The sequence below is a fragment of the Anguilla rostrata genome, chromosome 11 (assembly GCF_018555375.3).
Source record: "Anguilla rostrata isolate EN2019 chromosome 11, ASM1855537v3, whole genome shotgun sequence".
Lineage (NCBI taxonomy): Eukaryota > Metazoa > Chordata > Actinopteri > Anguilliformes > Anguillidae > Anguilla > Anguilla rostrata.
In genome coordinates this window covers 36,832,535-36,903,335 of record NC_057943.1, presented here as the reverse complement: position 1 = coordinate 36,903,335, position 70,801 = coordinate 36,832,535, and the positions used below count along the sequence as shown (strand labels likewise).

The 70,801-nt window shown below is 46.7% G+C and overlaps 5 protein-coding genes across 6 annotated transcripts in view; 2 read left to right on the top strand and 3 right to left on the bottom strand.

Moving 5' to 3' along the window:
- sema3gb (sema domain, immunoglobulin domain (Ig), short basic domain, secreted, (semaphorin) 3Gb) overlaps nt 1-11,188 on the top strand; it is a 26,264-nt gene extending 15,076 nt beyond the window's left edge. The window contains exons 3-15 of the mRNA XM_064300225.1: nt 2,760-2,929; nt 5,188-5,323; nt 5,426-5,571; nt 5,981-6,098; nt 6,393-6,462; nt 6,982-7,126; nt 8,151-8,373; nt 8,474-8,562; nt 8,678-8,719; nt 9,033-9,190; nt 9,434-9,501; nt 10,125-10,252; nt 10,540-11,188. Coding sequence (XP_064156295.1) covers nt 2,760-2,929; nt 5,188-5,323; nt 5,426-5,571; nt 5,981-6,098; nt 6,393-6,462; nt 6,982-7,126; nt 8,151-8,373; nt 8,474-8,562; nt 8,678-8,719; nt 9,033-9,190; nt 9,434-9,501; nt 10,125-10,252; nt 10,540-10,902 — 1,856 coding nt within the window. The 3' untranslated portion in view covers nt 10,903-11,188. The remainder of the gene's footprint in view (nt 1-2,759; nt 2,930-5,187; nt 5,324-5,425; nt 5,572-5,980; nt 6,099-6,392; nt 6,463-6,981; nt 7,127-8,150; nt 8,374-8,473; nt 8,563-8,677; nt 8,720-9,032; nt 9,191-9,433; nt 9,502-10,124; nt 10,253-10,539) is intronic.
- Nucleotides 11,189-16,192: 5,004 nt separating this feature from the next.
- wasb (WASP actin nucleation promoting factor b) lies at nt 16,193-28,861 on the bottom strand. 2 transcript variants are annotated; one of them, XM_064299766.1, is made up of 11 exons: nt 28,544-28,861; nt 24,934-25,074; nt 24,360-24,446; nt 23,173-23,269; nt 21,792-21,833; nt 21,093-21,294; nt 20,761-20,803; nt 20,033-20,186; nt 19,427-19,728; nt 18,184-18,292; nt 16,193-17,387 (listed from the first exon to the last, which is right to left on the bottom strand). In XM_064299766.1, exons 2-11 carry the CDS (start codon nt 25,042-25,044, stop codon nt 17,335-17,337), a joined length of 1,200 nt encoding a protein of 399 aa, XP_064155836.1. In that variant the 5' UTR covers nt 25,045-25,074; nt 28,544-28,861; the 3' UTR covers nt 16,193-17,334. The 2 variants fall into 2 exon arrangements, with proteins under 2 accessions (XP_064155836.1, XP_064155834.1); XM_064299764.1 differs by having other exon boundaries at nt 28,537-28,860.
- A 1,553-nt stretch (nt 28,862-30,414) lies between these two features.
- slc38a5b (solute carrier family 38 member 5b) lies at nt 30,415-42,367 on the bottom strand. The gene is made up of 11 exons (XM_064299767.1): nt 42,274-42,367; nt 41,993-42,074; nt 40,927-41,009; nt 40,452-40,510; nt 39,125-39,238; nt 36,845-36,924; nt 36,214-36,314; nt 34,206-34,330; nt 33,180-33,324; nt 32,486-32,589; nt 30,415-31,961 (listed from the first exon to the last, which is right to left on the bottom strand). The coding sequence occupies exons 1-11, from the start codon at nt 42,287-42,289 to the stop codon at nt 31,857-31,859; spliced, it is 1,014 nt and encodes a 337-aa protein (XP_064155837.1). The 5' UTR covers nt 42,290-42,367; the 3' UTR covers nt 30,415-31,856.
- Nucleotides 42,368-47,769: 5,402 nt separating this feature from the next.
- On the bottom strand, nt 47,770-58,451 carry LOC135234813 (sodium-coupled neutral amino acid transporter 5-like). The gene is made up of 4 exons (XM_064299768.1): nt 58,223-58,451; nt 48,607-48,751; nt 48,005-48,074; nt 47,770-47,912 (listed from the first exon to the last, which is right to left on the bottom strand). The coding sequence occupies exons 2-4, from the start codon at nt 48,696-48,698 to the stop codon at nt 47,793-47,795; spliced, it is 282 nt and encodes a 93-aa protein (XP_064155838.1). The 5' UTR covers nt 48,699-48,751; nt 58,223-58,451; the 3' UTR covers nt 47,770-47,792.
- Nucleotides 58,452-67,333: 8,882 nt separating this feature from the next.
- Nucleotides 67,334-70,801, top strand: part of ccdc22 (coiled-coil domain containing 22) — a 14,328-nt gene continuing 10,860 nt past the window's right edge. Inside the window, exons 1-3 of the mRNA XM_064300224.1 lie at nt 67,334-67,381; nt 69,558-69,722; nt 70,760-70,801. The exon at nt 70,760-70,801 is cut by the window's right edge and continues 40 nt beyond it. Coding sequence (XP_064156294.1) covers nt 67,334-67,381; nt 69,558-69,722; nt 70,760-70,801 — 255 coding nt within the window. The remainder of the gene's footprint in view (nt 67,382-69,557; nt 69,723-70,759) is intronic.

The following is a 70,801-nucleotide window of genomic DNA, read 5'->3' as shown; positions in this document are numbered from 1 at the left end:
AGTGTAAAGGCTTTTGCCAGTGAATCATAGATACGCCTTAGCGTAGTTATTTTATGCATAGTATGCCTGCATAGTATGCCTTTAAAGGTCCGGTCTGCAACTTTCCAAATCAAATATTGCTGCATGACCATGATGAACCTGTAGCTGAGGATGAATATGATTTGGTGGGAGAAATTCAGCGTCACCGATTGTGTTTAGGTCCTCTAAATTACTCTGTCGGGGCTGAATCCGTTTATAAATAAAATTACATCACAAATTTAGGGGTGTGTCCGAAGTCTCACAGGCCACCCTATGTTTGTATAAAACAATATGGCCGCCTTGAACCCATCAGTTTGCTGGACTATATCTCTTCCTTCAGCTGCCTTTGAAAAATGGCAGTAAAATCTGGATGGATTCGCAAACATTTACAAGCCTTAGCTTGGTTTATAGGTGGCTTTGACCACATGATGGCGCTGTGGTGGCGCACCGCGGCACGGTTGTTTCATCTTTAACATTTTGGACATTACAGAATACCTGAGAACCACGCCCGCACGCACATAGTCTCTGTCTATCTCTTCCTCTCTCTGCCTCTCTCTCTTTCTCTCTCTCTCTCTCACACATACACTCTCTCTCTCTCTCTTTCTCTCTATCTCTCTGCCTCTCACTCTCTCTCTCACTCTCTCTCTCCCTCTCTCTCTCCCTCTCTCCCTCTCCCTCTCCCTCTCCCTCTCTCTCTCTCTCTCTCTCTCTCTCTCTCTCTCTCTCTCTCTCTCTCTCTCTCTCTCTCTCCCTCTCTCGCGCAGGATAATGAAAAGGCCCATGGTAACCGTGCCAGTCATAATGAGGATAACGAGGCTAGGCTCTGATTGCTGCCCTGGCTGGCGTTGCGAGCGGCGCGTGCGTCCCCGTGACCTCTCCCTTCTCCTCTGCGCCGGGGTAATTTATGCCCCGCATTTCCCCCCCCGGCTGGCAGCGATGCCTCGGAGATCAGGGCCCCGGCGGTATGGGGTTAGCGGGAGCCATTTTTAGCCGCGCCGCGCGCCCCGCCGCCTCCCCGGCTCCCTGTTAGTGTCTGTCAGGAGACCCGCCAGCCGCGTCCGCACGTCCTCGCTCCCCGCGCGATTTACGACTGGAGTCGGCCGCCGGCTCCCCCCCCCCCCCGTCCTCTCCGTCTCGTTAGCTCTCCGTTTGTCTCGCCTGACGTCGGCTTTCGGTTCGGCTTTGCTCGGCGTCTGCGTGACAAAACAGCATTTGGGTTTCCGAAACAACGCCCATAGCACTTGTAGACGGTGCTAAAATTTGATTGTAATGTAAAAGAGTAAAACGTACGTATATACAGTACTGTGCATACATTCATAGGCTGGTGTACATACAATACATACAGTTAAAATGACATGAATAACTGATTATTAGTATGTATAGATTGTATGTATAACGCGGGTACAAGATAAATGTATCCTGTGGGGTTACGCATAATTTCAGGGAACCTGCGTTTCTTGTCCAGACGGTAGTCCGGCTGGTGGTTTGGTTCTCGTCCAAGTCTGGTGTGTGATACTGTTGATTGTATCCAGATGTAATGAGATGTGAAATGTGGGTTCCTGACCTTGCGCGGGTATTCAGTTGGCCAGACTCTCGGATTAAGAGCGTGCGGAGAGGCAGGCGAATAGGGTGCTGTCAGTTACCCTCTGTGCACTCCCTGTCACCCAAAAAACATCTGCACCTGCTGCACAGTGGGTGGTGGGGGGGGGGGGTGGCAGTGCCCCCGAATGTCTCTGACAGCTGGATCACATTGGGATGGATTCAGTGTCCCATACGTTACCCGTTATACAGCTAGAACCAGTCTGGCTCATTATATCCCTTTCCCACTGTAGAGCTGAACCAGGCTGGCTCATTATAGCCCTTTCCCACTGTAGAGCTGGAACCAGGCTGGCTCATCATAGCCCTTTCCCACTGTAGAGCTGAACCAGGCTGGCTCATTATAGCCCTTTCCCACTGTAGAGCTGAACCAGGCTGGCTCATTATAGCCCTTTCCCACTGTAGAGCTGAACCAGGCTGGCTCATTATAGCCCTTTCCCACTGTAGAGCTGAACCAGGCTGGCTCATTATAGCCCTTTCCCACTGTAGAGCTGGAACCAGGCTGGCTCATCATAGCCCTTTCCCACTGTAGAGCTGAACCAGGCTGGCTCATTATAGCCCTTTCCCACTGTAGAGCTGAACCAGGCTGGCTCATTATAGCCCTTTCCCACTGTAGAGCTGGAACCAGGCGGCTCATCATAGCCCTTTCCCACTGTAGAGCTGAACCAGGCTGGCTCATTATAGCCCTTTCCCACTGTAGAGCTGAACCAGGCTGGCTCATTATATCCCTTTCCCACTGTAGAGCTGAACCAGGCTGGCTCATTATATCCCTTTCCCACTGTAGAGCTGAACCAGGCTGGCTCATTATATCCCTTCCACTGTAAGTTGAACCGTTGGCTATTATAGCCTTCCACTGTAGTTGTGAACCAGGCTGGCTCATTATAGCCTTTCCACTGGTAGAGCTGAACCAGGCTGCTCATTATAGCCCTTCACTGTAGAGCTGACCAGGCTGGCTCATTATGCCCTTTCCCACTGTAGAGCTGAACCAGGCTGGCTCATTATAGCCCTTTCCCCACTGTAGATGCTGAACCAGCTGGCTCTTATGGCCCTTCTCCCTGTAGAGCTGAACCAGTGCTGGCTCATTCATAGCCCTTCCCACTGTAAGCTGAACCAGGTTGGCTCATTATATCCCTTTCCGCCTGCAGAGCTGTTGGACACCAGGACAATCCGACCCTTCAGTTTTTCCTTCAACACCAGTGATTATCGGATCCTGCTGATGGACCAGGACCAGGGCCGGCTGTACCTGGGCAGCCGGGAATACTTGGTTGCCCTTGACATGCAGAACATCAACAAGGAGCCCCTGATCGTAAGAGCCGTGTGCCACGCCCCGCTACTACATACAAACACCCCACTGCTACATGCCCCGCCCCACTGCTACATGCCCCGCCCCACTGCTACATGCTCCACCCCACTGCTACATGCCCCGCCCCACTGCTACATGCCCCGCCCCACTGCTACATGCTCCACCCCACTGCTACATGCCCCGCCCCACTGCTACATGCCCCGCCCCACTGCTACATGCCCCACCCCACTACTACATGCCCCACCCCACTGCTACATGCCCCGCCCCACTGCTACATGCCCCGCCCCACTGCTACATGCCCCGCCCCACTACACTGCCCCGCCCCACTGCTACATGCCCCACCCCACTCTACATGCCCCCCCCACTGCTACATGCCCCCCCCACTGCTACATGCCCCGCCCCACTGCTACATGCCCCCTAGCCCCCTACTGCTACATGCCAAGTCTCACCGTTTCTTTCTCTACCTCCTTCCTCTCTTTTCCTCTCTCCCCTCCCTCTTTTCTCCCTCTCTCTCACTCCCAGATCCATGCCATCACTCCCAGAGGAAGCCAATGAACTGCGGTAAAGAGGCATGGGCTCTCTCCTCCCATGTGACACCTCCTGTTTAGAGTCACGGCACATTGTTTGACTCATGCAAGTTGCGATCCCGTGATCCGGCACAGTATAACTGGATTAAGACCACCTGATCCTGTAATCTGCTGGCTGGTACAGCGGACCCTGAGACGGTCTATGCCTTAGTGTGCGGTGACCATGTAGGTCAGTTCAGACAGTGAATTGGAATTTAACAGGCAGTTAAACAGATCTAGACAACGTGCTGGGGGTTAAAATAAAGCAAAAAGAGAAATCAGGCAAATAGATAAAGAAATAGACAAAGTTGACAGCAGTCATTTGGTGCATTTACACGCACGCTAATACTCTGATCCTACCCCAGTTATGACAGTGATCCAGTTATTGAAATGATCATGTAAATGCCTTGATCCTGGTTGTCTTTAACGATGTTATTTTGGCCAAATCATTTGAATTTCGGTGTATGTCGATGTCACGCTGATTCTTCTTTTGGCTTTTTGAAACTGCATTTCAAGCGGAAGTCAGAGGTCCTGGATGAAAACAAGCTTGGGTGCCACTGAGTTGAGCTTAGGCCGATTATGTGAAGAACCATGCAAACATGGCTGTGGGTGTAATGGCATTATGCGTTAATCTAAATACTGGCAGAAACAGATCGCTCCCAATCATCAGGGTATCGGGGCAGCAGTGTAGCACAGTGGGTCAGGAACTGGGCTTGTAACCGAAAGGTCATGGGTTCGGTTCCTGGGTAGGACACTGCCGTTATACCCTTGAGCACGGTACTTAACCTGCATTGCTTTAGTATATATCCAGCTGTATAAATGGATGCAATGTAAATGCTATGTAAAAAAAAAAATAAAAAAAAAAAAAGGTTGTGTAAGTCGCACTGGATAAAAGCACCTGCTAAATGCCTGTAATGTATTGTAATGTGCGTGAGTGACTGATGAGATGTTGTGTGTGGCTGAGAGAGCGATCCGCATGCCGCCTCCGTGGGCCGGCGAGTGCGCCAACTTGTGCGTCTGTCGAGCTGAACGACTCACTGTACCCTACGGGGCCTACAAGCCTCTGCACTTTTCAACCGCGCTGGAGAGCTGGAGTCGGCTCCCCCACCGTGTCAGACCTCTGCCTTACAGCGGTGACCCCATCTCACCCTCTCTGCCCTTTAGGTACTGTCCGCTGGTCCCGGGAGGGACTCAGGAAGGGAAGTGTTCTGCCCTCACCAAACAGCGCCCTCTCAGTATGCAACCCTGCCTCATACCCCCACTTCCTCACCACTCTCCTGACCACACCCCTTTCATTACACTTCACTCCTGTTACAGCCACTTCCCTGCCACATCCATTCTCAGGACCACGGCACTCCTGTTAACGCACTTACTCTGACCCATCACCACGATACCTCCCACTCCTTAACAGCCTACCTGACCACATCCACTTCCTCATTACCACACTCACTTCCTGTTAAACAGCCCCTTACTCCTGACCACATCCACTTCCTCATTACCACATTCACTTCCTGTTAAACAGCCACTTCCTCCTGACCACATCCACTTCCTCATTATCACATCTACTTCCTACTGATCACAACTACTTCCTCACTTCACAATCCACTTCCTCAAAAAAATACAGTTTCTCATAAAAATGTCAAAATGCTCATGGCATACATTATTATTTAATTCCCATACTTCTATCTACAATTCCCACTTCCTGCTCCCTCTCCCCAAGATGGAAATCTGTACGCAGGGGTCCATGTAGACTTCATGGGCACAGACTCGGCCATCTTTCGAACCCTTGGTGACAAACCAGCCGTCAGAACTGAGCAGTATGATTCCAGGTGGCTCAATGGTGAGTTTAACTCTGCCGCTGTATCTCAAAAGCACTACATTTAAAATGTATGGCTCAACTCAACCTTCAGCTCAACCTTTTCCCGCTGTCTCCCTCTGGCAGAGCCGGTGTTCGTTAAAATCCAGCGTATTCCCGACAGCACGGAGAGGAACGATGACAAGCTGTACTTCTTCTTCCGGGAGAAGAGCCTAGACGCTGGGGGAGGGGCCAGCCCCACGGTGCTGGCCAGGGTGGGGCGAGTCTGCCTGGTGAGGCACACCCGTCCCTTCAGTCAGCTCCACCCGCCGATTCGTATCACACTATTTGTTGACCCATGGGACAATAAGGATCTATCCGTTTGCCTAGCCCCACCCCTTATACTTAGACCCACCCCTTACAAAGCTCCACCCCCCACACACAGGTCCAGGGTCCCTCCTGCTTGGGGCGCCACCCTTTCGGGTTTCTCTCCAGCTCGTTCATTAATTCACTCATTACATTAATCTGTTCATCACTTTCCAGATTCTGAACATAGTCTGGAGTGAAGCAACAGTAATACGCACCAGGAACTACGCTGTAATACGACTCTATTCAGGCCAACAATATGACTCTCCAGCAGTGCCTATGTACCTTCAGCTCTGGAATGATGAAAGAACAATTAACCCTTTCCTGTCTCCTCAGAATGACGACGGAGGTCAGCGGTCGCTGGTGAATAAATGGACGACCTTCCTGAAGGCCCATTTGGTGTGCTCTGTGATTGGTGGGGATGACGGTGTGGAGACCTACTTCCATGAGCTGAGTGAGTCTGCTGATTAATCCCTTGGCTTTCTGAATGGCCAGTAACATTTCTGGAGGGAATGAAAAATGTGAAAGAAAGCATCTTTGTCAACATGGAGAATCCCTGAAATCGTCTAGTCATATAATCATTCTGGTGATCGGCTTATCCAGCCAGTCACTGATTGGCTTTCTCAACTGGTGTCTAAATAGCTCATTCAGCTAGCCACTGTTTGGCCCACTAAACAGGTCACTGATTGGCTCGCTCAGCCGACTGGTTAGTGCTCTATTGTTACGCTTTCTTCCTTTCTGTTTCCAGGAGACGTTTTTATTCAGTCAACTCAGGATGAGCGTAATCCAGTCGTCTATGCAGTCTTCTCCTCCGCTGGGTAATTTCTCTCTCCCTCTCCAGACTGTATGATCCTCTTCGTTCATAGACCTCTGTCTGTCTGGAATGTACCATCTCCCTTGTTTATGGGTGTGTTGTTCGTAGACCTCTGCCTGTCTGGACTGTACCATCTTGCTTGTTTATGGGTGTGTTGTTCATAGACCTCTGCCTGTCTGGACTGTACCATCTCCTTGTTAGGCGTGTTGTTCATACCGTTGGATGTCCATCTCCGTTTATGGTGTGTTGTCAAGGGTTGATGACACTTCTTTATTTTTCCTGACTCCTGGATGTACCATCTCCCTTGTTTACGGGCGTGTTGTTCATAGACCTCTGCCTGTCTGGACTGTACCATCTCCCTTGTTTACAGGTGTGTTGTTCGTAGACCTCTGCCTGTCTGGAATGTACCATCTCCCTTGTTTACGGGTGTGTTGTTCATAGACTTCTGCCTGCCTGGACTGTACCATCTCCCTTGTTTATGAGTGTGTCCCTCTGCACTTCCTCTCTCTCTCCCCCCCCCCAGGTCAGTGTTTAAAGGCTCGGCTGTGTGTGTGTACTCCATGGCCGACATCCGCAATGTCTTCAACGGCCCCTTCTCTCACAAGCAAGGCCATAGCTACCAGTGGACCCCGTACACTGGCAAGATCCCCTACCCTCGTCCAGGCACAGTGCGTCTCTCCCTGTCTGTGAATGGGTTTGCGTGACTGTAGATGGGTCTAGGGGATTGTCAGCAGGTGTAATATGTAATGGGCGGCAGTGTAAGTTTAGGGAACTGGCCCTGTTCCTCAAAGGTTTTGAGTTCCTAGCTCGCGGCGCTGGCTTGAGCAAGGTATTTAACCTGAATTGTATGTAAAAATGTCATTTCTGGTAGTCGCTTCAAATAATTAGATGAAATGGAATATGTATGCATTGTGTGGTGTGTTTAAATGATGTGTTGTGGATGGTCTGGCATAAGAGGGTAAAGATGTTGCAGTAGTGGTTTATGTGGGTCAGTGGGATAGATAGCTATGAGTATATGATTGGGTAGTGGTGTGTTGAGTGGTGTAGTTGTAGATAGTGTGGGTTATGGTTTAGATGGGTTAGTGGTATAGAAGGCTTTAGTGTATGATGGTATGAGTGTAGTGGGTGCTAGTGTGGTAGTGTGTGGGTGTAGTGGGTTGTGGTGTGTGTGTGTGGGTATGGGTGTAGTTGGTGGGGTGTAGTTGTAGTATGGGTGGTGTGGATGGGTGTTGGGTTGGGTTAGTGTATGTGTGGTGTATGGGTGTAGGTTGTGTATTGTATGTATGGGTGTGGGTGGTAGCGGGTGTGGTTGGTGTAGTGTATGGTGGGTGTTGGGTGTAGTGTAGGGTGGTGTATTGTATGTATGGGTGTGGTGTGTGGATGGGTGTGTGGGTTGGTGTAGTGTGTGTGTGTGGGTGTATGGGTGTAGGTGGGGGTGGTGTATTGTATGTATGGGTGTGGTGTGTGGATGGGTGTGTGGGTTGGTGTAGTGTATGTGTGGGTGTATGGGTGTAGGTGGGGGTGGTGTATGGTGGTGGTGTAGTGTGTGTGGGTGTATGGGTGTAGGTGGGGGTGGTGTATGGTGGTGGTGTGTGGATGGGTGTGTGGGTTGGTGTAGTGTGTGTGTGGGTGTATGGGTGTAGGTGGGGGTGGTGTATGGTGGTGGTGTTATAATCCCTTTTCTGTCTTTAGTGTCCAGGTGGCACCTTCACCCCAGGCTTTCGTTCTACCAAGGAGTTCTCAGACCAGGCGGTGAACTTTGTGCGAGCCCATCCCCTCATGTACCACCCGGTGTACCCCATACACAGGCGCCCCCTTGTGGTGCGCACGGGTGTGGACTACCGCTTCACCACTATTGCGGTGGACCAAGTGGAAGCGGTGGATGGGCGTTATGAGGTCCTCTTCCTGGGGACAGGTTAGTCCCCCCCCCTTGTTACCCCCACAGTCGCTGCCTCCATCACCATATGTAAATATCTTTATCTCTGATCTTAACAAGGTGATCAACCCTATTTTAGATCGCGGAACAGTCCAAAAGGTCATAGTCCTTCCAAAGGACCCCAGCACCACAGAAGAACTCATTCTGGAGGAGGTGGAGGTTTTTAGGGTAATGGAAGTTTACATTATATCTCTCTTTATATTCAATCCTATCTAAACAAAATAAATGCATCTACAGTATTCCTGGAGTAAAGAAAACAATGAATATGTATGTCTTTTTCCAGATTCCAGCTCCTGTTAAAACCATGAAGATATCCTCCAAAAGGGTAAAACTGTTGGTGCTTTTCATGTATTCAGACAATGTGATTTAAGTCTGTATTTGCCACTGTGATGCCACAGTAGCTTTATGATTCATGAATTAAATTGTAATATGTGTGAGATGCATTTAGACTGCGTAGCATTGCTGGTTGCCCTGTGGCATTGCTGGTTGCCCTGTGGCATTGTGTATCTGTGGCATTTGTTCCCTGTAGCATTCTGGTGCTTTGGTTGTTGCGCCTGTGGCATTTGGTTGCCTGGCATTCTGGTTCCTGGGCTTGCTGTCTCTCACCCCTGACACTCTTCTTTCTCTTTGTCCCGCAGCAACAGCTGTACGTGTCATCAGAGAGAGGCCTGACCCAGGTGTCGCTGCACAGGTGTGCCGTGTACGGGAAGGCCTGCTCTGATTGCTGCCTGGCCCGCGACCCCTACTGCGCCTGGGACGGCGAGAACTGCGCCCCTTTCACCACCGCCACCAAAAGGTGACCCCTGCAGTTCAGAGCCAATCCCCTCTCTTTATACTGAGCAAAGAGCCAATCTTCTCTCTTTATACTGAGCAAAGAGCCAATCCTCTCTGTTTATACTGAGTAAAGAGCCAATCCTCTGTCTTCACACTGAGCAAAGAGCCAATCCCCTCTCTTCATACTGAGCAAACGGCCAACCCCCTCTCTTCATGCTGAGCAAAGACTCACCACTCACTCTCTCTCCATACTGTCTATCGCTAGGCGGAGTCGAAGGCAGGATATTAAACATGGGGACCCCCTGCGCCAGTGTAGAGGATTCAATGCCAAAGGTATGTTCAAATGAATTATGGTTTATTGACAGAATTGAGTGTCAGTGATACTGTGTGTCTGTAACTCTGCAGTGTCAGTGATACTGTGTGTCTGTAACTCCACAGTGTCAGTAATACTATGTGTCTGTAACTCTGCAGTGTCAGTGATACTGTATTTGTAACTCTACAGTGTCAGTGATACTGTGTGTCTGTAACTCTACAATGTCAGTGATACTGTATCTGTAACTCTGCAGTGTCAGTGATACTGTGTGTCGGTAACACTGCAGTGTCAGTGATACTGTGTGTCTGTAACTCCGTCATGTCAGTGATACTGTGTCTGTAACTGCAGTGTCAGTGATACTGTGTGTCTGTATCTTGGCAGTGTCAGTGATACTGTGTGTCTGTAACTCTGCAGTGCCAGTGATACTGGGTGTCTGTAACTCAGCAGTGTCAGTGATACTGTGTCTGTAACTCTGCAATATCAGTGATACTATATCTGTAACTCTGCAGTGTCAGTGATACTGTGTGTCTGTAACTGTGCAGTGTCAGTGATACTGTGTGTCTGTAACTCTGCAGTGTCAGTGATACTGTGTGTCTGTATCTCGGCGGTGTCAGTGATACTGTGTATCTCTGTCTCCCTCTAGTGGAGACACGGTTGCGGGAGACGGTGCAGTTTGGAGTGGAGGGGAGCAGCACGTTTCTGGAATGTCAGCCCCGTTCCCCCCAGGCCTCAGTCAAGTGGCTGCTGCAGAAGGAGGGACGCAGGAAAGGGGTGTGGCTTGGACATCCTGTCTCTTCAGATCCTATCACTTCATTTTAATAATTTCAATTGCAAATATTTTTTTAATATATTTTCTTAACATTTATCAACTTCAGGCAGAATGTGCAGTGGAATAACATGTACATGGGTATGTCACTGCTGTTCACTGCATTGTTCATTAATTTCCCCCCTTTCTTTCTTTCTTTCTTTCTTTCTTTCTTTCTTCTTTCTTCTTTCTCTCTCCCTCTCTCTCTCCCTCTCTCTCCCTCCCCTGCCCCCACCCCTCTCTCTCTCTGCAGTTGAATCGGGACAGGGAGATAGTGAAGACAGCTCAGGGCATCTTGCTGAAGTCGCTGTCTCAGTCAGACTCTGGTCTGTACCACTGCCTGGCCACGGAGAACAAGTTTAAGCACACGATCGCGCGTATATCCCTCCGCGTCCTGGACCGCGAGATCGTGGAGGCGCTGACTGCCCCCGACGCCCCGCCTGAACACCACCACCACGCCCATCCCCCGCCGCCCCCACCTCCGCCTCAAACTCTGCCCCCCCAGCCTGAGGTCAGGCTGATACAGCAGTACTGCCAGTCCTACTGGGACCAAACCGACAGCCAGCAGCCCAAACGCACAAACAGGAGACACACTGACTCACACACACCTGAGTGACTCACTCACTCGGACTCACACACAACTGAGTGACTCACTCACTCTGACTCGCACACACCTGAGTGACTCAATCACTCTGACTCACACACACCTGAGTGACTCACTCACTCGGACTCACACACACGATTGACTCACTCACTCTGACTCACACACACCTGAGTGACTCACACACGCCACACTGACTCACACACACCTGAGTGACTCACTCACTCTGACTCACACACACCTGAGTGACTCACACATGCCACAATGTCTCACACACACCTGAGTGACTCACTCACTCTGACTCACACACACCTGAATGACTCACTCACTCTGACTCACACACGAGTGACTCACTCACTCTGACTCACACACACCTGAATGACTCACTCACTCTGACTCACACACACGAGTGACTCACTCACTCTGACTCACACACCCCTGAGTGACTCACTCACACTGACTCACACACACCTGAGTGACTCACTCACTCTGACTCACACACACCTGAGTGACTCACTCACTCTGACTCACACACACCTGAATACATCACTCTGACTACCACAGTGACTCACTCACTCTGACTCACACACACCTGAGTGACTCACACTGATCACACACAGTGTCTACTCGACTCACACACACCTGAGTGACTCACTCGCTCTGACTCAAACACACCTGAGTGACTCACTCTGGCCACGCTGACTCACACACACCTGAGTGACTCACTCACTCTGACTCATATACACCTGTGTGACTCACACAGGGTATGCTGACTCACACACGCCACACTGACTCACACTGACTCGCACATGCCTCAGTGACATTCACATATTGACTGGCACACCACACTGACTCACAATCCCAGACTGACACACGCCACACAGACTCATGCACACTGACTCACATTCACTGACTCACATGCGCCTTACTGAATCACACATACTGAATCACGCATATACCTCACTGACTCACAAAAGCCACAGTGACACACATGCACAGAGTTAACCACTACAGTGACACATTCACTCCTGACACCAGCTTCTGTGCAGAGGTCAGACAGAGTCACTGTCCCTATGTCCCTCATCCAAGTCCTAGTCCTAGTCCAAGTCCTTCCTAGCCTGTCGAGTGGATCCGGGGACCGGATCATGGAATGAGCAGCCCCAGGGAACAGATCATGGAATGAGCAGCCCCAGGGAACAGATCACGGAATGAGCAGCCCCAGGGAACAGATCATGGAATGAGCAGCCCCAGGGAACAGATCACGGAATGACCAGCCCCAGGGAACAGATCACGGAATGAGCAGCCCCAGGGAACAGATCACGGAATGAGCAGCCCCAGGGCCCGGATGAATCACAGACAGACCGTCCGCCCTGGTCACGGTTCACACCTTCAGGACCACAGATTTACCCCTCCAGTCTGAACCTGGATTCAGCCCCTACACCAGACCACCTTTCGATGAGCAATAAAAGGTCTACAAAAAGGCTCTTCCTAAAAAAAAATTGACCCCCGCCAGGACCTCGAAAAGAGCGTATGAGGGTGGATTGGGTCATTCTGGGCCTAGCAGAGATCGTAGGTGTGTTTAAATGTGTCTCTGCCACATAGCACACAGCCAGCAGGGGCGCCACTAGGGATTTTGGGCCCCATGGAAGGATCTCAAATTGGGCCCCACCAGCCCAGGAAATCCTGTGTTCTAATATTTTCTGAGGGCCTCCTGTCAGTCAAGGCCCTTGGAATCGTCCTAACCCCCACACCCCCTCCTCTTTCACGGCATCCCTGCTGTCGGCACAGTAAATCAGGCCTGCGGGATCAGTGCTAGTTTAAAAGGTGTCCACGTGACCGTCAGTCTGATAATGAACAGAGGGGCGGGGCAGTGACCCTGCCAGCAGCAGAGAGATGTGCAGTGTGACCTGTTTGGGCCGTGGAATTTACAGGTGGCTGCTGAGCAACACTCAACAAAAGAACAAAAACAGGCCAAAGAAGTCTATCCCTGATAAATTGATCTTATAAACTCATGGGTAAAGTGACTTACCCATGAGTCACAGCGTAAACTTTGTCAGTGAAATGCACATGGGCTAAGCCCTGAGGTCAAGCCTCCTCGAAGACAGCATCCATCAATCAGAGGCCACACCTCTGCTAAGGCCACACCCCCTATAATTTGGGTATGAAGCCGGTCAGAGGGCTGTCTGCGTCACGCTCACTATACCAGTGTGTTGATCTGCACAGCTACATTGCGTTCTAAATGGCCGCAGTGTATTCTACACGACTACAGTGCGTTTTACATGGCCATAGTGTGTTCTACACGGCCACAGAGCGTTCTAAACGGCTACAGTGCGTTCTACACGGCCACAGTGCATTCTACACCACTACAGTGCGCTCTGCATTCTACACGGGCACAGTGCGTTCTACACCGCTACAGTGCGCTCTGCATTCTACACGGCAACAGTGCGTTCTACACAGCCACACTGTGTTCTACACCGCTACAGTGCGTTCTACCCGGCTACAGTGCGTCTACACGGCAACAGTGCGTTCTAAATGGCCCAGTGCATTCTACACGGCTACAGTGTGTGCTACACTGCTACATTGCGTTCTACACGGCTACAGTGCATTTTACACGGCCCCAGTGCGTTCTACAAGGCCACTGAGTGTTCTACACCGCTACAGTGCATACTACATTGCTACAGTGCATTCTACAAGGCCACAGTGCGTTCTACACGGCTACAGTGCGTTCTACACCGCTACAGTGTCAGTCGTTCTGACACGATTACCGTACAGTGCGTTCTACCGCACAGTGCACTTGCACTGCCAGTGTCTACATGCACGTGGTTTACAGCCTGCATTCTACGTTACATGCTTCTATACGCTACAGTGCACACTACATGGCTACATTGCGTTCTACACCACTACAGTGCGTACTACATTGCTACAGTGCGTTCTACATGACCACAGTGAGTTCTACACAACCACAGTGCGTTCTACACGGCTACAGTGCGTTCTGCACCGCTACATTGCATTCTACACGGTGCGTTCTCTATTCGCAGTGCATTCCCAGTACACTGCCACAGCGTTCACTATGTGTTCACAGTACATGCCTGGTGCGTTCATGGCATGGTCACAGAGCATTTTCAGTGTTCTCTGGTGATACAGAACAGATTTTGGACCAAAAATGATCTCCATCATCTCAATTGCCAAAATCAAATAATAATAAAAAATAAAAAAAATTGTAAATAAGTTGTGATAAGAATTTGTATTGTTTTTAAATGTTTTAAACTAAAAACCTTGACAATAGCGTTCTTGTATAAAACAACGGAATTTGTTTTTTGTTTTTTTTGTTATTTGCAATGAATGGCTACATTTTAAAGTGCATGTATATTTATCAGGTGTATTGTCACCATTTAGGTAGACTTTTTTTTGTTTTTGTTGGCTCTAGTTTTGCTACATTACGGGAAATACATGGTGAATGTTCTGGTAGTCCTGTAAAGCACAGAATCACCACAATCCCATCCCACAATGCACCACTCAATATTACATTTTTATTGCTGAAAAGTTTTTTTTTTTTTTTTTCTCCTTCTCCTACTCGAAACTGGACATTACGGGGTAATTTGCTCCCCCTGTCTGCCAGGGTGGGGTGTTGCAGGAGTTTCATAAATGACCTGCAGTTTGCGGTGCACGTGCATTAGAACATTTTAAATGGTACTAAAACCATGTTATTATTATTATCGCACCATGATGAATGTGTTTCGACAGTGTATGTATTCCTGTAGGTTATGAGCTATTGAGATGGGGGTGTGCAGGCATTAATGTGTGTATTAATTAACAGGACCAGTATTCATAGAAATGGGCTTTGAGGGAAGAGGTCGGCTATTTTGGAACACAGTTATGCATGAAAATGTTGCCACGCTGTACTGACTTGGCTGTTCATGCTTGTATACTGTAGAAGTGTTATTGGGTTATAAATCATTTAAATACCCCTTGGTGCAGCCACATAATGCTTGTATCCATTCTGCTTGTCCAGATGCTCAAATATTTTCAGTTCTGTTCCTACCTGTGATTTTTATCTATTTCAGACCATTCCAGCATACAATGTAAATTCTTATTTTTGTTTAATGTTGTTTTGATAATGATTATCCAGTATAGAGACCAGACCAGAGTTCTCCAGAGGAATCTGCCTCTCTGCCCTTTCTGTAGAATATAATTTTTACCAAAATATTAATCAGATGTGTGGGTTGCCATATTTCCTCCTGCTGGTAGAAAGTCCCCTTACAGGGGGAGCGAGATGGTCCTGAGATTTTACAGTGTGTTGAGGACTTTCTGTGCACAAAGCTGTATAGGCAATAATGTAGCTATGATTGGAAGATGTTTGCCAGAACCCCCACCCCTCCAATCAGCTTAAATGATGTTTTCCTGAAAAAAACCCAAGCAAAACCTTCACCCTCCCACAGCAGTGGTGAGTACATGGCCTGTATCGTCTCCTAGACCCTCTGACTGCACCCCCCCCCGAGCACACATACACACACACACGCATGCACCCGCACACACTCTCACACATACACAAACACGCATGCACCCGCACACACACACACACACACACACAGCGCTGCCTTTCTGGGAAATACATTTCTGTCCTGGACCAGCACCAACCTATCAACCTGGAGTGGCAGCACTCCACCCATGAGAAACACGCACTCTCTCTCTCTCTCTCTCTCTCTCCCTCCCTCCCTCTGTCTTTTTCTGTAGCTCTCCCTCCCCCTTTCTCTCTCTCTTTCTCTCTCCTCCCCATTCTTTCTCTCTGGACTAAATTAACTGTGTCCGCTTCACTTTCCTTTCGTGTTCGTAGTTGTATTTTTGCTAGCTTCTATTTCATAAGATTTGATTGTAATTAATATTATTTTATTATAAAAATGTTTCGTTTTGGGAGTTTGTATAGAGATAATAAATATGTTTTATAAACTTGGGGAATGGGCATCCTTTGTGGTTTTTAAATTCTTTGCACTCCACGGGTCCAGAAGTTGTGCTTGCTGAGCCAAGTCAGAGAAAACTCTAAGCTCGGCTTCAGGTAGGCTGGTGGGGCTCGACTGGCCAGCAGGGGTCGCTGGGGAGCGGTGTGACACGAGTCGTCCCCACGGACTGTATCCCTCCCTCCTGTGCAAAGCTGCGTTCAGTTGCGATGCCCAGCCACAGCCAGCACTGGCACGGTCCAGATTTGATACCAGACAACGGAGTGCTGGCTCAACATGCTGAGCCATCGAGCAGCCATTTATGTAGTTTCATATCTGTGTAGTTTAATAAATTTGTAGTCACCCTCAGATTTTGTCAGTATGATTATTATTTATTGTTTATTACAGGGCTGCTCATATACATTGCTGATCTGTGATTGAAGTCTTGTACAGATCAGTGCCCTGAAAAAGTATTTGCCCCCTTCTTGATTTCCTTTATTATTGCATATTTGTCAAACTGATCTATAGACAAAATGTAATATTAGACAAAGGGAAACTGAATAAAAACAAAACACATTTTTTTAAATTAATGATAAAGATTTATCATTTAACTTAACTGGTTGGACTGCCTTTATCAGCAACAACTGCAATCAGACACTTTCTATAATTTGATATTGGTCTTCCACATTTCTGTGGAGTAATTATAGCCCACTCTTCTTTGCAGAACTGCTTTAATTCACACAAATTAGCAGTTTTCAGGCATGATGGGCTCATTTCAGCTACAGCATCTCTATTGGGTTCAAGTCAGGACTTTGACTAGGCCTCTGCAAAAAATTTAGTTTCAGCCATTCAGATATGGACTTGCTTTTGTGCTTTGGATCATTGTTTTGCTATGTAACCCAGTTACACTATAGCTTTAGCTCACAGACAGATGACCGGACATTCTCCTTAAGAAGTTTCTGGTACAGAATCAAATTCATTCTTCCTTCAGTAATGACAGATCGTCCAGGTCCCTAGGCAGCAAAGTATCCCCAAACCATCATACTACCACCACCCTGTTTGACTGTTGGTATGATGTTCTTACTGTAAAATGCTGTATTTGCTTTATGTCAGATACAATGAGACCCATGTCATCCAAAAAAAAGGTTCCACTTTTGACTGCTCTGTCCATAGAACATTATCCCAAGAGCATCCAGGTGCTTTTTTTTTTTTTTTTTTTTTTTACAAATGTAAAATGAGCATAGTTGTTTCTCCTGGTTAGCAGTGGTAAAATACGTGTTCTAATTCAACAGGTCTGGCTGCGTTCTAATTATCCATAAAATGTAGTTAATTGGTTTAGAAGACATTACCTTTTCACATGGATAATATGGGTGTTTGATAATTTTTTTCATAAAATAAATGAAATCATTTTTAAAATGCAGTTTGTCTCACACACACACACACACACGCTAGTGAGGCACAGCAGATTTCAGGAGGACTTGGCATTACAGGAGGAAGAATAAAAACAGATTTATCAGTCATCCCAATCATCGTCTTCATCATCATCACCGTCGTCATCCTCCCCCTCTGAAAAGAAAAGAAAGAGGGGTGAAGAGAGGAACGGAGAGGTTGTGATTCGCTGCAGTGTGAGGTATTCCCGCCTCCTCCCTTGCTCTTGTTTTTCCAGTACAGTAGCCATTTGCATGTGAAGCATGCTTTTGCATGGTTTTCACTGGTCTGATTGGCTTATCATTGCCCAGGATGGAGATTACTACAGTAGTGACTGAGGAAGGGGTGGTAGTATAATGGGTAAGGAGCTGGTCTTGTAACCTAAAGGTCACAGGTCCCGGGTAGGACACTGCCATTTAACACTTGAGCAAGATACTTAAACTGCACTGCTTCAGTATCTATCCAGCTGTATAAATGGATGCAATGTAAATGCTGTGTAAAAAGTTGTGTATGTCGCTCTGGATGAAGCCTGATTTATACTTTGTCGCACGACCCTTGCGTCAAAAATGAAAGTGTCGCACGACGTTTTGCATTTATACTTCTGCAAAGCTCTCTCATGAGGGTTCTGTTGTCTCTATGGTAACAAAACGCCGAACTCGTGTGAGTTTGTTTGACAGTTTAACGTTACATTTCTGAAAATATGGCAGCGCTCAGTGAAATCTGGCTGTCCAATCAGCACTGCACGACAAAGTATGAAGTTCTGCGACATAACAAAATTCTAGAGGTGCGCGACACCATTTTCTGTTGAAAATACATCATTTTTGTCATGTGACACTTGTCGCAAGGGTCGTGCGACGAGGTATAAATCAGGCTTAAGAGCATCGGCTAAGTGCCTGTGATGTAATGTAATGTGATGTAATGGGTGATTTTTTACCGGAGGAGTGGATGACTTTGCTCCTCTTCTGCATGACCATCATCAGAGCTCCCACGATGCCCTCGCTGCTCTCGTCCTCGGGGGGGTGGGACTCAGGGCTGTCTGGGACCTGGGGGGGCGCAGGCGCACAGTTACTGAGGGCATGGGGCAGGGGCGTCCAGTCTCATCCGAAAAAGGGCCGGTGTCGGTACACCTGAGACACCTGTGTCTACTTATCAAGGTCGTGAAACCCTGGGGCTCAGACCATTTTCAAATTCCACATGTACATCTTCCGTTGCATCTTCCGTTTTTATTTTGGCATGGTCTGCAGGAGGTAAGACCCAGTGGGGTGGTTCCTCCCTTCTTTTGGCACAGGCTCAAAAGGGGGGTGGGGTCAGGGATGGGAGAGGTAGTAGGGTTGCCAGATTTGCATTTTTTCCCACCCAGTTTGGCTTACTTTAAGAGGAAATCACGGGTGCAAAAATAAAAGACCCGTTTTTTTTGGGGGGGATAGTTTTTCTTTGGCACCGTGAGTGCATGGCACAAATGTACCCGTAAAACCGAACCTCCAGTTCGGAGTCCGCAAATTCCTCCCCCCCTCGGTCAGCATTATCCCCATATCATACATATCATACGTCTGGCGTATGTATTTGTTTTGCTTCTGCCCCAAATGCCAGCTTCTCCCTCAGACTATCGTCTTCACCCATCTGCTTTACCCAAGTTCATTCCTTTTTGTTTTTTTTCTACCTTTTTTCATCCACCACATTTTACTTGAGTAAAAATCAGTCAAATCCTGACACTGTAGGACTCTGAGGCCTGAGGACTGGGCTGGAAAGGGGGGGGGTTGCCCTACTTAAAACTGTGCCTACCCCCTTTTATTTCTCCTTTTGGATTGCACCCTCAGCATCCCCACCACACAATACACCATTAGATTAGCATCCTGTCCCGAGAGCTTTAGCGGCTGGCTGTAGTGCGTGGGCTGACTGGGGTTCAGCTGGGCTAGTGAGAGCATTAGGGAGCTATAGGAAGGCTGAGCTGGGGGAGGGGACACGCTTGGGGAACGGGTTCAAAACAAGGCACGCAGGTGCACAGCTACGGAGGAACAGACACACAATTACTGAAGAACGCAGACGCACAATTCCCCTAGAAGCATAGGTAAGCAGTAATTATTCAGGTACACAGTTACTGAGAAACAGGCACAGAGTTACTACACAGGTACGCAGTTACTGAGGTGCACAGGTGCACAGTTGAATGCTCTGCTCACATTTTTCAGCTTGGTCCCCATGCGGATCTGGTCTAGCAGGGTCCCTCGCCCGCCCCCGCCCCCGCCTCCGCATTGGGTTGGGAGGGGTGGGGGAGCACAGCCACCCCCAGGTGGAGGGGGGAGGCCCGCAGCACAGGGGGGTGGAGGAGGGGGTGGGGGCGGTGGAGGGGGAGGGGGGGCACTCCCAGAGCGAGGCTGACCGGGAGGAGGGGGGGGAGGGAGTCCACGATTCGAAGAGGAGCTCGGACCGCGGGGCGACTGTCCCCGAGCAGGGGGGGCAGCGGGACGACCTGGAGGGGGTCCTGGAGGGAAAGAGAGAGAGAGAGGGCAAGGGAGGGAGAATGAGAGAGAGAGAGAGAGAGAGGGAGAGTGAGAGGGAGGGGGAGAGAGAAGAGAAGAGAGAGTGAGAGAGGCTCATTTGTGGCATGTGGTTGTCATTTGTTATCTTTACTTACTAGCAATGCCATGCTAATAAGTCACTTTGAACTGAAATTGTTAGGATTTGTTGGTGATATTTGATAGGTTCGCTGACTGACGCAATTGAAGGTACGAAACAGCACAGACAGACAGACAGACAGACAGATGGACGGACGCGGGCGGAAGAACCTTGTTTCCTCATCTCCTCTTTGACGGCCTCCAGCCCCCCGGAGCTCTCGATGAACTCGTAGATGAGCTTGGAGGTCTCCGCGTCGGTGAGCTGATCTTCGCTGATCCCGGCACAGGAGAACAGCTTCTTCAGGTCCGGGTCCAGGTTGTTGGTCTGGTGACCGACAGCGGGACGGGACAAGGTTAGAGCACCGCGGTCACCATGACAACGCGCGCACATCCAGCACGGCGGGTTTAAAACCGGCTGTAAGGGGCGAGGAGCGCGGTCCTGCGGCTCCACGCTGAAGATCTCCCGCTCTACGGCCGTGTCCAGAACGGCCTACTTGCCTACTATTGAGTATACAAGCTGTATAATATGGGGTTAGTCCGCTATTTGCTGCTATAACGACCTCCACTCTTCTGGGAAGGCTTTATACTGGATGCATAGTATACTAGGAGCATTGCTGCAGGGATTTGCTCCCATACAGCCAGAACAGATTGGGCGATTAAGCCTGGCCTCGCTGCAGGCTTACTTGCGAACTATTGAGTATACAAACTGTAGACAATTCGTATACTCAATAGGAGGCAAGTAGGCTGTTCCGGACACAGCCTAGGTCGGTGAGGACACCATGGTTGTCACAGAGCTGTGAAACCACATCCCCCACACTTCTTATATTAAGACAAAGACGTATGTCTGTGTGAATCTTTGCACAATGCAGTCCAGCACAGACTTATAATAATAATCTTACATCAAATCCTGAGTTCGGGTCCCACCCAACATGAGTGATGTGCCTGGAGACAGGAAAAGAACAGAGACTGTGAACCTCGACCAATCACAGCATCACCTGAAACACACTGCAAGTATCAACCAATCATAGTACACTGTAAATGACACCAAAGCGCAGCAATACCAGGAAGTGCCTTTGCAACCGTCAAAAATCTTGCATGTCGCAGCTGTCAGGACTATATCACGATCATGTCATGACTGTAGCATAACTATATTAGGACTACATTCACAGCTACATCACATCTATCAGCAGTACATGTAACTCTAACCCTCTCTCCACTCTGCAGTACCCACTTAAAGCCACTGGGGGCGCCGATGTCAGCCTTGGTCAGTTTGGGCCGGCCCTTATCCTTCTTCTTCTTCTTGTCATTTTTAGCCATGCTGATGCAGGCGGGTGCGGGTGTTGGGATGGACGTCGACCGGTAGCGCGACGCCTGGATGTCCGGGTTCGGGATGTCAACTGTTCGCGGGCTCCCAGAATTCCCTGGGGATGGTCCTGATGGAACAGAGTGAATGTGTAAGCACTGGAGTCATACAGGGAAGACATGAGATCATGTGGTTATACAGCAGAAATGCAGCATTTTGTTGTAAAATCAGATTCAGATTCAAATTCAAAATGCTTTATTGGTAGGATAATTACACGTTGCACACTGCAACACATCCGAACACATAGATGGGCAATCAGTGAATTCTAACAAAATAATAATAATAATAATAATAATGGCAAATTATTGTGAAATTATGGGACACAAAAAAGGTAAATAATAATAATCATCAGTTCATCTACATTTGAGGTAGTGATTTTTATTTATTTATTTATTTATTTATTTATTTTTGTTAGAGGCCCCACTGTGAGGTCAGTGTACGAGAGGAGTCTGTCTGTCTGTGAGATGAATGGAGGTCTGACGTTGCTCCCGGTCTGCGACCGTTGTCTGTGACAGGACTCTGTGAGTTGTCTCTGTGCGACGGGTCTGTCTGCAGGGCTGAACTCACCGTTAGGGTGGGGTGGCGGGGGCGGTGGCGGCCCTCTGTTATCTGAAGAGAGAACACAGGATTGGGAGGGTTGGGACGAGCTTCTGACAAGCAGAGCAACGAGACTGTGAGAGATACTGTCCCCTACACACTCGACCCATTGCACAGTCTGTGAGAGACACAGTCCCCTACACACTCGACCCATTGTCATCCACGTCCGCCATTTTCTACACAGTCTAATTAATCCACTATCAACCATTTCCACAGTACTAGTGGCCTAGTACTGCACGTGAGGAGGTGAGTAAGGAGGTGAGTAAAATTAAAGTTGTACACACTGCAGTTTAGCGCCCAGCCAACGTACATGAAACACCGTTCAGAAACAACAGTTTACTAATAGGCTGTCGGCCGCCGTCATTCTGCTTTCCTGCTGTGGATAGTTTCACGTGCAGTGTTCTGCCAGAACGAAATGACGTTGGCGCATGTGCGGTCTCTGTTCACTTCCTGTTATGAGGTCAGATGAGGAAATGTAGGACAGGAAAGCACCAAAGAGATGGAGGTGCATAAGGTTCACTGCAAGGAGGAAGCTGTCTTTTCTGTGAGGGAGGAGGGACAGAAACAGAGGACCCAGAGAGAGGAAGAGAGAGAGAGAGAGAGACGTCTCTGCGTCAGGAGCCAGTTTCTGTTCCACGAAACAGACAGACAGACAGCAGCTTCCTGTGAGTCACAAAATCATTCCTGTCACAACACTCGCAGCACATTGGCACCAGTGACCTGTATCTGTTCATGTGTCCTACCTGTGGGTGTGCCGATGATCTACCTGTATGTGTGGTTATGACCCACCTGTGTGTGTGAGATTATGATGGGTCATAACCACACATACAGGTAGATAATCGCCACACCCACAGGTAGGTTATGATGTACCTGTAGATGTGGATGTGAGCTACTGTGGGTGTGGTCATGATGTACCTGTAGGTGTGGATGTGAGCTACTGTGGGTGCGGTTATGATGTGCCTGTGGGAGTGGGTGTGGATGTGACTTACTGTGGGTGTGGTTATGATGTACCTGTAGGTGTGGATGTGAGCTACTTTGGGTGTGCTTATGATGTACCTGTTGGTGTGGATGTGACTTACTGTGGGTGTGGTTATGATGTACCTGTAGGTATGGATGTGAGCAACTGTGGGTGTGGTTATGATGTACCTGTGGGTGTGGATGTGACTTACTGTGGGTGTGGTTATGATGTACCTGTGGGTGTGGATGTGACTTACTGTGGGTGTGGTTATGATGTACCTGTAGGTGTGGATATGACCCAACAGTGGGCGTGGTTATGATGTACCTGTGGGTATGGATGTAACCGACCTGTGGGTGTGGTTATGATGTACCTGTAGATGTGGATGTGGCCTACCTTGACGATTGGCCCTCTGCTGGATCTTCTCCTCCACTGTTTCTCTGAAAGCTTCTGCTTCCTGTTCACATGTGAAGTTCAGGCCCACCTGGCAGTCCTGCGGCAGGAAATAGAGCAGCGATTAGTCCCGCCCCTTCCGTATAGAGACGGAACTGAACCATAGTCAAAATACGTAGATAAATAAATCAGATCCACACATCGATTCAGTTTCTGAAGTTTTTAGCAATACTGCAGTTTCATGTACAAACGTGTGGCAAATTAAAGGAAAAACCAACATAAAGTGTCTTTGTAAGGTGTTGGGCCACCATGAGCTGCCAGAACAGCTTCAATGCACCACGGCATAGATTCTGCAAGTCTCTGGATCTCCACTGGAGGGACGGAACACCGTTCTTCCAAGATATTCCCTCATTTGGTGTATTGATGATGGTGGTGGAGAGCGCTGTCTAAACAATCTCCAAAATCTCCCATAGGCGTTCAACTGAGTTGAGATCTGGTGACTGTGAAGGCTACAGCATATGATTCACATCATATTGCACAACTACACAAGCATCACGGTCATCACATGTGCGCTTTCCACCACAATTTCTGATCCTATTTACTGATGTCTTTTCCATAAATATAAATGCAGATGTCACTTTAGTCTGTTCAGTAGCTAGCTGAGCAGTCTTTGTGACTGAGTGACTGCCATAATTGCCCCAATAATGGACCTTCTTTCAAAGTCACTTAGATGTTTTCCTCTTGCCATCTTGATCCAAAAACGAGATCAACTGGGCCTGCTCAGTGTTTCCTTACATGCCATAGAGCCAGATCGGGTGTTGATTGCTTAATTATATCATGCAGTACACCTTTATGAAAGCATCTGCATTCATCATGTTTCTCCACAGATTTATTCAGGTTATTTGTTTAATTTGTCACCCATCTGTATGTCTCCAGTTGATTTCTTGGGTTTGTGGTCAAAATCACTGTCCTCAACCAAAGAAGCACAAACTGTTTGGAGCCACTTTTAGTTCATGTTCTTGCTCAAGACCACATTGTAAAAGTAAGCATTTCATAAGCATACTAGACTTACATCATCAGCAGCATGTGAGCACAGGATGCATGAGCCGCATGAGAGTGGATGACCTGTAACCCTTGACCCTTTACCCTTGAACCTGCATTAACAGCGTGTACTGTAGTTCTGTACTCACGTCTGCGCTGAAAGTGTGGAAGAATGGCCGAGGACTATAGTACTCCATCTGGTTATACAACTCCTGCTCCCACACCTGCTTTCCTTCCTGAAAACACATGCACACACACATATGCACACACACATGCACACACACACACGCACACACGTACACACACATGCACACGCACACACACATGCACACATACACGCACACACATGCACACACACACACACACGCACACACACACACGTACACACACACATTATGACGATACATTCCTGTTTTCCTTTTTACTGCTTTCTTTTTCTGAAGCCCAGCCTTGCATATTGACAGACGAGCAGAAGATCAGATGACTGTGAATTCAGTATGTGCATTCTGGGCCAATCAATCAATCAATAATTGGGGACACCTTGGGAAAATTGTCTTTGCTGTTGAGAGGAGTAGTGGATTGCATGTGCTTGTATTGTGTACAGTGTGGTCCGTTTGCCGGTTTGCCGGTTTGCCGGTTTTCAGGGCGAGAGAGACCGTGGGGAGTGGCCGTGTACGAGCAGGTGGGCGGAGATTGGGGGGTGTCGGCCGGGTGTCGGGGTACCTTGACGTCGAAGAGGCGGATGAAGTAGCCGCGGCGGGGGTTGTCCCTGATGAAGCACACCACCCCGATGTGCTGCAGGCTCCAGAGGGCGGGGCTGTGGGGCAGGGCCATGTACAGCTGCACCACCGCAGTAGCGACCGCCTGCAGGCAGAGGGCAACACTCCTGTCAGCCGTGTGACTTGACCACGCCTGCATTTTTCTGCACCGTTCTGCTGCAAGCCCGTATTGCATCAGCACAGCGCTTTGCATAACTGCAGATTTGGTATGTACCTCAAACAATTTCTGTTTTTTAAACACTTAACATTTTGTCTACTTAGTTTCAGTTCTTCTGGTGGCAGTTTTTTAGCTGTACAAACTGAAGGAACACTGAGACACAGAGACACCTTCCTGTTTCTGTGTCCCTGATCCCAACAGACACACCATTGTTTCAGATTAACACACATACATAAACACAAGCACACACTCACACAGGGAGTGAGTGTGTTTTGGGGTGGGTAGTGTCAGCAGCAGTTTTTGAGTCTCACAGTGATGTCTGCATGTGGAAACACTGCCTTCAGAGAAAAGACTGCTTCACACAAACACACACACACACACACACAAACACACATGCACACACACTGCCTTCAGAGAAAAGAGTGCTTTGCTGTGTTTGTCCATGGCTGAACCAATCACATGCTCTGCTTTTAGTGGTCAGGAAGTGTCCTCAGTTTCGTTTGCTGTAGCTATGTTTGGATGCTGGAAACGTCTTGTTGACCCAGCAGTTAAATTACTGGTATGTAAATTAATACTAAATTTAATTAACCAGAACTCATGCCTCGCACAGAGACTTAATGACCATGCAGTTCACCCCATTCTCCTGAAGATAAACTGCATCTTGCAGTCACATATGCTCGCATACATGGGTTTCAGCTACACTACAATAGGCTCCTCTTCATAAACCCAGGACTATGTTAATCATATAAATCACTTTCTTATGTTCCTACATTTCCCAGCATTCAAATCGTGCAGTGACATCACCATGCCAGTTCCACCCCAGGGTTCTCAATCGTGTGAGCAGAAACTGTGCTGCTTTCTGTGCAGCCAAACAAGCTGCCTTGGAGTGGCCTATGGAACTACAGTGCCACACAGTATTAGCCCCCCTTCCTGATTTTGCATACTTGGTTTTTTTTTCCATATCTTCAGACAAAATGGCATATTAGAAAAAGGAAACCTAAGTAAACACAAAATATCTATTTTAAATTATTATTTCATTTATTTAATGAAAAAAGTTATCAAACACCCATATTACCCATGTGAAAAAAGTAATTGCCCCCTTAGTTACTCTACCAACCAATTAACCAAATTTAGTTGATAATTAGATTCTGTTCTGTACATGCCATTTGTAGGGAGTACAGGGATCGCCTGCATTACAGGGCATTCAGACGGCTGTATGAACCTGCTGTCTGAGACTGCTGCAGCTGATTGCATCTTAATCTGTGGTGCAGCCGCTGACAATGCACGTAAATGGGAAGTACTGGTTGCTAAGGAAATAGGAAATCTTTTTTTGAACGTTGTGATTGACGCAGCAGCCCGTTTTTAGAAATGCATAGGCAGGGGTTAAATTGGGGGTGGACGCAGGTGGACGGCGTCGACCCACCTTTGGTAAATAAATAAATAATTTTGACCAGCAGTTTTACAAATAACTATGACAATCCAGTCCATTTGTCGTATGCTCCAGTCCATGTGTTCCCTCTAGCCAGTTATTCGCTCAATCAAAAATCCGAAGAAAAAAAACTTAGGAGGAACAGTCGTTTATACAGACAGGAACAGAAAGAAAAATATTGTTTATTGTCTTGATTGTTTGGAAGCGGACGCGGTAGGTAATTTCATTAACATGTAATTTCATCTATGCAACATTTTAAAGAGAGATGAATAAACAGCCCCCACGAACGCCGGCTATTATTAACTGCAACTTTGATTGCTTGAGCAAAATCAGGTTGCTGGTCAGCAGCTAAGCTAGGATTTCATATTTCCCACATACATAACGTTTTAGAAGCGGTGACTGGTGAGCTGAAAATTGGTGGGCGCAAAACTTTCCTTTAAACTAATCATTGATCTCAACCTGTTTTCATTAGTAATAAATTTGTAAAGTAGTAATAAAAAATAAATTCAATTTATCTGTAAAAAATCTGTTTTAATCACCAAGTAGTCTACACTTAACAAACAAGATACACCAGTCTGTTATCTACCATGTTAGCTTTCAGAATAACCAGCAAAAACAAAACCTGCACTTCAATTTTGTTTACAATTTACGCATTGCAGATATTTGCCATGAATACGAGTGCGGAGAAAGAAAGTGCATGTATCTGCAAATAATGTTGATTAAAAATGTGCATAATTTCGTACTGCAGATGAAAATAAATGTAGGCTATAATGCCTAGGCTACTCGCTAAAACTGCCTATTTGGGGAGAGCTGGCTATATACAGTATGACAGTATTGAGTAGCCTATTTTGTGGATTAATTGTATTGATACTCAAGGAAAATCAGGGGAAGATTCCGCACTTCTTAGCGATTAAAACAGATTTTTCTAAATCGCATTTATCATTTAATCTCCCTAACACAATGCGAAGAAGCTGTGTGTCCCTTTCCAATTGCTTAGTCAGATCGTTTGCATGCTTGTTAATCACTGAAAATTAATTAAAACAGTTTGAGATCGATGATTAGTTTAAAGGAAAGTTTTGCGCCCCACTGATTTTCAGCTCACCAATCGCCACTGAGGAGGAAGGAAGGGAGGACAAAAGAGGAGGATGACCGATTATTTCCGTGGGTAAAAAAAATTCTCAGCATTAGTGACACTCAATAAACTTGAAATATTTTATGTGACAGCTTGCGTCAATAGCATACATTCTTTTTAGAACATTGTTTTCCTTAATTACAATTATGTGCACAATACATTAAAGACACAACTATTTTGAGCTGAGACATTCATTGGTTTGTACCTTTTTTCACCCACCTCCCAGCGGATCTCAGGGTCCACCCACCTCCCAAATCCCAATTTAACCCCTATGTATAGGTTACCCACAGCACTCACGTGATGCAAACCAAGCTGACTCATCAGTTCACATCACTGCAAGAATAAAACCATCTCAGTACAGTAATGCAGAAGCATTGTGGTTAAACAACTCTAAGCCTCTTTAGCATAATCACTGATGGGGACTGTGGCTTTGTCTCGCACAGTAATCTAATGAATTCCATAAGAGTCTAATTGCACTAATTCCCCTTCCACTGGCTAACATGCACACACACACATACGCACACACGCACACACACGCACACACACACACCACATGCACACACACTGCACATGATCACAAACACTAAGAGAAGAGTCGGTGTATTTTCACCTGTACATTCTCCCGGTTCTCATGTGATAAAAACTTAAAACAGAGCTACTGCTAAAGAGTGTTGCATGAATAGGAATATGTCTCCAGACATTTATAATGACTAGAAAATGCACCGGCCTGGATTCAGCCTTTACTGTTGAATAGGAAGAACTTTCCCAAGTTGATACGTGCAGTATGTCGCACATTGTACCTGAGCCCTCCACCTCCACCTGCACTTACCACACACCTGTGGCCCAGCTGCACCTCCAGCTGCTCCCTCTCCTGGGTGTTGAGGAGGGCACTCAGGCTGTTCTTCTGGGCCTTGGCCTTCGAACCCGGGCTCATGGTGCCACTGATACAAGCTCTCTCTCTCTGACAGGTGTAATCCCGAAGGTTTGCCCTTCTCTCACTCTCTCTGACGGGTGTAATCCCAAAGGTTCGGCCCTCTCTCTCACTCTGGCTGGCTGGGGTGGGGAGCGGCAGGCAGACTGCAGAAGCTCTTCCGCTCTCCCTGAGCTTGTGCGATCAGTCAGCTCTGACACAAAACAGGAAGTGGAACACCGCAGAGCGAAGTTTAGAATCTTCTGCTTATGGGAGGGCGGGGTGGGGGTGGGGGTGGGACACTCATGTGAAGTCATACCGGCGAGGGGGGGAGGAGAGCAGAGTTTCGGGTAACTGCACTGGGGAGGATATGCGGGGGCCTCAACAGGAGTGTCTCTGGGTGCCACAAGTCTCTGCGTTTCCAGGGAAACCAATATTCACTCTTTCCTCGATATGTGTTCACAGTTTGCTTAATTTCCTTCTTCATGGCCATTCTCCTCTTTTCTTCTGTGTGCTGCACTCACTCCATCCCAGAGTGTGTACTGAGCCATCGTTCACATAGTTTGTCACAACGCATGAAAGACACTTCGACACAGACGGCCTCACCTCAAACGCCACCAAAGTTCTCCGCCCACTCGGAGGAGAGACGGCAGCCATTTTGTGCTGGAGCGCTCGCTGCACAGCTGCGGGGTTGGAGAGAGGGAACCGTAAAGCTCATGTATCGTGGGGGGCGATTATACGGCCGAACAGACGGGGTGGGGTGGGAAATTAGGCCGGGACTGCAGGGGTAAGGGCCCGAGATGGAAAGCGGCGTTCCCTGCAGCACATCGTCCATGCCACTGCGCAGCGGAACTGCTTTTTAGCCTTGGTCCAAAAAGAACAGTGCCCCCTGCTGGCCCACCAGCAACACTTCCAGCAGCAGGGTTACCCTTGCTTTACCTGGAGGTCTCCAAACCCAAGAGCTAGCCTAGCCCAGCCCTGATGCAGACTCAACCCTCCAAGCAGCAGATGTTCATGGGTCGGTCCGGGTGGCCCCCTCCTGGAAGGGAGGGAGGGCTTCAGGGAGGGGGGAAGGGCCACCGGACCGAGTGCGGTTCCCTTCGAGGTTCCTTCCCATGTTCTCCTCTGTGAGCTTTTCCCTGCCACCGCTGCCCCTGCCTGGCTCTGTGGGGGCTTAGGCCAGGGCTAACCGTGAAGCGTGTCGGGACAGATCCTACGTGAAATGGGCAACGTAAATTAAATCTGATTCATAGATTGAGGGTTTCCTCCAACCCCGTTATTCTGCAGGGGCTCCTCTGGTGTGCTGGGCGCCTCCTGTCTCCATGGGGCAGCTATGGCATGGTGGCACAGTGGTTGGTACTGCCTCGCAACGAGGAGGAGGTTTTGGGTTCGAGTCCCGGCTGGCCTGGATACTCTCTGCCGTGGGGTTTGCATGTTCTCCCCGTGTTCATGTGGGTTTCCTCCTGGTGCTTCGATTTCCTCCCACAGAAAAAACGAGCAGCCCAGGGACTACAGGTGGAAAATTAGCCTCCCTGGCTAACTCTGGCACGTTTACAGCAATGTTATTAAAGTGCATCGCCTCTGTCAGATATAACAAACATATAATAATATAATAAATAAATATAATAAATTACAGCACCTCAGGAACTGCAGAGCAAAAAGCAAATATACCTCAGGGGGACACCACACCACACCCTTCCAATATTACAGAGGATATTACAGCAGTGAGACATGTCTACCAATTTGGGGCAAAATCAGAAAGTTTTAAAAATAACATAATAAAGAAAGAACAAAGTCGAAATTGACACCTTTTGCCTTTATTAGAAACAGCATTGAACCATCACATAAAAATATAGTTGTTAAATGGAAAATGAAAAAAAAAAAAAAAACATATGTGAAGAACAACAGTATTGTCGTGTTCCTCAGTCCTGGGGTGATTAAATTCAGAACTCACGCAGCGGCCACCACAGCCGTGCTCTCTCATTCCACTTACACGTCAGTACCACCTCTCGACTTCCTGTCTCTGAATAGCAGTGGATTAATTTAGACCTGAAGCCATCATTGCTCTTATGACCTTCTATCACCAATGGCACAGACACTTAGCAACCTCAGCCCAGCCTAACACCATAGACAGAGACAAAACTGACAGACCGACAAGGAAATGGCAGAACCGCTGACCCCCCCCTGCTGGTGGTATGGGTAATTACGGTGGAGAAGTGAGAACTGCTATTCAGTCCTCCGCCCACTGGGGGCACTGCCTCAGTGATATGAGGCCAGAGAAAGGTGGAGTGGATCACACAGGCACCTTAAACCATGCAGGTTTCATGGGACATTGCAGCAACCTGTTTTAAATGTCTATATTCATAACCATATTCATATTCCTATTGACTGCAATAAGAGCACAATAACCCATCCAACTGAGGCTGTAAAAAGCTAAATAAACACAACCCTGGATATCATGTTCAGCATTCTATTGTTTATACATCTTTATTCAAGTGGTGTGACTGACTCTAAACCCCATGAACCATTTCCTTCTGGCTGCATGGTGACAGCTAACAGCAAAAAACAATAAATACATCTGAAAGGCACTTTTTCAAGATCATTGCGAAGCTGCAAGATAAAATATAAATAACATTTAACAAATAAATTCATACTTTCTTCTTTTTCTGCACTGGATTCCTCTGTTCCTCTTTGACATGTGCTTCTCTAAAATGGATGCCGAAATTGGCTCAGGTTGTACCTTGGCTTCAGGTCTGGGGTTAAACTTTAACGTCTGATTGGGGAACAAACAACTGGTCAGCGTAGCCACACACTACACTGGAACATTCTGGAAGGAGAGGGGCGAGGGGGCAGGCGGGTCTGGGGGATTCTCTCCCTTTGTGAAATTCAAAAGTATACTTTCTCTCATTTTACATCATAATGAGCTGATGGAGCTGGGGGCCAGGGTAGTGGAGCCTCTGCAGCCAATGGGATTGCGGCCTTGTGGGGAAGCCACACCCATCTGAGGCGCGTCCACACAAGCAAAGAGACCCGGGTTTGAGTCTCTTGCTGGAGGTGGGGGGGGGGGGGGGGCTTCACTGTACTCATCGAACAGTCCACCAGGTCTCCTCAGGAGACTGTGACATCATCTTAAGATTGGGAAGGGTGCGGACCAGCCTTTCAAGGGGGCACCTTACGGCAGGCCACAAGGGGGCGGGATGTGGAGGGGGAGCGAGGGTTTGCCATCCCTGTTCGGCATCCTAGTGCCCACCCCCACTCCTGTTCTCCCCGTACACCCAGTCCATCACAATGAAGGACATGCTCATGACCATGAACACGAACCCCAGAGCCATGAAACAAGAAGCCTACAGAGAGAGAGTGAGAGAGAGAGAGAGAGAGAGAGTTAGTCAAACCTGCCTGTGGCTCTCTTCTCCAGTCTTTATTACTCTTCATTCCTTTATTTATTTATTCATTCATTCATTTATATGATCATATAATTTTATTTGCATGATATTTAAATTAACATGCTTATCTCTGTGTGTCTTATGTCACGTTTCACTGTCATGCTTTGGCTTAGCTGTTATGTTAGTTAAAGCATTGCGATGCCAGTAAAGCATGATTGAACTGAACTGTAAGTGAACTGAACTGAGTGAGTGGTGATATGAGGTGGGGGGTGGGGGGGGTAGGGAAACATAATCAGACAAACAGCGGAGTGTCGGGGAGGGGGGTGGGGTAGTGGAGAGAAGGAGATGAGGGGGCACATTATCAGACAAAGAGCTGAGTGTGGGGGGGGGGGCACATTTTCTGATAAACAGCTGAGTGTAGGGTGTGGGGGGGATATAATCAGATAAACAGCAGGGCGTAGGGTGCGGGGGGGGGCGTGCTGCACCTGGATCTTGGGCCTGGAGTTGAGAGGCTCCTGGTCCACAGGGACGATGCGCAGGTAAAAGAGCGATGGCAGAATGAAGATCAGGCTCGGGGCGGTCGTGGCTCCTGGGGGACGGACAGACAGACAGAGAGACAAAGAGACAGACAGACAGATGGACAGAGAGACAGACAGACAGATAAACAGACAGACAGATGGACAGAGAGACAGATGGACAGAGAGACAGACAGAGAGACAGATGGACAGAGAGACAGACAGATAGACAGATGGACAGAGAGACAGACAGACCGATAAACAGACAGACAGATGGACAGAGAGACAGACAGAGAGACAGATGGACAGAGAGACAGACAGACAGATAAACAGACAGACAGATGGACAGAGAGACAGATGACAGAAAGACAGACAGATGGACAGAGAAAGACAGACAGACAGATAGATGGAAAGACAGGGACAGATGGAGAGATGGACAGACAGATGGAGGGACAGACAGACAGACAGACAGAGAGACAGACAGACAAACAGACAGATACACAGACAGACAGATGGATGGACAGGCAGACAGACGGATGGGTGGGCAAACAGACGGACAGACAGACGGACAAACAGACAGAGGTCAGGTTTGGTTTATTGTCTGGCAGGAAACGTGCACCAGGGTTTGAGTAAGCCCCTTTGTGAATGCGGGCATTGGGCTCACCGATGATGCCGAAGATGTCTCGGATGTTGGGCACGAAGATGACGAGGAGGTTGACCACGAAGAGGAGCGAGACGGCAATGCCAATGTGCCGCGCCCAGTGGAAGGGCTTCTCAGGAAACAGGAGCTGAAGCAGAGCTCTGCGTATCTGCACACACACACACACACACACACACACATAGACACACATGCACCCAGACACAGACACACACACACAAACACACACACACACGCGCACACACACACACAGACACACATGCACACACGCACACACACACAGACACACACACCGCACACACACCACACACACACGCACGCACACGCATTGCACATATACATAGACATCAACAGAACCTCAGTCACATGATTCACTCAGTTTATTTTCTCCTATACTACTCAGCTGTTTTTCTTTTATGCTATTTGGAAAATACTCTCCTGGGCTAAGTAATGTGATGTAATTTAAAACAGAGCTACTGCTAAACAGTGTTGTATGTTTTCATTTTAAAATAATGGCTAGAAAATGCTCGGGCTTGGACTCAACCCTTACTGTTGAATATGAAGAATTCATATGCAGTTGCTCAAAGTCTCACTGTTTTTCAGCGTGTATGACTTTCCCAAGTCCTGTATGATATTCAAAACATGACAGTAAAGTAAAGCAGCACACACGTGATTGGCTGTATTAGGAGAAACTATGGTAACTGTAGGTGACATTTTAAGAGGAGAACAGGGTGACTGTTTGTGACTGTTTAAGGGGAGAACAGGGTGACTGTGTCAGACAGTTTAAGAGGAGAACAGGGTGACTGTTTGTGACAGTTTAAGGGGGAACAGGGTGACTGTGTGGGACAGTTTAAGGGGAGAACAGGGTGACTGTGTGGGACAGTTTAAGGGGGAACAGGGTGACTGTGTGGGACAGTTTAAGGGGGAACAGGGTGACTGTGTGGGACAGTTTAAGCAGAGAACAGGGTGACTGTGTGGGACAGTTTAAGGGGGAAGTGCGAGTGCGTGGAGTGCGAGGCGTGGTGTTCTCACCGGGAAGAGGACCACAGGGACAGTGAGGGTTACGGCCACCAGCACTGCCACACGCACGCACAGCACCAGCTTATCCAGAGGGTCCACCTTACTGTACGTGTGCAAGAGCTCCGCCTCCGCGCTAGCTACAATCACACAAAGAAACAGCGTTAGCTACAATCACACAGAGAAACAGCGTTAGCTACAATCACACAGAGAGCAGTGCTAGCTACAATCACACAGAGAAACAGAGTTCGCTACAATCACACAGAGAAACAGCGTTAGCTACAATCACACAGAGAGCAGTGCTAGCTACAATCACACAGAGAAACAGTGTTAGCTACAATCACACAGAGAGCAGCGCTAGCTACAATCACACAGAGAAACAGCGTTAGCTACAATCACACAGAGAAACAGCGTTAGCTACAATCACACAGAGAAACAGCGTTAGCTACAATCACACAGAGAGCAGTGCTAGCTACAATCACACAGAGTAACAGCGTTAGCTACAGTCACACAGAGAGCAGTGCTAGCTACAATCACACAGAGAAACAGCGTTAGCTACAATCACACAGAGAGCAGTGCTAGCTACAATCACACAGAGAGCAGGTGCTAGCTACAATCACACAGAGAAACAGCGTTAGCTACAGTCACACAGAGAGCAGCGTTAGCTACAGTCACACAGAGAGCAGCGTTAGCTAAAATCACAAAGATAGCCGTGGCTCACACCGTGTTAGCTACAATCACACAAAGAAACAGCGTTAGCTACAATCACACAGAGAAACAGCGTTAGCTACAATCACACAGAGAGCAGTGCTAGCTACAATCACACAGAGAAACAGAGTTCGCTACAATCCACAAACCAACAGCGATTAGCCACAATCACCGAAAGAGCGTGCTATGCTCAATCACACACAAGAGCATGCTAGCTACAATCCACAAAAACAGGTTAGCACATCACACAGAGACGCAGCGCTAGCTACAATCACACAGAGAAACAGCGTGCATACAATCACACAGAAAACAACAGCGTTCACTACAACTCACCAAGAGCAGTCTAGCTCAATCACACAGAGTAACATCGTAGCTACAGTCACACAGGAGCAGCCTCTAGACTACAATCACACAGAGACACAGCGTCTGCAACTCCACCAGGATCACAGGCTCTCCCAGAGCAGTGGTGACTAGCTCCAACTCACACAGAACATCAGCGTGCTAAGCTCACATCAGACACCTAGAATGACACCACAGCGTTAGCTACAGTCACACTGAGACAGCGTTGACTAAAGATCACAAATAGCTTACGTTGCTAAGGTCACAGAGAGGCAGGCGTTAGCTAAAATACAAAATAAGTATGTCTTACGAACCGTGTTACACAATCACACAGAGAGCATGCTTTAGCTACATCCAAAAGCGTTAGCTAAATGACAGAGAAGAATGTTAGCTACAATCACACAGAGAGCAGTGTTAGCTACAATCACACAGAGAGCAGCGTTAGCTGCAATCACACAGAGAGCAGCGTTAGCTACAATCACACAGAGAGCAGTGTTAGCTACAATCACACAGAGAGCAGTGTTAGCTACAATCACACAGAGAGCAGCAGCTCACACCGCGTCAGCTACAATCACACAGAGAAACAGCGTTAGCTACAATCACACAGAGAGCAGCGTCAGCTACAATCACACAGATAGCAGCAGCTCACCTCAGTCACAGTACAGGCCGACGCTGCAGAATTAAACACAACCCACCGCAACCAGATTCACACAGCTGCTTATAACCGCAGAGTTAATTATAGATTACCGTAAGATCAGTTAAAATTATCTTTCGTATTTTAACTTGTGACTGTGAGGCCTCTCCAAGCCGGGGTTAACAAACCCAGACTGTGTGCAGTATACTCCAGCGTGACGTGGGGCGACTGCACCCACGTTTGGCCCCAGTCTATCAACTCAGGTAACCAGAGACAGGGACGTGTGTCAGCACACCGGTTCGGTGTCGGTGACAAATTAACAGACGTAAAACAGTATCTTACAGTAGAAGGTGAGATAGCCAAAGATGGCGGTGAGGAGGTACATCACGAACATCCCGAGGATGGAGATGTTGGCGATTGCCTGCATGCGCTTCTTGGTGGCGCTGCGAAGGAGAGAAATGGCCGTCAGCATTATTTACTCGCAGGGTATCAACCGACCAGCTAAATCTCGCCTAAAAACTGGTCCACATATGAGTACCAAACAACATTCACTCTCATACAACAACTGGTGTCAAATCATTGGTTATTCTCATTCCACTTGCAAAAAAACACACAGATGACCTACGGTTTGTCTTTGTATTCATTTTTCTCTATCCATATTGTTTACAATCACAGGTCATCACAGGATATTATTTAACGTTAGTCAGTAAACTACAGCAAGGAAAAACTGCCGATTTTGCATATCTAAATTGAGTATAAGCCAGCAGTTAATCTGCAACTGATCACAGAGGGTGAGAGAGAACAAAGTTCCCATGATTCAGAGATAAATAAAATGATATTGTTGGGAAAGGGACATTTATGGAGGCTCTGGCATTTGGCTGTTCCCTTGTTAGATTGCGTAAGTTACCCCTGTCAGGCTGAGCTCTGTGTGAAGGCAGTTGCGTAAGGCGGGGTTGGCACAGGCAGGTCTTACTTGCGTAGCTCGGTGTAGATTGGCAGCACCTCAGGGTGGCACACGAAGGCGAATGCCAGGATAGGGATGGTGTAGGCCGTCTGAAAGCCAGAGAGGCCATCTGAGTGAACACTACTCCACTTACAGAACTGTGTGAGTAAACCCTACTCCACATACTGACACCTGGGTAGAACTGTGTGAGTAAACCCTACTCCACTTACAGAAATGCGGGTAGAACTGTGAGAGTAAACCCTACTCCACGTACAGACACCTGGGCAGAGCTGTGTGAGTAAACCCTACTCCACATAAAGACACCTAGGTAGAGCTGTGTGAGTAACCCCTACTCCACTTACAGTCACCTGCGTAGAACTGTGTGAGTAAACCCTACTCCAATTACAGAACTGTGTGAGTAAACCCTACTCTACTTACAGAACTGTGTGAGTAAACCCTACTCCACTCACAGACACATGTGGGTAGAACTGTGTGAGTAAACCCTACTCCACTTACAGACACCTGGGCAGAACTGTGTGAGTAAACCCTACTCCACTTACAGACATGTGTGAGTAGAACTGTGTGAGTAAACCCTACTCTACTTACAGACATATATGGATAGAACCCAGACCTGGGTCAAATACATATTTGTTTTGGATTCAAATATTTTTCTGTGCTTTATTAATCTTGCCCGGTGTAATTGAGCCTGCCAATATGACCAGAAGGCAGGGTTTGCACTTTTTGATGGTATTTAATTGGTTCCAATACACCAGACAAGATCAGTAAAGCGTAAAAAAGTATTTGAATCCAAAACAAATACATATTTGACCCAGGTCTGACAGAACCATGTGATCAAACACTACTCCACATATAAACACCTGGGTAGAACTGTGTAAAGCTTATACTTCTCATTCAAGAATACATTAGTGAGAACAGGAGAACAGTTACAAACCAAAATTTCAAAACATTTACAAAATGCTTGAATGAAATGGGAAGCTATGTGAACATCTGGTTTGTTCACCGTAAAGTAGCCTAAGCGATTCTCTACTCATCGTCACACCCTTTATTCCATTCAAATATTAACAAATGTGTGTTTCTAAAGCTCAACATGCAAATATCTGGGGCATTAACAACCAAAACTTACTCCGCACACAGACACGCGTATGTAGAACTGTGTGAGTTAACCCTACTCCACATACAGACACTTGAGGGTAAAACTGTGTGAGTAAAGCTTACTCCACATACAGACTCTTGAGGGTAAAACTGTGAGTAAAGCTTACTCCACATACAGACTCTTGAGGGTAAAACTGTGTGAGTAAAGCTTACTCCACATACAGACACTTGAGGGTAAAACTGTGAGTAAAGCTTACTCCACATACAGACACTTGAGGGTAAAACTGTGAGTAAAGCTTACTCCACATACAGACACTTGAGGGTAAAACTGTGAGTAAAGCTTACTCCACATACAGACACTTGAGGGTAAAACTGTGAGTAAAGCTTACTCCACATACAGACACTTGAGGGTAAAACTGTGAGTAAAGCTTACTCCACATACAGACACTTGAGGGTAAAACTGTGAGTAAAGCTTACTCCACATACAGACACTTGAGGGTGAAACTGTGTGAGTAAAGCTTACTCCACATGCAAACATGCATGAGCAGAGCTGGGTGAGAGAGAGACGGACAGCATGGGCGCGTTTGACCTATCCACAACTCACAACCGAGTCGCGTCACGTCTAACACCTAACACTTCTAACAGTCTGCCATTTCACACAAAGCAGCGCGCGATAGGCCACCGCTGGAGCGAGCAAGAGATGACAGTCTGAGGAACACTGACCCAAACTGCCTGATTAGATCTAACACTCAAAGCTGACTGCTCAAAAGACATTACAGATCTATTTGATTTACCCAACATGGCCAAAATGTTGTTGGCTCGCCCGCCATCCCGCGAACCGACCCGGGTTTCGCGGCTGTGAGGCGGGCCTTCCGGTACCGACCAGTCTGGCCCTTATAAATCGGTTGTAAAAACCAAAAAAATGTGTGTTGGCTTTTGAGTGCAGCAGAGCTAGGCCGCAACAGGCCCAGAGCCAGTATGTACAGTGTGGCCATATTAAATAACCCTCCCCCCGCATCACTCTAAATAACTCCCCCAACCTGACCTGCCTACCCCCCCCCCCACACTGTAAATAGCTCCTGGCCTTATCTGGGGACTCCACGAAAGGAGCGCTCGAGCGGTGATGTCATGGGGTAGGTGTCCGTCGGACTAGCTCACCCCCCCCCCCCCCCCCCGCTGCCACGTCCACTCCGTTACCTGCTGGTTGATGGTGAATAATTTCCCCGTGCACTCCTCCACCACACTGCTGTTGATGGAGTGATTCCCATGGGTTTCCATCGGACAGGGGATGTTAAACTTCTTATATATTACCTGAGAGAAAAGGAGAGAGAGGGAGAGAGCGAGAGAGAGAGACAGAGAGTGCGAGAGCGAGAGGGAGAGACAGAGAGCAAGAGAGAGCATCTTTTAATTGATATGAGAAAAAAAAAGACTTCAAGCCACCTCTATTGGGTTATTATACAACGCCATAAAAATGCATGTCGAAAATAACACTCACACCCTTTCACATGATTATATGGTAATTATACAGCACCTCCTCACAAATGGACAAATAAGAGTGAAAGAGAGAGAAAGGGGTGGTGGGGGGGGGGTCAGAAAGCCTGTGACAGAGCTGGAAAGTGTAGGGTCAGAAAATCAGCTAAAAGTCCTGCCATGTGTTTCTTCCACCAGTTAACTCAGCTAGCTGATTTCACTAATTAGGTCAGCCTCCTGGCTGAAGAATTGTGCTAATTAGTAAATCCAGGTGATTAGAACAGAATACTGGGGAGGACTTTACTTTCTGAATCCAGATATTCCTCCTCTGGCCAGTGAGTGGTGCATAAAGGGATTTTATTTATTTTATTTAACCAGGATGGGCTCATTGAGATTCAAAATCTGGCCAAGACAGGCAGCAACAAATTACAATTAAACGGACGACATATACCAAAATACAGCAAACTGAGTTAAAATCGCAGTCATAAATACAACACATGGCACCAAATCTAGCTTTAAGAAGGAAGAGAGGAGGAGGGAAGGGGGTAGAGGCAAGAGAAAGAGATGGGTGGGGAGTTAAATGGGTTCAGGGGCAGAGACAGACAGACAGACAGACGGACAGATGGACAGATCTCCTCACTCAGCAACGTCTGCTGCCCCAGAGCATAAGAAACCTCCTCCACGCTACCCACCGAAAACGTGCAAGAAGCACCAGCGTTCTACCTGTGAGAAATCATCTCGCCACACTCCGTGCCGTATGTGCCTTATCCTGTTTACCCATCATGCATTGCAGCGTCCCTGGAAACACGAGACCCCCGGAAAGGTCATAACCCCTGGGCCACCACGTCTATAAATATCTGGTTGCACAAATTCTGCTTCATGTGAATTCAAGCCAAGCCTGTTCCCGGCCTTCCAAAGCGCCCAGTCTTTCGCTAGCATTTAGGTCACGTGACAGGCCTTGTGGGTGTGGCCCATTTTGGCTAAGCCAGTCCAAGATGAGATGAGATTTGAGTCCCGCCCACCGACCCACCCACCCACCCTTCCCCCCACTCACCGATATGAGGAAGAACACCATGCAGGTGAGAGAGAACCCACTGGTGTAGCCAAGGTACCCTGCAAACAGCACCAAAAAAAAACGCAGTCATCATGATAAGCAAGAGTCTGTTAGGATCAGGGACCAGTATAGACTCACATACATTTAATTTTGACCTTGTGGTCAGATATGCATGTACTGAGTGCACATTAGTAAATATAACATAGTCTGATGTTAAGATTGATGGTTGAGAGGAAGAAGAGGTCATTGGGTCCATACGTATATGTATACGTATATGTACATGTATATGTATATGTATTTGTATACACACATGTATATGTATATGTACATGTACATGCATATGTATATGTATATGTACATGTGTATATATATATGTATATATGTATATGTACATGTATATGTATATGTATATGTGTATATATACATATGTATATGTACATGTATATGTATATGTATATGTATATGTCATACATACCCAGCTGCCTCATGAGGGCCAGAGGCAGTATTACGATGATGCTGACTATGATGATCAGATTATTCCCATTCAGAAACCACTCCCTGAGGAAGGAGGCAGGCACCGTCAAACATTCAGTGACGAACACCGTCTGCGCAGTGCGTGACCGTCTGTCACACATATACACTCAAAGCTATGTGCCCACACCAGTCACATGCATGCACACACACACACACACACACACACCGCTGTACACTATCCTAGTAACATGTGTACACACACACATAGCTCTACACCCTCCCCACTATTCAGAAAAACAGAAACATGTTTCGATGAGATCAGATGACATTGTAATTACAGTGCTGTGCCAGGTCTGTGCTTAATCAATCAGCACAGAAGTTCAGAATTTGGCACAACCCCACAGAAACAGAGTTTGGTTTGTGGAGCTGCCTCTCAGTGGATTTTTCTCCAGTTATCAGCTGGGTTAGAATGCAGAACTCAGACTATATGACAATAATGGCTTCTGTTTGGTCACTGCTATACATGCAATATCCTGATTGGTCTGTCACCGCATCTACCACAGATCATGCATAAGAGCTGGAAAGGGTAGGAGGGGCCAGGCGGTGAAGCCTAGGGAGTAATGGGAAACATTCTCTTTTGCTCACTGCCCATTGAATTCAATGTAGAAATCCAAGATGATTTAACTATCAAAGAAAACCTCATCAGTCAATTTTTGTGATCATAAATTTCATTATGTGCTGCAGTTTGTGAAACAATGGTTGTTTTGTCCCAAAGTCTTGATAAAAAATTAAAATGTGCTTATTTTTTTACATTTTGCATATTTATATATTCATATTCATGAATTTTACATTGTACATATTCATATCTGCTTTTCATATGAAATGTAACGATCGGGGACATTTTATTTTGCCTTCAGAAGTTTTATATTCCCAATTCACTTTTATGTTTTTCCCTCAACACGCAGTACAGGTTGACTTCTGGGACTTCACAAGCGTAGGCTAGCTGAGTCCAGTCTACTCCAGTTAGATATGCATGTCTATGGTGTCTACCTCCTCCCCCAACTCACCCATTGTCAGACTGTAGGCCCATGAAAGCCTGCATGACCAGTGGCAGCTCGTATTTCACGATGAAGAGGTAGCTGGACATCGCTAGGGAGACACAGACAGACAGGAGCACAGACATCATCACCTTCTCCGCCTTTCAACATGACAATTTATCTGTGTTGTACCCTTTCAACCACCTGCATTTTTTAACTTTTTCCAATTGTGTGGTGTATAGAGTGTACAGCAAAACTATCTGTATCTGGGGTTTGAACCCGTAACCTTCTGTGCTCTAACAGTGACTGACCTCCGATGTTGTGCATTGTAATGACCACAGCTGCCAGTATTTTCCCCCCGTGCCCAAATGCCCTCTTCCCAAGCTGCTCGTAGGCTCGAATTCCTGAAAAAAAAACAACATAATTTTAGCACTGATCTTATCATCCTGCAAATCAGACTCTGCAGTTCAGATCATTTTTGAGAAATGTTTAAAGAAATGTGTAGTGAAGGGTCGGTGTAGGATTCTCAGTGTCAAGGACTTAATGTTGGTGTAAAAGACCAGGGTAGAAGAATTCAGTGTAGAGGACCCTGGCTTAGTGTGGATGACCCAGTTTAAAATATTCCATGTAGGTGACCCAGGGTAAAAACCTCAGTGCAGATGAATCAGTGTAGAAGAATCAGTGCAAATGATTCAGTGTAGAGGATCCAATTAAGATGCCTCAGTGTAGAGAGCTTAGTGTAGATTAACCAGTTTAAAAGATTCAGTGTAGATGACCCAAGGTAAGAGCCTCAGTGTAGATGAATCTGTGTAGAAGAATCACTATGAAAGACTCAGTGTAGGGAACCCTGTGTAGATAGCTTAGTGTGGGTGACCCAGTTTAAAAAATTCAGTGTAGATGAATCAATGTGGAAGAATCACTATGAAAGATTCAGTGTAGATGATCCAGTGAAGGTGTCTCTGTGTAGAGAGCTTTGCTTAGATGAATTGGTGTAGATGATTCAGTGTGTAAGACTCGGTGTAGATGAATCAGTGTACGAGACTCAGTATAGAACATTCAGTGTACAAGACTCAGTATAGGACATACAGTGTAGAGGGCTCAGTATAGGACATGCAGTGTAGAGGGCTCAGTATAGGACATACAGTGTAGAGGGCTCAGTATAGGACATACAGTGTAGAGGGCTCAGTATAGGACATACAGTTTAGAGAGCTCAGTATAGGACATACAGTGTAGAGGGCTCAGTATAGGACATACAGTGTAGAGGGCTCAGTATAGGACATACAGTATAGAGAGCTCAATATAGGACATACAGTGTAGAGGGCTCAGTATAGGACATGCAGTGTAGAGGGCTCAGTATAGCTGTCTGGGTGCAGAGGGCTCAGTATAGGACATTCAGTGTAGAGAGCTCAGTATAGGACATGCAGTGTAGAGGGCTCAGCATAGGACATGCAATGTAGAGGGCTCAGTATAGATGTCTCAGTGCAGAGGGCTCATATGACATTCAGAAGGGCAGTAAGGATGACGGAGAGGGCCAGATAGGACATGCGATGCAACTCAGTAGACCATGCAGAGGACCAGAACTGCACATTCGAGAGCGTATCGGAGTGGGCCGACGTGGCGTGCACGTCGGGACTGCAGAGGTCAGAAGCATGTGCCCAATTCAAGCGCTGTATGTCAGTCACATAGGCCAGACGGGGCGCCCTAGGAGCCTTGTGAGCCTTGCGTGTCTATTTTAACCCCTCAGGGACCACAGTGCCTTCTGGTCCCGTTGTCTGGGTTATGAGTCATATAATTCACATGCACTGTTTTCATACATTCCCCCCTCCCTTTCTGGCTTTGGACGGGTTCCCCTCCCCACAGCCCAAACTGTTATTTCACCGACTCTGAAGATTGGAGTCCGTCCATTTTCCACTGCTGCTGCCAGACTCTCAGCCCTGTTTCAGCAGTCTGTTATACAGCCTGGTTCACATGATGACTAACACACTTCTGCAGAGAGTTACAGGACCAGTTACATGCAACACTTACAGGACCAGTTACATGCAACACTTACAGTACCTGTTAAATGCAACAGTTACTGTACCAGTTACATGCTACACTTACAGTACCAGTTACATGCAACAGTTACTGTACCAGTTACATGCAACACTTACAGTACCAGTTACATGCAGCACTTATAGTACCTGTTACATGCAACAGTTACAGGACCAGTTACATGCAACAGTTGCAGGACCAGTTACATGCAACACTTACAGTACCTGTTACATGCAACAGTTGCAGTACCTGTTACATGCAACACTTACAGGACCAGTTACATGCAACAGTTACAGGACCAGTTACATGCAACACTTACAGTACCAGTTACATGCAACAGTTGCAGTACCTGTTACATTCAACACTTACAGGACCAGTTACATGCAACAGTTGCAAGACCAGTTACATGCAACAGTTGCAGTACCAGTTACATGCAACAGTTGCAGTACCAGTTACATGCAACAGTTGCAGTACCTGTTACATTCAACACTTACAGGACCAGTTACATGCAACAGTTGCAGTACCTGTTACATTCAACACTTACAGGACCAGTTACATGCAACAGTTGCAGTACCAGTTACATCCAACACTTACAGTACCAGTTACATGCAACAGTTACAGTACCAGTTACATGCAACAGTTGCAGTACCTGTTACATTCAACAGTTGGAGTACCTGTTACATGCAACAGTTGCAGTACCTGTTACATGCAACACTTACAGGACCAGTTCCACAGAGTTATAGGACAGATTACATGTTGCAGGAGGGGTCACATGTTACAGGTGCAGGAACTGTTACATGTGATAGCTAAAGGAACAGTTACGTGGAGAGTTACAGCATGACAAGACACAGAGACAAACGGAGCAGCTGGTGAGCAGATAAAGTTGTGGTTGGTGGCAATGGTGCTGGAGTAAAACCACCGGATATAAGGAAAGGGCTAACGTGGAATCCCTGTAAAAAAAAAATCGACTGTATATGTAATCACATGCATTGTGACTCAAATATCACGTTTGCACTTCTGCACTGGAATGTGTCAGTAGCGCAAGCAGGCATGGGGTGTCATGAGCACACAGAGGAACTCCTCCTCCCAGGCCACCAGTAGCACTGTGATCCAAGCAACTGGGTCTGAGTCTGCCAGACAGATCCCACTGACCACACCCACTATCAGCTTTCACCCCAAATGCCCCCCCCCACCCCCCCCACCCCCTGCACTCTGACAGCAGGACCATGCTGGCGGGAGCCCCGATGAGTCACAGGATTCGCGGTAAGCGGCTGTCCCTGTCACTCCCGCTAAGGCATGGTCAGACCCCGCATGACCGGACTGAAACAGCCTGTCAGGCTATAGAGGCCATTTAACACATTGTGTTTTATTCAAATGTATGAACTCAAACAGAACTGTTCAACTGTATTGAATTATTATTATTATTTCTGTACTGAGATAAAGTGGAGGGGATTACTGTGTACAGTTTAGTCACTCAGCAGACGTTTACCCAAACCGCTTTTCACAGTGAAAATAAATGTAACAAGGGCTAGTTGCGCAAAGTCAGAGTCAAGGTACGTGATTAAAGACTTACAAGATGAAGGGCCTGAAGGATTTTTTAAATGTAATATTATTATTATTATTATTATTATTATTATTATTATTATTGAAATGTTGAGGTGCAGTCTGAGAAGGTGAGTGTTTGGACATCTGTGGAAGACAGCCAGTGAATCTGCCTTGCTGATTGGTTGGGTGAGGTCATTCCATTGTCGGGGAAGGAGGTCAGAGCAGAGCCTCAGCCACAATAGCCAGCTGCCAGGAGCTCAGATAGATGGAGCCACCTGCTGGAGAGATGCTGGAATGAGAGGAGAGAGCCTGCCGGACCAAGGGGCCGCGGGACCGAGGGGCTGGGGGACCGAGTGGCTGGGGGACCGAGGGGCTGGGGGACCGAGGGGCTGGGGGACCGAGGGGCTGGAGGACCGAGGGGCTGGAGGACCGAGGGGCTGGAGGACCGAGGGGCTGGGGGACCGAGGGGCTGGGGACCGAGGGGCTGGAGGACCGAGGGGCTGGGGGACCGAGGGGCTGGGGGACCGAGGGGCTGTGGGACCGAGGGGCTGGAGGACCGAGTGGCTGGAGGACCGAGGGGCTGGAGGACCGAGTGGCTGGAGGACCGAGGGGCTGGGGGACCGAGGGGTTGTCTCAGTGTGGTCTCAGCCTCTCAGTTAGTCATCCGCGGTCAGGCCGAGCTGTGTGTGACGGCCCAGCACTGGCCCACACTAACCACACAGCGCCACAGCATGGAGGCGATGATCCCTTCCGAGTCTGGCTGCCAGAACACAGCCACCACTCAACCCTGAGGAAGCCGTGTCTCAGGTGTGATGTGCACCTGGGCCATGTTTGAACTTAAAAGTGGCTGGTTACAATTGGGCCACTTTTGGCCCAAAATTGAAATGGCACACAAACCTAAAACCTGGTTGGTTGGTGTTCTGGCCCATAATACATTTTCCTGTGCCATAGCCGACCCTTCAGTGCCGGGCTCATTCGGTATCTGGGGAGAGAGAGACCCTGCAGAGCTACTGACAGTGAATGATGCATCAATCTGTGGGGAACATCTTGCCAGCATGAACTAGAGTTCTCTCTTCCCCAGGTTGAACTTAAGGCGGTGAGTGGACATTCAGGCTACATTATCAGCCAGGCTGGTAGAGTTGTGCTCCTGAAAGTGTGAGTCGAAGGGAAACTGAGAAGAAGAGTTGAGCTTCATTAGTCCAGTGATGACAGAGCAGGTCATCAGCAGAGATAACTGAATCAGGTGATGTTGCGTAAAGTGAGAAGAAGAGAGGGCCGAGCACTAAGCCCTGTGGAACACCTGTTAAGCCACCGGGTAGGATCCATTTAGCTTTAGTTTTTTTTTTAGTTAAGTTTATGTCACAGTAAAATTAAGACAATACAAGATTACATCATAGCATAAATGTCAAATGTGATACAATAAAGCCACAAACTAATTTCCATTGTGGTCCATGATATGTTAGCAGCAAAGATGGCGGCCTGCTAGATATGAGGCAAACGTGATGGAGGATTCTGGGATGCTCATCTTCACAAAAGATGAGAGAAGGTTCCAATGCTTCTCGGATTACCAACCATCCCCAACAGAAGCCCCCACCTTAGATAGGCAATATTACACATTTATCCAATCTTACTGGCTTAGCCAATAGTACAACACTGATTTCGCTAATGTTACAGCACGGATGCCAGCTTCTGTCATATTTTATTGAGTGACAGGATGTTTGTGAACATGGAGAGACCAAATACACACAATTCCCTTTTCCAAGAACACCTTGACTCCGGCTTATGGAGAACCCTCATCACCATTTCTAAATGAAACATCACTCTGGTCTCTGTTGTATGACTGAAAGCAACATGTCATCATTTATAAAGAATTTTGGGAGGGGAGCATCTGTGTTCCCATGATACATTTTTCCATGATTGTGTGTGTGTGCGTGAGTTTGCACTTATGTATGGGTGAGTTTGTGTGTATATATGTATGTGTGTTTGTGTGTAGTGTGTATAATTTGTGTATCCGTGTGAATGCGTGTGCATGCGTGTGTATGTGTGTGTGTGTATGTATGTATGTATGGGTTAGTTTGTGTGTATATACGGTATGTACGTGTGTTTGTGTGTAGTGTGTATAATTTGTGTATGCGTGTGTATGCATGTGTATGTGCGTGTATCCGTGTGCATGCGTGTGTATGCGTGTGTATGCATGTGTATGTGCGTGTATCCGTGTGCATGCGTGTGTATGCGTGTGCATGCGCTGGATCACTTACAGGAAGAGGATGATCCCAGTGTTTGACATGGCGTATGCCAGCCCCAGAATACCGCTCCCCATGATGGCATTGCTGAGGTTGAAGACGGACATTCCAAAGGACGTCTTCCCTTCAAACTGTGAGGAGGACAGAGGCAGTCACTCACCACACCTTCATCTGCACAGTGGGTCTTTTCTGCTTGCAGGTGTCTGAAGGACCGTGTACTCACATCTGTAAACTGGACCTTCTTCTTCACCGCGGACTCATGTGGTAGAAACTCCTCTTGTTCCGTTGACATACTGTAATGTCCATTGAAGAGTGGAAATGAATACAAACAAACTCTTCTGTACAAATAATATCATGACAATATGGTTTAACTGACAAAATGTATATTGCATTTGTAAAATAGAGATATATTTTTTCATGTTATCCCTATTTTATAAATGCTGCTCTTACAGTGACTCTGCCACTCTGCCACTTTACTCTCACAGTGGCTCTGCCACTCTACTCTCACTGTGACTCTGCCACTCTACTCTCACTGTGACTCTGCCACTCTACCCTCACTGTGACTCTGCCACTCTGCCACTCTACTCTCACTGTGACTCTGCCACTCTACTCTCACTGTGACTGTGTCACTCTATTCTCACTGTGACTCTGCCACTCTGCCACCCTACTCTCACAGTGACTCTGCCACTCTACTCTCACTGTGACTCTGCCACTCTGCCACCCTACTCTCACAGTGACTCTGCCACTCTACTCTCACCGTGATGACCTTAAAAGAGCAGGGGCCTGGGGTGCAGAGGGGGTGCAGGGTGTTATAGACAGATTTACCTGTCCTCCAGCATGACCTTCTCTGAGCCCGTGTCCATACTGCTGCTGCTGTTGGAGAACATTTGTAGCTCCAAACTGCGTTGAGACTCCATCAGAGCAGGCTGGAACAGCTGATTCTGAAATGACCCTCAACTGCAGAGACAATCTGGAAAGAGCCAGAAAGGGGAGAGGTAAAGTCACCTGTGTTAACAGCTGAGTAAAGAGATCGTAGGTGCGGGGGGGGGGGGGGGGGGTCAGACTGAAGGCTGGCTGGCGACTACAATATATTTTAAAACTGTGTAACCATGCAATATATTGCTAATAATGTGTATATTTTAAAGTGTTGGAGTGTCTTGATAAAATATTTTATTTCAAAACATTTTTGTGTATTAAAATTTCATATGGTCCATGTATGCTTTTTTCAACTGTGAGAGACATTAAAGCCCTGTGATCTGAGCACACGCACACACACACACATACGCAGACACACACACGCATGCACAAACACACAAGCACACACGCACACACACACACATACGCAGACACACACACGCATGCACAAACACACACGCACGCACACACACACATACGCAGACACACACACGCATGCACAAACACACACGCACACACACACACACACACATACGCAGACACACACACGCATGCACAAACACACACACACACACACAAACACACACGCACACACACACACACATGCGCAAACACACACGCACACATACACACATACGCAGACACACACACGCATGCACAAACACACACGCACACACACACACACACATACACAAACACACACGCACACACACACACACACACACACACACGCACACACACCAACACACACGCACACACACACACATACGCAGACACACACACGTGTGCACAAACACACACACACACACACATACGCAGACACGCACACATGCGTGCACAAGCACACACATGCACACACACATACGCACTCACGCACACACACACGCGCACACACACACACACACACACACACAAGTAGATCACCTGTCTTTTCCCCACACCCTGTCACACCAGTCACACCAGACCACACTCCCAGTAGGGAAATTCACACGTCAGAACAAGAATGAGGACAGTCTCTCTAATTCTCTCTCCCTCTGCCTTTTCATTCTGTCTTTCTCCCTCCTTCTCTCCCTCAATATCTGAATCTGTCTCTCGCGCTCTCTCTCTCTCTTTCTCTGTCAGTCAGTGAAAAACAAAGCTCGTTCAGTAAAACGACATCTTCCACATAGGTTTCCTGTCTACTTCAGGAAACACTCACGGTTTTCATATAAAACAAGCATATTCCATATACACCGTAAGAAGAAAAAGGAAGGTCTCTCGAACTAGATGAAAACGATATGTATTTACAGGAACGGCAGATGTCGCAAACACAAGAAACGTATTCTGGATTCAGCAAAGTTAATCTGAAGAACCCCATTCTCAGGACTGAATGTCTTTAAGTTCCTTTTTTCATACATTGTTCACTGAGGTGGGAAATAGAGAGGTATATTCAAAATAAGTGATTTGATTGGTATCTGGTCCCCCTAAATCAACCCGGCTGCCCCTCAGTAGGGGGCCCGATGTTCTCGTTTCCTAGCCAGGAAACAGTCTATGGCATTGTTAATCAAGTCTCTTTGTTTGGAATAGTTCTTGGTCACCCACTCCTGGCTGCTATTCTATAACTGAGTACTGTGTCCATCAGTGGCGACGAGGTTCCTTTTATGTTTATAACCTGCATTGTCCTTGTGATCATCAGACCGAAACTATCTGGGTGGCAGGCATGGCTGCCAGTGTTTGAGACTGCGAGTGGATAATCTTACAACACATAGTTTTATAGTGCACTATACTCCGTGCATGTAGCAAACTGGAAATGCAATAGAGATTTAACACAAGACCTTTAATACAAGACATGTAACATAAGACGTTTAACATAATACATTTAAAATATCACCTCACTGATTTTTTTCCATTTTAATTTATGAATATAAGGCTTAGAAACCATGATAGTGTAATTCAATTAATGACTAGCTTATGTTATGAAAATACTTAGTCGCACTGTGGAGTAGATACATACTCAGGGTGCAAGTATGTATCTGCAGGGTACAGAGTGCAGTACAAACAGCTGTGAGTCAAAAAGCTGCCAGCTTGGTAGCAATTCTGACACATTTAAAGATTGTGAGCTGTGTTTCCACTGGGACTGGATCCAAAGTTACCAAAAATAAATGGCATTGCAGGGCAGAATGCAGTGCTGAGAAGCAGTGAGTTTGGAGTCAGACGCGCTAGGCCACGTAAGGTCACTCAACACCATTCTAACTTTACCTCCTGCTATAGTTTACAATTAGTTTACAAATCCCTCTATAAACTCTTGGATTAAATGTGATCCTACTGCCCCATTCTTTTCACAAACCCCAGAAGAAACCCCAAAAACAATTGACCCTGGGTGGAATGCATAATTACACAGCGAGAATCGCGGCGCACATTTTATGACCGCTGTGTGCGTTTCCTGCCACAGTAACCGTAGTTACTGTAACCACCATGCGTCTCTGATCCAGATGGGTGCTGTGGATGTAAGATCTCTCATTCCTCATGCGGAGCTGCACCCTTAACAGTAATGCATGGCTGCAGGGCAGAGGTGCCGTTCTGCTGTGGGGCATAGAGAATGCTGGGTTGGAAGGCACAGTGACTGTTGGGTGTGCTGTGTGCCATACTGTGGGGCTTAGTGCTTAGAGTGTCCTGTGTTTTTGGGAAGTTTTATGCAAACTTGTTTTTTTTTTAACAACTTCACCAGAGATAAATGCACATCACACAACCAACTTGACTCGAGAAACTATACATGTGACAGTACACCAGAACCTCCTTCACCAGCGAAATACATAGATTTAGCAATACAACATAACCCCCTTCACTTGAGAAAATATACACATGACAGTACACCATAACCAGCTGTATTAGATAAAATGCTAGATATGCCAACAATACAAGCTGATTCTCGGAAAGTAAAAAAATTCAGAAAGCAAAAAACATTCAGAAAGTAAAAAATTAGAAATAATGAATATTGCTTTGGCAAGAACCTGAGATGAAAAGTCACCAGACTATGTTGAAAATGTCCATCCAATGGCAACTGGAGAACCTGCACAATCTATATAAAAACTTTAGAAACTCTTCAGGACTGGAAATAAAGTGATATGAGTAAGAAAGGAATTTGTTCTGAGCCAGAAAAGCACAGGCCTTTGAGTTTAACATGCATTGCTTATAAAACTTGGAATCTATCATTAGGTATAAGTTACGAGTTTGTCTTGGATTCAGGCACCATCAGGGAGGCCATATCTTACAAATCTTTTTTTTTTTACATTTTTTGTTTGTTTGAGGTTTAGACTCTTTTGACCTTCTGAATGTACTCTATGTACTGCATGTACACTTAAAGAAGGCAGAAAGCACCACTAAAGGTGGCAATAAGAGGGATAGCATCTGAGCAGACTGTTGTAGGAATTCCCCAGGGGCCAGTTACAGGACCTCTGCCTTTTCACATAAATACATAGCCTTTGTAAGCGTAACAGTGACACAGTTTGCTTGCCTTTGATTGCAATGTAAAATGAACTCAGGAAACGAGAATACAAAAACCGTTCAGGTGGTAATATGATAACACAAGACAAGTTTTAACCGTAAAAATCCAGAAATTAGCAGTTAATTGTCGAATGAAATGTATTGTTTAAAAAAAGGTAGAGGGCAGGAAAGGTTTCTCGGGTTTCGATGGCCCGTTCTCCAGCTGAGCGCCGTGGGATGCATACGTGGCTGAGAGCGCTCCGGTTCTGGGGCAGCTCCAGGTTCAGCTCCACGCAGCGTTTATAATACCCAGCAGCTGCCGCAGATCTCAGCCTTGAGAGCTGGCCGGTCTCGCAGGGTCAGGCGCGGGACTGCATGCGTTTGTGTGCGTTTGCGTGTGACTGCACATCTGCAGATATGGAAACGGGAACAGGACTGCACGACAGCCTCGTGGAACATGCTGCAGTGGACTCTAATGCTCAGAGCTGCTCAGTCAGTGCTGCTTAGGGCTGCTCAGTGCTGATCAGTGCTGTTCAGGGCTGCTCAGTGCTGATCAGTGCTGTTCAGGGCTGCTCAGTGCTGCTCAGGGCTGCTCAGTGCTGCTCATGCAGTTCTGTTCAGGGCTACTCAGTCAGTGCTGCTCAGTGCTGCTCAGGGCTGCTCAGTCAGTGCTGCTCAGGGCCGCTCAGTCAGTGCTGTTCAGGGCTGCTCAGTGCTGCTCAGTCAGTGCTGCTCACGGCTAATCAGTGCTACTCAGTCAGTGCTGCTCAGGGCTGCTCAGTGCTACTCAGTCAGTGCTGCTCAGGGCTGCTCAGTCAGTGCTGTTCAGGGCTGCTCAGTGCTGCTCAGTCAGTGCTGCTCAGGGCTGCTCAGTCAGTGCTGCTCAGGGCTGCTCAGTCAGTGCTGTTCAGGGCTGCTCAGTGCTGCTCAGTCAGTGCTGCTCAGGGCTAATCAGTGCTGCTCAGTCAGTGCTGCTCAGGGCTGCTCAGTGCTGCTCAGTGCTGCTCAGTGCTACTCAGTCAGTGCTGCTCAGGGCTGCTCAGTCAGTGCTGTTCAGGGCTGCTCAGTGCTGCTCAGTCAGTGCTGCTCAGGGCTGCTCAGTGCTGCTCAGGGCTGCTCAGTGCTGCTCAGTCAGTGTGGTTCAGGGCTGCTCAGTGCTGCTCAGTCAGTGCTGCTCAGGGCTGCTCAGTGCTGCTCAGTCAGTGCTGCTCAGTGCTGCTCAGTCAGTGCTCTTCAGGGCTGCTCAGTGCTCTTCAGGGCTGTTCCAGCACACTCCCTTTTCCTCATTCTGCCTCTGTCACCTCCGCCCTGCTGCACATTCGCGCTCAGGCTGAGAGGGAAATTTCCAGGCCGTTTAAGGGGACGCAAGAGACACGTGAGCTGCAGCCTTCCCCCTCCTTTCTTATCTTTAGACTTCCCCCGTTCAGCTGAGCACAGAACTGTGTTTCTCATACTGAGGCCTGCAATTTCACTGAGCACAGTCAGCAGGGACAACAGAGGAGGTGCAGAGAGGAGCAGTGAGGAGGTGAATGAAGAGGAGCAGGGAGGAGGTGAATGTAGAGGAGCAGTGAGGAGGTGAATGTAGAGGAGCAGGAAGGAGGTAAATGAAAAAGAGTAATGAGGAGGTGAATGAACAGGAGCAGAGAGGATGTGAATGGTGAGTGGTGGAACCATGGGGTACACAACATGCTGATATAAAGAAAGACTGAAAAAAACTATCCTTGAAATTACCAAATAACATCACTTTAAAAACACAAATAAACAATATTTCTAATCATAATCATCATCATCAGTTGCTTACTTGCCATCTTCTGCAAAAAGCAAACATTAAAATAGCCATTTTATTTGCCATTGGGTGTCTTTCCATGATCCATACATGGCATAAGAAATTACTAGACACAGCTTTGAGACAGCCAATATTTCACAAATTATGTCAGTTGAAGTCAGTCTGGACATATTAAAGCTTTTGTATGAGCCCAATGACATCAATATTTGGTTACATTTTTCACAAGCCTGAGTGATCCATTGTTTTCCTTTCCCCACTGCCGAACTTTCCCAGACTGTACCATGCGGTTTATAGTTTTTCCAGACAGGAGAGAAGATGTGAAGTTGCAGTTTCAGTAACATGAGAAAGTTTCCCCTTTAGCTTGAACATTTATTTTGAATAATATCCACAAAATATGTATGTACCACTGTATTCATACTAACTATAAGGACAAAAGAAATATATGGAATATATGGAAAGATAAACATTGGCTAACATTTTCTATTTTGAACTCTGCTACATTTCTGCTACATGGACCGTAACACAGAATTCACACCTAACACCAATAAAACCAGGAATAATAAGCTAAGAACATGCACACACGTCTTCAATAGGCGGCATTATTCCTTTCAAAGAAAAACCCGCCGGGTCAATTTATGCGATGAATTTGGATTTATCTAAATAAGATTTCAGCGGGATGCAAATATTAAAATATTAGTTTTAGTTGCATTCAAAGTCCGTTACATTCTGTACTACATTTGATTTTGGTTTTTAAATGATCTATTTGGATATCTTTCTTTGGCCTTAGATACAAAAGCAAACAATATTTTTTTTAAAAACATTAATACTCCCGTGACTCATTTGGAAGGCTTGGACAGTATTCTGGCCTGTTTGTGAACGGGACAGGGGTTTGTCCCGAAATGCTTTCTCTCTGAATCAGGGCACAAGAGCAGACTCGTCAGAGGCTGTGCACCCGCTAAATTCCCACTTCCAGGAAATTTTTTATTGGCTGTGAAAAGGCTGCCAAACATTTCAGAAGCACTGACATGCCGCAGGTTGTGTCACCTTTGTTGCATAAGACCGCAGCGGGAGCCTTTTTCAATAACCGTGCCCAAACTTGCCATGACTCTGTGTCAGTGTGACATTTCCATAGTGACATTTACATAGAGTGCCGCTTCCACTGTTTCAACACGGGTCTCTGAGATAAAGAAAAAAACCACCACTTCTGCACAACAGCTTTACAATGTGTTCAAATTTTCATTGCATTTGCAATTTGCAATGTAATTCTTCTACATTTTGACACTTGCAACATGTCATGTGTGGCTGCTACAGGCCCCAGTCACCTGAAATGGCTTCATTTTATTTATTATGTGAAGGAACACCGGTGATAGACCTATGAGATCCTCCAGTATCAATGCCCCAGGATTTAAAATATCACTGAATTATGCAGGTAATTGCAAACGTACTGGGACAGGGACACAATTTTTTGTTGTATTGGCTCTGCACTTCAGCACATTGGATTTGAAATAAAAAAAAATTGAGGTTAAAGTGCAGACTGCCAGCTTTAATTTGAGGGTATTTACATCCATATTGGGTGACCCGTGTAGGAATTACAGCACTTTTTAGACGTAGCCCCTCCCCCCCCATGTTAGGGGAGGAAAAGTAATTGGACAATTAGCTGCTCAGCTGTTTCTCAGCCGCCTGTGTGTCTTTGCACAGGAAAGCTAAAAAAAGGTCAGGAGTTGATTCAAGATGTGGAATTTGCATTTGGAATCTGTTGCTGTTGTCTCTCAAGATCCATCCATCTATTATCTACGCCCACTTGGTCAGGGTCACGGGGGTGCTGGACCCTATCCCAGCATGCACGGGGTGAGAGACAGGAAGTCTCTCAACATGAGGACCAAATAAGTGTCAACGCTAGTAAAACAGGCCATCACGAGATTGAAAAATCAGAATAAATCGATCACAGACTTTGCCAAAACATTTGGTGTGTCAAAATCAATGATACAATGCTACAAGAAGCTAGAAAACAACCTGATACACCACAGAAGACCACCATATACTTTTAATTGCGAAGAAAAAGCCCTTTTCAGCTGTCAAACAGATCAAGAGGGTGTAGGCACTACACCAGCATAACATAATTTTGTGGAGCATTGGAGTTTAGAGTTTAGAAACAGGTTAGAGTTTGCTGGGAAAAAAAGTATATAAAAAAACTGAACAGATTAGAAGAGTATTAACTTGTACCAAATGATGGAAAGAGGAAAGTGTGGAGAAGGAAAGGAACTGCTCATGATTTAAAGCACCCCCATCTGTGAATCATGATGAAGGCAATGTTATGGCTCGGGCACGTATGACTGCCACTGGAACTGGCTCACTTGTCTTCAGTGATGATGTGACTGCTGATGACAGCAGCAGGATGAATTCTGAAGTGTACAGAAACATCTGCTCAGATCCAACCAAACGTCTCATAGGACAGTGCTTCACCTTGCAGCAGGACAAATATCCCAAACACATGGCTAAACCAAACGAGGAGCTTTTCAGGGCTGAAAACCGGAATGTTCTTGACTGGCTAAGTCAATCACTTATCCTGAATCCAACTGAACATGCATTTCGCTGGCTGAAGACAAGACTGGACACCCCAGAAACAAGCAGGAACTGAAGATGGCTGCAGGGCAGGCCTGACAGAGCATCACCAGGGAAGATACCCAGCGTCTGGTGTCTATGGGTCACAAACTTCAGGCAGTCATCAAGTGCAAAGGATTTGTCACCAAGTACTAAATATGATGAACTTATTTCTAATTGTGTTCATTTGTCCAACTATTTTTGCTCCACTAAAATGGGGTGACTATGTATAAAAGGGCTGTAATTCCTGCACGGGTCACCTGATAAGAATGTGAATACCCTCAAATTAGGGCTGAGAATCTGCACTTTGCCCTCATATTCATCATTTTTTTTCAAATCCAATGTGCTGGAATACAGAACTGAAAAAGCAAAAGATTGGGTCCCTGTCCCAATACGTTTGCAATTACCTGCATAATTCATTGATATGTTGAATCCTGGGGTATTTATATTGGAGGATCTCATAGGTCTATCACTGGTGTTCCTTCACATACTAAATAACGAAGTCATTTCAGGTGGCTGGGGCCTGTAGCAGCAGGTGTCACACATGACATGTTGTACGTGTCTTTCCCCCGCTTGATAGTTTTTTCGTCCCACTAGGAAGTTTTCTTTTACCTCGCTGCTTTTGGGAATACAGGCCTGGTTCTGAGCTCAAGCCTCCTTCTATTACTCTGGAAAACGTCTTTGGGACTTCTCTGTAAAAAGCGGTACACAATGCTCGCTCTGTCTTCCCCTATAGTAGGACTCCTACCCTCACCATGTTAACACACCGTCTCTAGGTCCACCATATTCCTCACTATGCTCTCCAGCCACGTTACCATATTCCTAACCTTGCTATCAATTTAAAATCCCCATATTCTCAACCCTGATCTCAAAACCTGGTCAGCATATTCCCTATATTCCCAACTCTGCCCTCAAACCCCAGTCACCATATTCCCAATATTCCCAACCCTGCTCTCAAACCCTGCTCTGCATATTCCCAGTCCTGCGCTTTAATCCCCAGTCACCATATTCCCAACCATTCTCACGATCCTGGGCCATGGTGTTCCCGACAGTGCTCTGGAACCCATGCTCCCAGCCCCCCTCCCCCCACCCTCCCCCCTCCCCCGCAGCTCATTTGGAAACCTACAGCTGCCGCAGGTCTCTGTCATTCTGTCAGTGATCAGATCGCTGAGTGCCTCTCAGATTGCTGTGGAAGTTTTGGATTGGTTACCCACATGCACCCTACTCAGGTGGGGGAGGGGAACTGCAAGACCGTTGAGCTACAGGGTGGTGGAACAGCTCCTGCTCCACATGAATTATGGCTGCAAGTGGTCTGACCTGTATAGGCTGAATGGAAAAGAGTCTAAGATATGCAGGAAGAACAAAAATTATTCCACAAAAAGAGAAAACTCGCAAGTAGAACCTCAAAAGACACGGTTTTCCCATGGTGAGCACTGACCGTTTTTTAAAAATATGCAGCGTTCTCACTGCAAGCACTGCACATCAGGAATGCCACACTGCATTTGAAAACTTGCCAAAGTGACCCAAAATCCCCTCTCTCTGTGAATGAAGAAGTGAAGTGTAGTGTTGCCTGAATCAAGACTGCAGCTCTGTCAAGAAAGGCCCGTCAGCTGAGCCAATCAAGTTTGTTAAAACAGACATCCCAGGAAAAGAAGTTAATCTGTCAGAACCACTCACCCTTGCTGAAGATCCAAGGGATCCAGGTGGGAGATATGGAACTCTTGTCCTCAATGTTTTTACTCATAGAATCCGCCTCAAGGCTCCCAGCTTCTGCACGGCTGCTATTCCGACATCCAGCCAGTCAATGGGTGATATTCTCTTAAAAGCACGAGTGAGAGACAGAGAGATAGTAAAGAGAGAGCAGGAGAGTGAGAAAGAGAGAGGGAGAGGGAGAGGGAGAGAGCACATAGTTGAGGGAGAGTGAGTACTGTAACGCCCATATTTAACCCTTTCTCTGCTTCTCTCCTGATCTGAGTGTTCCGGAACATTATGACATTTTCCTACCTGGGGGAGCGCAAGGCTGTTCTTCAGATCAAATCAAACCAGCGTTATTTGCACAGCGCTTTTCACAGAGAACAGGCACAGAGACGCTTTGCAGAGCCACAGAAGCAGAACTGAGAGAACACCAGGTCTTAACCCCCCCAAAAAGCAAGCAGTGAGGTAAAACAAAATAAAAATAAATAAATAAATATCCCCAGTGGTAAGAGGAAAAACTGGGGTTCTGGAAGTGAAACTCAAGCACATTTTATGACAAACTGCAAGTAAATTACATTACATTGATTTAGCAGATGCTTTTATTTAAAGTGATGTAAGTGCATACCATGGTCATTAAACAACTACAAAACACAGGTTCTATAAGGTATGATACTCATTTCATACAGCTATTTCTAGCCAAGAACACAGTTCCATTCACACAGAGAACACTATTCTGACCTAACTTATGCCAAGCCAAACTAGGCAGAAGAACAAGCTACAATATTAGGACAATACAAATTACAAAAAGTGCTGGAATGGGGGTACATGTAACATGAGCATCATGAAAGGGGGAATTTAAAGTTAAGTGATATACGGAGTGGTGGCAGTTAGTCCAGGTATAGACTGAAGAGATGCATCTTCAGACCACAGCGGAAGATGGGTAGTGAGGGAGAGGTTCGAAGAGGGACAGGGAGTTCGTTCCACCACTGGGGAGCTAGGGTGGAGAAGCTCTGTGAAGCCATGGTGCCTAAATGGTGCCTAATCTTAAAAACATGACTTGTGTGAAGTAGAGAGAGAACAGCAGATGGTCTATTATAAGAGCAAGGTGTAGGAGTCCAGTACAGTATAGGAATACTGTATGATAGAGAAGGACTGTAGTGTGATGTAAAAAGAGAATGATGTGGTATCAGAGTGAGCGTAATGTGTAATTAGACAATGTTCTTCATTTACTTCTTACCAGGGCCCAGAATCCTTTTAAAATGTGCACACTGGCCAAACACTTTCTATATACTATTTGTAAAATAACATCTGAATATGATTACATTCGTATTAGTATAAATAATTTGGATGGGCCCCACGGTCAGGAATTTAATCCTAACTGTGTCCTAACAAGGCAATGAAAATTTGGCTCTATTCTTCCTGCCCAGTGATGAGTGTGTGTTCAGTGTGTGAATCTTTGTGTTTGTTCAGAGTGTGCTGAGCGTATGTGTTCAGTGTGTGAATCTGTGTGAATCTGTGTGTATGCTCAGAGTGTGAATCTGTGTGCATGTTCAGTGTGTGAATCCGTGTGTGAATTTGTGTGTATGTTCAGTGTGTGAATGGGTGTGTGTGTGTGTGTGTGTGGGTTCAGTGTGTGTATGTGTGTGCATGTTCAGAGTGTGAATCTGTGTGTGTGTTCAGTGTGTGAATCTGTGTATGCATGTTCAGTGTGTGAATCTGTGTGTATGTTCAGTGTTTGTATCTGTGTGTGTGTGTGAATTTGTGTGTGTTCAGGGTGTGAATTTGAGTGCATGTTGTCACACTTTATCAGATAAACTGTTGAATAATGTTGGGTTGTGGCTGAACAGCTTGTTTGAAGGAGCACAGACTTTGGTCATTTAGTTGGTTGGTTAGAGCTATCTGTATGGCTGCCCATATACACACCAGGGCAAGCAGACACAGTGTCTTATCTGCTGCTTGGGTATATATATCATCATATATCATCTTTTTTGGGAGGCTAAACGCAAAGGCCACCACCAATTAACCTGTTGTTGGTGTTTACTTCTATAGTTTTTCTGTCATCTCCTCCTCCCTATCTCTTCCTCTCTCTCTGGGTGTTACCCTTTATCCCCCTCTCAACCCTCTGATGACTGAGATCACTCTGTGTGGAACAAGCCCGCACCTGTGCACTGGGGCTACCTGAGCAGCGGCGGGGGCTGAGCAGTGTGCATTCCCTGCACAGCTCATACAGGCCCGGGGCCTGTATCACAAAGCAGCATAACTGAGTTAGCTGGGTAACTGTGCTGAGTAAAACCCGGCACAGCTCCTTTTTTTTTTACTGCAGTCCATGTCCCAGACTTGGGATGGCTCCGGGTTTTTACTCAGCACTGTTACCCAACTAACTCAGTAATCGTGCTTTGTGAAACAGGGCCCTGCTCTATCCCTGAAGCTGCGTGATCTGGGTCCCGAACTCAGTGGAATATTAACAGCCATGTCCCAAAGACACACAGTTGCAACGTGTGCACGCGTCACATATCAGCATCCTGTCTCTGTAATGATGATGACGGTTATTCTGATTATTGACAGGGAGTTTATTCTGCCTCAGGGAAGTCAGAGGAGACGATGAAGGGGATCAGAGCACAAGTGGCAATGTCAGGAGAGTTAGAGAAGGAGTGGATCAGTTAAGACTCTGGTAAGCAAAAACAAGGCTCTGATGCCCATTGGAGGGAGCGGTGTTAAAGTTAACATTCTTCAGTGTTAAAGTTAATATTCCGCAGTGTTAAAGTTAACATTCCGCAGTGTTAAAGTTGACATTCTGCAGTATTAAACTTAACATTCTGCAGTGTTAAAGTTAACATTCTGCAGTTTTAAAGTTAATATTCTGCAGTTTTAAACTTAACATTCTGCAGTGTTAAAGTTAACATTCTGTAGTATTAAACTTAACATTCTGCAGGGTTAAAGTTGACATTCTGCAGTGTTAAACTTAACATTCTGCAGGGTTAAAGTTAACATTCTGCAGTGTTAAACTTAACATTCTGCAATGTTAAACTTACCATTCTGTAGTGTTACAGTGAACATTCTGTAGTGTTACAGTGAACATTCTGAAGTGTGAAAGTGAACTTATATCAGGGTAAAAGTGAGCACTGAGCAGTGTTAAATTCAACATAGTATGTTCATCTATAAGCCGATAGAACTGCACACGATGATTCTCATCCTCTCTGCTTTAAATTGACTCCCAGATATAGACCATTACATGAAGTGCATATACGAGAATATATGGCACGACAGGGTGATCAGCCCAAGGCTTTATTCTCTCCCTAGTATTACACAAAGGGATAGCCTCTCTCTCTCCCTCTCTCTCTCTCTCTTTCTTTCTATCCCACCCTTCTCTTCTCTCTCTCTCTCTCTCTCTCTCTCTCTCAATAACAGTAGTTCAGCATTCGTTTGTTGTGTGCGTGTATGCATGCATTTGTGTGTGTGCGTACGCATGTATGTATGTGCATGTATGTGTGTGTGTGTGTGTGTGTGTGCGTGTGTGTGCGTACGCATGCATGTCTGTGTGTGTCTGTGTGTGTGTCTCTGTGTGCATGGACTACGCTTCTAAGTTCAGATGCTTCAGCTTCCCTTCCTCTTACCTCATTGGACTGAAGATTGGAGTTCCCCTGAAACCAGACATAAGCAGGCCAATATTCCCCCGCTGTCTGAGGTGCTGTTTTTGGGTGAAGTGGAGGCAGGGGTGGTACGTGTCTGGGAGGGAGCGGGGCAGAGAGAATGTGTGCCCCCCTGCGCAAAGGTGGGAGGTGAGGGATACCTGTCACATGACCTGCAGCCCCTCCCAGCCCACCTCACTTCCTGTCTCGCAAACACAGGTCAATGCTGGGAGGGGCCAAGATACACTCCATCCACAGCAACACTCTGCCTCATCCAAACACACTGGGCTGATTGTGGGCTGTGAGTCCACTCACATTTTCCACATTTCCCTATTAGCCCACAGGGGAGTAAGCATGGCATGCCCATTACACTGCTCTTACGTAAGAGTTTGGCTTACCTTTTCAAGTTACATCAGGCCCTGTACACACACTCACTCACACACGCACACACATACACACACACACACTCACACACACACACACACACAAAGCTCCTCTGTGCTGCTGCTCCAATAACATGAACCCAGATCCAGACTTAAAAAACAAAAATAAAAAACCTCAACAGAATTGAGGAAAAAATATTGGTTCAAATAATAAAAGATAAAGGTTGAAGCATAACCAATAAGAATGAAGAGTTTAAAGTATTTATCAGCAATATTGATCAACAAAAAACCCCCCACCTTTAAAAACTGTTTAATTGCACAAATGGCTATGTCAAAATAACCTTTTTACACGGTATGTAGCTTTGCCAATTGGACACACTTAACTTGGGCAATAGTCAATGTTAAATTGTGAAGCAACACTGCCCCTTACTGGCCCTATATAGAATCAACCACAGTAAATCTGTATATAACAGGGCCTCTCAAACATGATTCTGGGTAGCCACAGAGTCTTCCGCTCTTTGATGTTAATCAGCTTTAAATTGACTAATTAAACTAGCTGATGACACAGTTCACTCACCTCAATTGGTTTTTTGGGTCTGCAAAACCGGGCTGCGTTTTTGAAGCTCACTTCCTGTGCGTTTTTGAAGCTCACTTCCTGGTCCTGTTGAGAGACATTGCCCACGAGCAGCAGTCCAGTGTAGGTGCTTCAGCCACCCATTTCTATGTTAGTCAATCGCAACGAATCAGGGACAGTTTGCGTCACTGCCGAGTCACTGTATCTCGCCCGCATAGTGGACGACCGGACTTCATGCCCATATAAGGGTCTCCCTTTTCCCTGTTGTGAAGTCTCTGGCTCCAGTACAACATGGCGGCGCCCACAAACTGCACTTCCTGGGCTTCAAAACACTTTTCATCAAGCCCGTGGAGAGTCAATGGGTGACGTCACAGTGACTTGGTCAATATTTTTTTGACAGTCTATGAAACAAACACGTGACTTTCAAGGACCAGGGTTGGAGACCTCTGGTACACTACATCAGTATATGTGATGTATCTCACATATAAACCCCCCCCCCCCAACGGGAGACATGATAATCGGTCTGCCTGTCATCATCTTTACTCTTTCTTTACACTCTCCAATGCAGTTAGACAAGCGTATTCCATTTAACTCCATAAAACTGTATAAGTGTAGTAACCCTCAAATATTTAAAAAGCAGAAATCATTCTTTATTTCCTTTTTCCTATTCATAGCAAGCATATGAGAGTGTGAAAACTACAGACAGTAAAAAGGTTGTTATAGTATAGTACAGTGGGTAGCACTGTCGCCTCACAGCAAGTAGGTTGTGGGTTCGATTCTGGCCTGGGCCTTTCTGTGTGGAGCTTGCATGTTCTCCCCATGGACGGGTTTCCTCCAGGTACTCCGGTTTCCTCCCACAGTCCAAAGACTTGCAGGAAGGCTAATTGGAGACTCTAAATTGCATAGGTATGAGTGTGTGAGTGAATGGTTAGTGAATGGTATGAGTGCCTGTCCAGGGTCTATTCCTGCCCCAGCACCCCCGTGACCCTGACCAGGATAAGCAGGTATAGATAATGGATGGATGGATGGATATTTACTTGCTTTGTGTAATTTATTTAGCTGAATAACTACTTATGTCTTGATGTTTTGTGACTGAAGCGTTCAGTAATTTTCTATTATCTCAAGGCCCCCCAGCAGCCCCCTTTTGGGCCCCTGCCCCCCTGTTGAGAGCCTCTATATTACATAATACAAGACCTGCACTTAGAATGTGCAAAGGTGTATACACAGTACTGCCATGCTGCCTTCCTCAGCGAAGTGGCAAAAAAAATTAAGTTACACTGTAGGCCAGAGGCTGATATGAGACTGAACGGCACTAGCCTACTTCGCCAAAATGTGGATCATCTTTAAATCCGAAGACCAGTGCCAGAAAACAATTGTTCTCAACTGTTCTCTTTCCAGAATCTCAATTTAAAAACGTGCACTTAATTTGTTCTGACAGCTGGGGGCTGTGTTCTCATATGTCAATTGTTGTCAGTTGAATTGCTTTCCTTTTTAGCAAAACTAACCAAGTAACAAGGGATGTGAATGATGTGTATAAAATCTTTTGGCAGTTATTTTGGCAGCTAACATAACATTCTGACTAAAATTTGCTTTTATAACAATTAAAACATGATGCATATACATATTCTACTACTATACTCCCCGACACTGTAAAAGGCTTCTGATTCATTTTGGTGTATATAGCCGTGCTAGAAGTCTCTGCTGATTGCTTCAGGACTACGGTTTGGTGTTTGCCAAGGGTCTGCGCGCTTACGAGCACATGATACAGACAATTACAATTCTGCACCGGAAAATGTTGCAAACTGGCTGACTTGGTAACCTCATTTCACCTCTTATGCAAGAGACCAGATGTTTTAACTTCTCGGGGCAACAACTACAAAACGCGGTTTGGGAATGAAATACAAACATACCCTCTAACAGTGTGACACACTGCTGTCACTTTAATAAAATCTTTGATCATACACTTAATTCGGTTCTGATACATTCTGCTTCGTAGTACCTTAACTAACTTCCCAACCACCCAAAAACTACCGCTCGCAAATCGCAAGCGTCAAATACCTAACCTGTGTCATGCGACTGTAGTTAGTGGTGTCTGTCGGGAAATGTCGTTTTTTTAAGAAAACATTACTTGTATCTACTTGTACTTGAGACAACAATTCCCAGTGATCAACGCAGAGGGCTACTCCTCGCATATGACTTCCTGCCTCCCATCATAAGCAGAATATGTAAAAGTCGGGATATGTGACAGTTCTGTTTGTGAAACCCTTTTAGCCACAGAAAAATATAATGCTTTAAAGCCCACAGAGCACTACATTTTAAAATTATAACTCGACTAACTACAATGGACGCTGTACTTTTCTTTGAATAGCTAACGTTTTTCGGTCGGTGACGCTTGGAATAGTTGCAAGCAGCTACTTGCTAGCCTGGTATTTAAAGGCAAAGTTAGCTGGTTTGCTAACCGCCTTTATAGCTTGTCTAGCGAGCGTATCTTCTCTGCTAGCCAAGCTAGGGTAACTGAATTTCTTATTTTGCTGCAGAAGGTATTATCTTTGCAGACTGTAAAGCATTCTTCTGACAGAAACAATTATACATTTACAATGGAGGAGGTTGATAGAATTTTAATTCATTCGCTCAGACAGACTGGAACGTAAGTATCGTATCTCGTTTATTTTCTATTAAGGAAATGCCGTTAGCGTTTACTGTTAACTTCGTTTCAAATGAAGTGTTTTTCAGGTTTGTCATTGTGTTTTGCAGCCCGACTGACGGTTGCGAAAACAATTTATATAGGCTGGTGATAGACGTGGCTACCGTTAGGTCTGCTAGCTGGCTGGTGAGAATGCCCAGTTACTTTATTGACAACGCATCAGCTAACGTTAGCAGCCGACCATGTAACAAGTTATCTTGCTAACTTGATTTTTCGGTTTAGGGTTGTATCTCAAATTAATGTAGCTACTAACCCGTTTAATTGACCGATACTGTGTCTGCATTTCGCATCTTCTTTCGAGGTACTGTTTGATCAGCCGGCCAGCCGCCTAGCTACAGTAAAAATGTCCTAATCTGACTGAAAACTATAACCTCGCCTCTTGCAAGTTCAGGTGTTAAAATTTTTGAACTTTAAACTGCGCACGATATTGAATTTATCTATGTTTAGCTTTGAAGTTGGTTTTGGCTTCTGTTCAGGGTTTTCCTTCAGGGCCAGCTTGACAGAAGGCGCCATATAAATGTGTAAAATACCTGCATAATTCATAAACAGTTTTTTCTGCCAGAAAGTGTTGCTCATTATGAGAGCGTCAGACTCATATAGTCATATTTCCTTGACCCAGTGTCATTTCCGTCTGTCTCATTCCTTTATGACGGTGATTAAATGTATCACTCGAGATACATTCACTCCGGACTTAAATTAAGAAGTGAGATAAGATTAGCCTACTTATTAACCAGATTTTAATTAATTAATCATCTATTATAGAGGCTGGTTAGAATGGCAGACCGCTGCCGCTTATTTACCGGCATTTGAAACTCTTGGTTTTGAATTCTTCTCAGAAGCGCTGAGTGGTGTGCAATTCTTCATAAAGGATTAAATTGTCAGGTAAAGCCGCAGTAAAATTATGGAATTGCAGTGCGCACAAAATTGCAGGCCAGTCTAGCCAAACGGCTCCCAGAGTGATAATGTAAAAGAGAAGTGAAGTGCTGTTTATGAGGTGTCAGGAGAACCTTTGATTTTATATCGTTTATTAACATCCTTCATTAGTCCGGGGGCACGTGCAGATTTAAAACAGTGACGCATCAAATGGAGTTCCAGGCGTGACATTTATAATGTGGTTGCCACTGAGCTAATGGTGCTATTATTATTTTTATTAATCCAGACGTTTGTATATATTTTGTGTGTGTGTGTGTGTGCAAGCATGCTGGTGTGTATGTGTGCGCATGTAGGCTATTTGGCACGTGTCCGCGCACATGTGCATAACTGTGTATGTAGTGTGTGCGTAACTGTTAATGTGTGTGTCCTTACAGGTAGATTGGGGATGATGTGGACAGTGTTAAGCAGTTCTCCAGTGAGCTGTGTGTGTGTATAATGTGTGTGTGTGGGTGTGTGTGCATGTGTGTAAAGTGTGTGTGCGCGCTTACAGGGATATTGGGGATGATGTGGACAGTGTTAAGCAGTTCTCCAGTGAGCTGTGTGTGTGTATAATGTATTTGTGTGTGTATAATGTGTGTGTGTGTGTGTGTGTGTGTGTGTGTAATGTGTGTGTGTGTGTGCTTACAGGGAGATTGGGGACGATGTGGACAGTGTTAAGCAGTTCTCCAGTGAGCTGTGTGTGTGTATAATGTGTGTGTGTGTGTGTGTGTGTGTGTATGTGTGTGTGTGTGTGCTTACAGGGAGATTGGGGACGATGTGGACAGTGTTAAGCAGTTCTCCAGTGAGTTGATTGTGGAGGCAGTGGTGCGGTGCCTGCGGGTGATTGACCCCCCCCTGGGTAACGGTCTGTCCCCCTCGCTCCCCCCCGGCATGTCGGCCCGTTTCCGGCTGGGCATGAGCCTCGCCCAGGCCTGCCAGGTGAGCGGGGGTGGGGGTTAATGTAATGAGAATTTTGTTCCATTTTTAACATGTAACAAGTTTTCTGTAACATTCTTTAATATTATTCAAATGATTATTCTTCTGCATTTATTAATAATAAACCCACACTGATACTCTTGCATGCACCGCTCTCCTGTGAACATGCTGTGTGTGTGAAGCAGATTAGCCTATGCTCATAAATACAGCGTTGACATGGGGGTCAGTGGTCACATGATTTGGTTTCACTCATGTGATCAGTAGTTGGATCCTTGGACAGAGCATGATACACGTTCCTGCGGTCTTAATACAGAAATATGTCAGTAATTTGAAGTCATTTGTTCCAAGTCAGCTCCTCACTTGGGCAACCACTTAGTACACAATAACTCATCTTCTTACAGACTTAGTGCACACATACACAGACCAAATCAAATGACATTATATGAGCAGTGTTTCCCCGTGTGTTTGACCCCACATGACCGCATTTCAGCACACAGCCTTCCCTTTCCTGAATTGAGCATGCTCAGTCTACTCCTTCCTGAATTGAGCATGCTCGGTGTACTCCTTCCTGAACTGAGCATGCTCAGTCTACTCCTTCCTGAACTGAGTGTTCTCAGTCTACTCGCTCAGTCTGCTCCTTCCTGAACTGAGCATGCTCAGTCTACTCTTTCCTGAACTGAATGTGCTCAGTCTTTTCCTTCCTGAACTGAGCATGCTAGGTCTACTCGCTCAGTCTCCTCCTTTCTGAACTGAGCATGCTCAGTCTCCTCCTTCCTGAACTGAGCATGCTCAGTCTACTCCTTCCTGAACTGAGTGTGCTCAGTCTCCTCCTTCCTGAACTGAGCATGCTAGGTCTACTCGCTCAGTCTCCTCCTTTCTGAACCGAGCATGCTCAGTCTTCTCCTTCCTGAACTGAGTGTGCTGATGGTTTCTGACTGAGGGTGCTCCGTTACTCCTCTGTGAGACTTGTTAAGATTGTCCCTTCCTGACACGTGAGCGGATCGCTCCTGCTCTTTTCCCTTTGAAACAGCTGCCAGATCCAGCGCCTCCGACCTGATGCAGGTAAAGACACTCCCCTGAACTGACCAGTCAGTGTCCCCTTCCTGACTGACCATGCAGGTGGACAGTTGCACCTGAGCAATGACTGATGCCTCTGGCACCTGGCTAAAGGGAGATGCACTTAACAGAACCCCTGCACATCAGTGAGCCGAATCAGCATCCCTGCTCTGTCCTGGTGGAGAAACTGCCCTGACTGACCAGCAGAGGCCTGCCAGCCTGCAGTGAAAGAGACATGTCCCTGAACCCTGACCGATCAGAGACATGCCCTTGCACCTTGACCAATCAGAGACACGCCCTTACCAATCAGAGACACGCCCCTGCACCCTGACCAATCAGAGACACTCCCCTGCACCCTGACCAATCAGAGACACACCCCTGCACCCTGGCCAATCAGAGAACGCCCTGCACCCTGACCAATCAGAGACACGCCCCTGCACCCTGGCCAATCAGAGACACGCCCCTGCACCCTGGCCAATCAGAGACACACCCCTGAACCCTGACCAATCAGAGACACGCCCCTGCATCCTGATCAATCAGAGACATGCCCCTGCACTCTGACCAATCAGACATGCCCCTGAACCCTGACCAATCAGAGACACGCCCCTGCATCCTGACCAATCAGAGACACGCCCCTGCACCCTGACCAATCAGAGATGACCCTGCACCCTGACCAATCAGAGACACGCCCCTGCACCCTGACCATCAGAGACACGCCACTGCACCCTGGCCAATCAGACACTCCCCTGCAGTGTTCGTGTGTCTAATATAATGTAATATAATTATAATATAATGTAATAATGTGGTTCTTATTTTTCTGCATATTTCTATATTTTTCTTGCATATTTCAGTTTGCTTCTGATTTATATTGGAAAACCAAAAACTGTCAAATACTGTAATACTATCAATAATTTGGAAAATATCAAAATATATTTTAGCCATGTCAGCCGGCCCCATGCTTGTATTACTGTGCACGTGACAGTGAGTGTAATTTCACTTGTGTGCATTTTCCTCTCTTCCCCTCTGTCCCGTCCTCTTCTATCCCATCCCATTCTTCGTTCTGTCTACCATCCCTCCCTTCTTCCTCGTCCCGTCCTGTCTTTCCCCTCCGTGTCCCGTCCCTCCTGTCCCCGTCCTCGTCCTCGTCCCTGTCCCGTCCCGTCTCATCCCCGTCCCGGCAGGTAAGTCCGCTCTCCTGCAGAAGGCCATCGCTGCCCAGATTAGGGCCCAGCTCGCCCTGCCTTGGGTCCCGCCCACCTGCCGGCTGCCCCTCCTCTGCCAGACACAGGTACAAGCCCCGCCCTGCCAAACGCTGAGTCATGTGACGCGGTCCGCCTGGTTCTGGCACTGCTGAGTGCATCTGGGCTTGCATTCCTGTCCTTGTGTATTTTGTAGTTGAGTTTGCATTGCGTTTGTGTCATTTGTGTTGTGGTCACATTGTGTTTGTGTTGTGGTTGGATTGTGGTTGTGCTGTGGTCACATTGTGATCGTGTTGCGGTCAGGTTGTGTCTGTGTTGTGGTCGCATTATGGTTGTGTTGTTTGTGTTGCGGTCACGTTGTGGTCGGGTTGTGTTTGTGTTATGGTTGTGTTGTGGCTGTGTTGTGGTCGGGTTGTGTTTGTGTTCTGGTTGTGTTGTGGTTGCATTGTTTGTTTTGCGGTCACGTTGTGTTCGGGTTGTGTTTGTGTTATGGTTGTGTTGTGGTTGTGTTACGGTCAGGTTGTGTTTGTGTTATGGTTGTGTTTGTGTTGTGTTGTGATCGGGTTGTGTTTGTGTTATGGACGCGTTGTGTTTCTGTTATGGTTGTGTTGTTTGTGTTGCAGTCGTGTTGTGTTTGTGTTGTGGTTGTGTTGTTTGTGTTGCAGTCGTGTTGTGGTTGTGTTGTGATCGGATTGTGTTTGTGTTGCGGTCACGTTGTGCTTGTGTTGTGATCGGGTTGTGTTTGTGTTGTGGTCACGTTGTGCTTGTGTTGTGATTGGGTTGTGTTTGTGTTGCGGTCACGTTGTGTTTGTGTTGTGGTTGTGTTGTGTTTGTGTTGCGGTCACATTGTGCTTGTGTTGTGATTGGGTTGTGTTTGTGTTGCGGTCACGTTGTGCTTGTGTTATGGTTGTGTTGTGTTTGTGTTGCGGTCACGTTGTGCTTGTGTTATGGTTGTGTTGTGTTTGTGTTGCGGTCACATAGTGCTTGTGTTGTGATCGGGTTGTGTTTGTGTTGCGGTCGTGTTGTGCTTGTGTTATGGTTGTGTTGTGTTAGTTTGCGGTCAGTTGCGGTCATGTTGTGCTTGTGTTATGGTTGTGTTGCTCCATTGACGTGTCTCTGGTTTCAGAGCGCCGGTGTGAGTGCCAGTTTCCGGTCGCAGGCCCTGAGT

What these genes read in the sequence shown, in the direction of transcription:
- wasb (XM_064299764.1), bottom strand. Translation starts at nt 28,641, where the DNA reads ATGAGCCCGGGTTCGAAGGCCAAGGCCCAGAAGAACAGCCTGAGTGCC. An exon ending in ACCCGAACTCAGGATTTGAT is followed by an intron (nt 20,187 to 20,760) that starts GTAAGATTATTA and finishes GTCGGTCACCAG; the next exon opens with ACCAACAACCTGGACCCGGA. An exon ending in AGAGGAGATGAGGAAACAAG is followed by an intron (nt 19,729 to 20,032) that starts GTTCTTCCGCCC and finishes CTTTCCCTCCAG; the next exon opens with GACCCCCTCCAGGTCGTCCC.
- slc38a5b (XM_064299767.1), bottom strand. An exon ending in GGCCTACAGTCTGACAATGG is followed by an intron (nt 41,010 to 41,992) that starts GTGAGTTGGGGG and finishes CTCCTTCCTCAG; the next exon opens with GGAGTGGTTTCTGAATGGGA. An exon ending in ATCTACACCGAGCTACGCAA is followed by an intron (nt 36,315 to 36,844) that starts GTAAGACCTGCC and finishes TCTCCTTCGCAG; the next exon opens with CGCCACCAAGAAGCGCATGC.
- LOC135234813 (XM_064299768.1), bottom strand. Translation starts at nt 48,698, where the DNA reads ATGGAGTCTCAACGCAGTTTGGAGCTACAAATGTTCTCCAACAGCAGC. An exon ending in AAGGTCATGCTGGAGGACAG is followed by an intron (nt 48,075 to 48,606) that starts GTAAATCTGTCT and finishes TGGACATTACAG; the next exon opens with TATGTCAACGGAACAAGAGG. An exon ending in AGAAGGTCCAGTTTACAGAT is followed by an intron (nt 47,913 to 48,004) that starts GTGAGTACACGG and finishes TCCTCCTCACAG; the next exon opens with TTTGAAGGGAAGACGTCCTT.